At 45.1% G+C, this 72,089-nt stretch overlaps 2 protein-coding genes across 2 annotated transcripts; one reads left to right on the plus strand and one right to left on the minus strand.

Moving 5' to 3' along the window:
- Positions 1–17,843: 17,843 nt before the first annotated feature.
- LOC139240609 (probable G-protein coupled receptor 139) lies at positions 17,844–30,859 on the plus strand. The gene is made up of 2 exons (XM_070869162.1): positions 17,844–18,054; positions 29,958–30,859. The coding sequence occupies exons 1-2, from the start codon at positions 17,874–17,876 to the stop codon at positions 30,857–30,859; spliced, it is 1,083 nt and encodes a 360-aa protein (XP_070725263.1). The 5' UTR covers positions 17,844–17,873.
- A 37,162-nt stretch (positions 30,860–68,021) lies between these two features.
- On the minus strand, positions 68,022–68,903 carry LOC139240555 (probable G-protein coupled receptor 139). The gene has a single exon (XM_070869100.1). It carries the CDS (start codon positions 68,901–68,903, stop codon positions 68,022–68,024), a length of 882 nt encoding a protein of 293 aa, XP_070725201.1.
- Positions 68,904–72,089: the final 3,186 nt, after the last annotated feature.

Consider the following 72,089-nt stretch of genomic DNA (forward strand, 5'->3'; position numbering starts at 1 on the left):
ATCTAGACTGTGCCTACACAGACCCAAGCTGTGCCTATACAGACTCCGACTGTGTCTACACAGACACAGACTGTGTCTATACAGAACCAGACTGTGCCTATACAGACCTAGACCATGCCTACACAGACCCAGGCTGTGCCTACACAGACCTAGACTGTGCCTATACAGACCCAAACTGTGCCTACACAGACCTAGACCGTGCCTACACAGACCTAGACCGTGTCTACACAGACCCAGACTGTGTCTATACAGACCCAGACTGTGCCTACACAGATCCAGACTGTGCTACACAGCCCCAGAATGTCCCTGCACAGACTCTTCCTTCACAGACCAAACTGTGACTACACTGACCCAGACTGTGCCTACACAGACCCAGACAGTGCCTACACAGATCCAGACTGTGCTACGCAGCCCCAGACTATGCCTACACAGACCCAGGCAGTTCCTACACAGACCCAGACTGTGTCTACACTGAACCAGACTGTGCCTACACAGATCCAGACTGTGCTACACAGCCCCAGAATGTGCCTGCACAGACTCTTCCTTCACAGACCAAACTGTGACTACACTGACCCAGACTGTGCCTATACAGACCCAGACTGTGCCTACACAGATTCAGACTGTGCTACACAGCCCCAGACTGTGCCTACACAGATCCAGGCAGTTCCTACACAGACCCAGACTGTGTCTACATTGACGCAGACTGTGCCTACACAGACCTAGACTGTGCCTACACAGACCCAGGCTGTACCTACACAGAATCCGACTGTGTCTACACAGACCCGACTGTGCCTACACAGACTCAGACGGTGCCTACACAGACCCAGACAGTTCCGACACAGACCCAGACTATGCCTACACAGACACAGACTGCGCCTACACAGACCCAGACAGTTCCTACACAGACCCAGACTGTGCCTACACAGACCCAGACTGTGCCTACACTGACCAAAACTGTGCCTACGCAGACCTAGATTTTGACTACACTGACCCAGACTGTGCCGAAACAGAACCAGACTGTGCCTACACAGACCCAGACAGTTCCTACAGAGACCCAGACTGTGCCTACACAGACCCAGACTATGCCAAACAGACCCATACTGTGCCAAACAGACCCAGAATCTGCCTACACAGAGCCAAACTGTGCCGACACAGACCAAAACTGTGCCTACACTGACCCATACTGTGCCAAACAAACCCAGACTGAGCCTATCCTGACTCAGGCTGCTCTTACGCACAGCGAGAAAGCTCCAAAAGGGACTGTTCCTACGCAGGCTCAGACTGCTCCTAAACAGATCCAGGACGCTCCTGTACAGAGCCAGGCGACACCTATGCAAGCAGGTACTGTTCCTACACAGACCCAGAGAACTACTACACAGACCCAGACACTCCTCTGCGGGCCCCAAATGCTCCAACATGGTCCCAGACTCCTTCTGCACAGACCAAGACATGAACTACACAGACCCAGCATCACCTACACTGAACCAAACATCCCATAACCTGCCCCAGACGACTCCGACACAGTTCAATGCAGCCCCACAGAGCCACAGACAGCCCCGACATGGATGGAAGCAGTTCATTTCGCAGACACAGGCAGCTGCTACACAGATCCATAAGGCCCAGGTTTGACCTAGACAGCTCCTACCGTGACCCAGGGAGGATATAAGCCTCCCCAAGTAGTCCCCACACTAATATAGACAGTTCCTACCCTAGCACAGATAGTTTACAGAAAGGACCGGACAGTTCCTACATGTTCATGGATAGCTTCTTTGGGAGACCCGGACAGCTCATTTCACAGACCACGACAGCAACGACACAGAATTCAAAGCTTGAACCCAGATCCAGGCAGCTCCCACACTGACCCAGTGAGCTCCAGCAGAGACCGAGACATTCCACAGCAAAACAGGCGCTCCTCCGCAGACAGGATCATCTGCTGCATTGTCGCAGGCAACTCTTGGACCAACACAGTCTGCTCCAGCCCTGACACCGCGAGCTGCAACACAGATAGCTCCTATACACAGACAGTGTGCTCCGACATCGACCCAGACAGCTCCAACACAGACCCGGGCAGCTATTACATCTAGCCAGCCAGCTACCACACAGCCCCGGGCAGCATTTGCACAGACCCAGCTAGCATTTACACAGAGCCAGACATCTTCTGTACAAATCCAGGCAGCTTATTCGGAGAAACAAAAGCAAAATAAAGCAGATGCAGGAAATCTGAACAAAAAATGGAAAATGTGTATATACTCAGTGTATCAGTCAACACCTTGGTCGAGAGAAACAGAGTGAACTTTTCAGGTAGATGAATTTTCAGCTTCTTCATAGACTCTGGCTGCTCCAACACAAACTTAAAGCCAAACTGCACTGACCTAGATATAACATACAGACCTATACAGCTCCAACCCTCACACAAATCGATCTTGCACAACCCAGCGATCTACAACACAAACCCAGACAGCTGCTGCGCAGAGCCTGGACATTCTACTGAGAATCTGACAGTTGCTCCAGCTCATGCCCAGGCAATAGGTGAGATCAGCGAGGTCAGCATATAGCAGAGATGAAATCTGTATGTTACCTGTAGATTTTGGTTTTGTACCACACCAAGAGAGGTTAGCTAACACAACACGTGCCGTGGAATGATCATGGGCTCAAACTGCTCGGTGTGGGGCTCAGTGCCACGCCGTGCGATATCTGCTGACTCAGCGCAGGCCAGCGATGAAGCCTGGACATTTCCTGTATTGTATTGTCTCGGTAGCACACCTCGTGAGGTGATCTAACGTACCACGGGCCGGGAATGAAGCCTGGGCCCAACTTGCTCTGTGTAGCTAAGTACCCACGGCGCCCCGCCACACACAGCGCCCCCTACCTGCAGCACATCCTACCTGTAGTGCCCTCTTAACTGCAGCACCCCCATTCACAGCGGCCCCGAATTGCAGAGCCCACAACCTGCAGCGTCGCCTACCTGTAGCGTCCCCTACCTACAGTGCCCCCACCTGCAGAGCCCGCTACCTACAGCGCCCGCTATCCAGAGTGCACCCACACACAGTGCCCCCTACCTGCGCCCCTAGCTGCAGCACCCCCTCCCTGCAACACACCCTACCCGCAGTGCCCCCTTCCTGCAACACTCCCGACCTGCAGCACCCCCTATCCTCAGCGCCCCCTACCGGCAGTGAGCCTACATGCAGCGCTCCCTACCCACAATGCCCCCTAACCATAGTATCCGCTACCTGCAGCGTCACTACCCGCAATGCCCCCGACCCACAAAGCCCCCGAACCAGAGCGCCTTCCACATGCAGCGCTCCCTGCCTTCAGTGCCACCTACCTGCAGCGGCCACGACCCGCAGCATCCCCTACCTGCAGCCGCCCTTAATTTCAACACCCCCTACCCGCAGCGCGCCCTACCTGCAGCGGCCCCTCCCTGCAGTGCCCCCGACCTGCAGCAGCCCCTACCTGCTTCACCCCCTAACTGCAGTGCCCACTACCTGCAGCACTCGCTATCCACAGCGTCCCCACACACAGCGCCATCTACCTGCAGTGCTCCCTACCTGCAGCACCCCACCTGCAGAGCCATCTGCCCACAGCACCTCCACCTGCAGCGCCCCTGTCTGCAGTGCCCCTACCCGCAGCGCCCCTGAACAGCAGCTTCCCCAACCTGCAGCACCACTGACCCTCAGAGCCCCCTACCTCTGCGCCCCCTACCCTCAGCGCCCCCTATCTGCAGGTCCCCTTCCCGCAACGCCCTCTATCTGCAGTGCACCCTACGCTGCGCACACCCTAACGGCAGTGCCTCTACCCACAGCGGCCACTACCCACTGGGCCCCATGAACATGATGCCTCGTACCTGCAGTGCCCCTACTTGCTGCTCCCCTCACCCACAGAGCCCCATAACCACAGAACCCTCCAAATGCAGTGCTCTCGAGCCGCAGCGTCCCCTACCTGCAGCGGCCCCTACATACTGTGTTCTCTACCTTCAGCGCCCCCTAACCAAAATGCCCCCACCACCTGCAGCACACCAAACCCACAGCGCTGCCTACATGCAGCGGCCCTTATCTGCAATGCTCTCTACCCAGAGCGCCAACTATCTGCTGCTCCCCTCATACACAGCGCCCCATACCTGCAGCGCCCCCTATCTACTCCACCGCCCACATGCAGTGCCCCCTACCTGCAGCGCCCCCTACATTCACCGCCCCTACCCATAATACTTCCCATCCACAGCGCCACCTACCGGCAGCGACACGACACACAGCGCTCCGTACCCGCAGTGCCACTCACACACAGCGCCCCTACCTGCAGTGCCGCCAACCCGCAGCGCCCCTACCTGCAGTGCCGCCAACCCGCAGCGCCCCTATCTGCAACGCCCCGACCTGCAGCGCCCTCATCCCGCAGCGCCCCAACCCACAGTGCCCCCTACCTGCAGTGTCCCAACCTGCAGCGCCACTTACCTGCAGTGCTCCGACCCGCAGCCCCCCCCCCACTTGCAGTGCCCCCGACAAGCAGCGGCCCCCATCTACAGCGCCCCCTACATGCAGCGCCTCTTAGCTGCAGCGCACCCGAACTGCAGCGCCCCTTACCTGCAATGGCTATCACCTGTATTGCCCCCTATCGACAATGCCCCCGACCCACTGCGCCTTCTCCATTTTTATAATAGATATTTTCTTGCTTCATTGAGCAAGTGTGTCCTTCAGGGTCCACGTCACTACGAATAGGCCAAATGAACTATATAAAATGTGCCTAGCCCCAGTTTGGACGATAAATGCAGCATGAGGATTCAAAGGCAAATACACAATTGTAACCGACGGTCAAAATCTCCAACAGAGAGTGGCGTGTAGCTGATAGACATTTGTGAGAGGTTGTGAGATTTGATTTTGAATTGGCTCAATGGATTAATTGGTTAAAGTACTTGTCAGGTAAGCTGGAGCTCCCAGATCCTATTCTCAGCGGGTGTGTGTTGAATATATGTTGTTTATATTGTCTGCGAATTTCAGCAACAAATAGTACACCAATGGTGGAGCGGTTAAATGGGCCAAAATTAGAGAAACGCAAATACCTTGCGGGGTTGTGGGGCTGGAAGGGATTATGGAGATAGGAAGGGGCGAGGCCACGGGGGAGATTTTGAACCATTTATTTGAATTTTAAAATAGAGACATTGCTTAACAACGAGTCAATATTGGTCAGCAAGCACAGGGTGGATGGATGATCGCGACTTGGTTCTAGTTAGGACACGGGTGGCAGAGATTTGGATGATCTCAAATTTAAGGAGGATAGAACGTGGGCAGCCGGCCAGCATTGCATTGGAATAGTCAAGTCTAGAGGTAATAAATGTACGGTTGAGCGTGTCAGCAACAGCTGAGCGGAAGCAGCGGTGCAGTCAGATGGAAGTGGAAATAGGTGATCTTGGTGATAGAGTGGATGTGCAGTGGGAGGCTCATCTTGGGGTCAAATGTGACACCAAAGTTGCTAACCGTCTGTTTCAGCCTCAAAAAGTTGGCAGGTAGAGAACAGGACTGGATGGCTAGGAAACAGAGCTTGTTGTATGGACTGAAAAGAATGGCTTCAATATTCACAATATATAGTTGGAAAAAATGTTAGCTCATCCTGGATGTGGGATATCTAATCATTTGCAGACAGTGGAGGGTGGAGAGCACTGGTGGTGATGTAAATCTGGGTGTCACTAGTGTACATGTGGAATCTGACGCTCTGTTTCCTGATGATGTCGCCAGAGTGCAGCAGGTTGATGAATAGAGGAGGTGGCCAAAGATTTCTCCTTGGGGGAGTTAATAGTGCCACAGCGGGATGAAAAGCTATTGCAGGTGATTATGTGGCAACTACACGTTAGATGAAAATCAAACGAGGGGATTGCAGTCACATCCAGTTGGACGGCGGTGGAGATGCGTTGGAGGAGGATGTAGTGTTCAACACAGCAACTCCTGCAGATAAGTTGAGAAGGACGGCGCGGGACAGTTCACCTTTTGTCACAGTCACATAGGACGTTACGTGTCACTGTTGCAAGAGTCTTTTCGGGACTATTGCAGGGGCGCAAACCAGATTGGACGGATTTCACCTTTGAGTTCCAGGAAAGAACGCTTCTCCCGGAGCTCTGATAGCAATAAAGTTGTCTCTCCTACCTCACCAGAGTCTATGTGAATTTATTTTCACGAACAGTGTACTGAGGGAATGATCAGCCATGATCTTATTGAATGGTGGTGCAGTCTTGAAGGGCCGAATGGTTTACTCCTGCACCTATTTTCTATGATTCTATGTTTCTACGTTTCTATGAGTACATTGTCGGAAAGTTTGAGGTCATACACTTCGGGAGAAAAAAAATCAAATAGCAAGTTATAATTTAAATGGAGAAAAATTGCAAAGTGCTGCAGTACAGCGGGACCTGGGGGTCCTTGTGCATGAAACACAAAAGGTTAGTATGCAGGTACAGCAAGTGATCAGGAGAAAAACAGGACACTCGCCCCACAGTATCTAATATATCGCCCACAGTACAAGAGTAAGGATGTCTTGCTACAATTGTAGAGGGCCCTGGTGAGACCACACCTGGAGTACTGCACACAGTTTCTGAGGAAGGACATACTTGCCTTGGAGGTGGTACAGCGGAGATTCACCAGATTGATTCCTTGGATGAGAGGACTGTTCTATGGTGAAAGATTGTGTAGAATACGCCGATACTCTCTGGAGTTCAGAAGAAAGAGAGGTGATCTCATTGAATCCGACAATATTCTGAAGGGCATTGACAGGATAGATGTTGAGAAGCCTGGCTAGCTCAGTCGGCAGAGCACAAGATTGTTTATCTCAGAGGCGTGGGTTCGAGCCACATGTTGGGAGAATTATTTTCCTTGAACTTTTATGTTGCTTTCACCGGAAAACATTATTAATGAACCCATAATCTTCTTTTGCACAATGAAAGAAATGTCAAGTGATGGAGAGTTGATAAATTAATCATTTGTTCTGTTCACTGCATAAGAACACAAGAACCAGGAGCAAGAGTCGGCCATTTGGCCCTTCGAGCCTGCCTTCTTTTGCACTGAAGCAAATTAGTACCCTGTTTTTAAATTCGCTGTACGAGATATTTAGAGGGCATCTTTCAATGCTTCACAAAACCATTCCTTTTGCTACAGCCACCCCGGATCGATTCCAGGTTTGGGAAGTAACTTTGATATCACCGTTTGTAATTGAAGTGGAGTCATTTTATGAAGTTAGATGGATATCCCAAATCACTTCAGAGTGGTGTCAAAACAAATGAGTTTGTAATTTAAAACAATGAACGTCAGAATTGGGATTCAAACCGCTGCCTCCAGAAAACACTGCACTACTGAATACAGTTCCTTCGACTGCTCAGCCATCCTGACTACTGAGCATTGCAGTTGCAAGTTATTACTCTGGAGATTTTCAGACCGAGCACTTGTTCAGTGTTGCTGAAAGGCCCATTGACCGGGATATCCTCTCCCCCGGGGTTTTCCTGAGCTTGTGCTCGGTGCACGGGGAGCATTGGCCCGGGTCCGAGGTAGCTTGCATCCTAGGGATCGACAATAACCCTCTGAGCTCTGGAACTGGGGAAAAGCGAATAATTAATGAGTTGTTTGTGGGTTTCAAATACAGCTTTAATCTGCTGCTATAAACCGATAGCGTTGTTTAGTAGAATGAAAGAAATGCTAACAGGGACAGTCGAAACTTCAATAACTGAACTTTAATAATTCGTGAAACTTTAATACTTGATGAAGTTTTATCCGCAATCTGACTTTACACACTCTGTATTTGAGGAGACTGGTTTTCAATGTTCATTGCTCATGCGACAATGTACCCCGGACTGCTTTTGTTCAATTTCCGTGCAGGCAAGTTTTTGCTTCAAGAATAATGTTTCCACCCGGGCTCGAACCAGAAACCTTGCAGATGTGAGGCGAACATGAAAACCGCTGCACAACAGAAACTGCTGTTTCGCTTAATACCCAGAGCGAGCTGTTCAGCAACAAGCTGAAATGCTCAATCCCTCTCTCGATAAAAAGTTCCTCTCACAAACATTTCTCTGACCGGAACTGTACCAAACAACAATGTTCTCCTTTCAAATTCATTAAACTCCCCAATTTCCGTGTCTGCAATTTTAAGGACAAGGACTGAAAGCATTTTGCGATCAGAAAATTGCTGGAAACCCCTGTGGTTAAAGACCGGGCTTTTGATGGTTGATTTCTGTACACACCTTGTACTATGTATTTAACCCTTGGTAACCTGTATCACTCCACCAACAGAGGGCTTACCTGCTGGAGTCCCAAGAGATCCCAGCATCCCTTGGGAGCACGTTATATAAGCAGGCCACCCAGGTAGTACCTGCACCCTGGAGTATTATTAAAGGAGCGAATGTCACATTTACTCATTGTTCACACTTCTCAATTTCATCCTTTATTATTAGCATATCAATTGGCAACGAGACAACGAACAACCGCGTGAAAATGCAAGGAACAGTTGGTATCCTGGGGAAGTTTTCAGAAGGAGATGATTGGGAGGCCTTCGTGGAGAGCCTCGACCAATACTTCGTTGCCAATGAGCTGGAAGCGGACGAGAACGCTGTTAAATGAAGGGCGATTCTCCTTACTTTCTGTGGAGCAACAACCTATGGCCTCATGAAGAATCTTCTGGCTCCGGTAAAACGAACAACTAAGTCCTGTGAAGAATTGTGTACGCTGGTCCGTGAGCACCTAAATTCTAAAGAAAGCGTTCTGATGGTGAGGTATCGATTCGACACGTGCCAACGAAGCCAGGAAGCGGCGAGCTATGTCACCGAACTAAGGCGCCTCGCAGGACATTGCAAATTTGAGGGATTCCGAGAACAAATGCTGAGACTTTTTTGTGTTTGGCATTGGCCATGAGGTAATCCTTCGCACACTGTTGATTGTTGAAACTCAGAATCTGAGCAAAGCCAAAACGATAGCCCAGGCAATTTCCACCAGTTCCTTTAAACCCAATAACATCATTCATTTCTAGTGGGCTGGATGGAGGAACATGATCCATATAAAATGTTTTTAATCATTTTACATGAAATGAATGATCATAAAAGTATTGGAGTGGGAACTCACTGGTTAACAGCACAGCTGGCAATATTTGCAGAATATATTCGTGCAGGCAAAACGCACAATGACAACCAGGAACTGTGCGGCACCGAATCCTCGGGGACAAACAGTTAAACACTTCGTCCCTGAGTCGAACCTCCAACCTTTCGGGTTAGCAACCAAACACGCTAACCCATTGCGTCACAGAGACTAACGCAAGTGCATGTTGCAAAACATCCCAAACCAATGTTTCAGTCATTTAAAGCTTCAGATTGCTCCGACCGGAATGGAACGTGTCCACTCTCAGTTGTACTTTTCCCAAATAAAGGGAGGGACACTCATTGTGAATGTGTGGAAGCAATCTGGTCCCGCACACTGCAGACACTTCCATGTCACCACCAACCAGCTCTCGTGCAATCGGCGTGATCTAATTCCAGCCTTCCGGTGCCTTGTCTATGATGAAGTATTCTGATTGTCATGAAGCCGGTATTAGGTTTTAATTCCTTTTCAGTGCCTGACTGCGGATATTCTGTGATTAAACACGAACACAATGTTTACAGGGACAGTTGAATTCACCGTTTCTTTGATTGGTGAGATTTCAAAGATTCAAAGTGACACACATCAACCCCAAACCTCGTCACCTACTCACTAACCACTACACGCTGCTCCCGTGAGATGGAAGCCCAGTTGCTGTTTCAAGCTTGAATGCAGGTACAAGCAGAACTCATTCAAATAAAGTCCAAGTCCCTGAAGCACCTGATTATTTGCACCGAATTCCTTCGCAAAGAGTTGAGGTTCATGTGGAGTGATTTGGGCACATTTTTCCCCACACTGCAACACTTCAAACATAACTCAACAGCTGCAAAGCGCTTTGGGGCATCATGAGTTCCTGAAAGGCTCTGCAGAAACGCAAGTCCTTCTTTGCAAAATTTCAATATTATGGGCTCGTCCAGGATTTGAACCGAGGACTTCTGGCCATTTTTGAATTAACAATTCCCCTGAGCAAGAATCATGTCCGCAGAACAAGCAACCAACGGTTGAACAAATGTGGAGATAAGGTGTAACCATTATAAGAGCATTTTTTGAGTGTAACTATTTTGATTAGAGGAGCACATGAGACCGAATCAGTGACTTTGCTTTTTCGACCTGTCTTCTGAAGCGCCGCACGGTCCCACTCCAACAGTCAATGAGCTGTTGGGACGTTAGTGTATCCAGGCTGCGGGTGGCTACCCCGAGCGCAGCAGATGGGTTTCTGCATTAGTTCTGGGTGGAGACAATATCTTTCCCCTTCTCTCTTCCTCTTGTCTGAATCCCGCTGCTTTGTTTTCTGTATTTATTCCCCGGCCTCATTTTATGTGTTTAAAAGTGAACAAAAGATGAAGTGGGTGACACTCTGGAACAATTTCTCTCAGTCAAACATATCTATTTAGTGAAGTGAAATAAAGAGCAATTAAAGAATAAGGGAGAAGCCACTGTCGCCCCGTTGACAGCAGAATAAACTCGCCCAAGGCTGTTCATCCACAGCAAGTTTAAACATAATCTTCCTGCACGGGATCCTTTCACGTGGAAAGCAAACGTGATAACGGCTCCACTGCGGAAACCACTCTGACCAGAAGTACAGCAGAGGGCAGCTGACCAGTGAATGCCTTCTGTGCTGATCGGGAATGTGTTGGCTCACCATAAACAACTTCTGCCCCTCACTGACAGCTGTCAATCCTTCTTCACCGCTGCCATTTACACAAACATGTCACTGATCCCCACACAACACCCCACATCCCGATCGTGTTATCATCCATGTTAGCACAGTGGGGCCGCGGAGGCAGCTCCTCTCTCCCCGCAGTTCGTGAACTCAGTCAGTCTGTAAAATTAAAGGGGAACAAGTGTCCCACAAAGGATAGGGGAAGGAAGGGAGTCTGTAACCTCGGTTTAATTGTTTGTCAAAGGCTACCCATCCTGTTGTGTATTTCCAGCAGTTTGCTACTTTCACAGGTGGAGATACCGGGGCTGGACCATGTTCCTAAAATACAATGAGGTCGGGATAAAAGTTCCTCACATACTCAGGGCAAAATAAATGATTGAAGTTTTACAATGGATTAATTAAAGATTTTTAAATCAATGAATCTTTTTTCCACATGAGATACATGTAACTTTTTCTTAGCAGGTTATAATTTTAATGGAAGTGCAATTTCTCTGGCCAGGATTTGACCCAAGGCTGTGGTGGTGAAAGCGCCGATTCCTAATCACTGGACCACCAGGGAATGCTGCATTGCTGCATCACAATGCTTGCTGTCATTATTGTCCTTTTCAATCCACTTGTTTCACACCCAAACAAATTGTAACCATGATCTGAATTTAACGCCACGTGATTCTTTGAAATCACCTTTAAATGATTCGATAAAACACTCCTTATACCACAGTAAAACAGCTTCGATTCCAGGTCAGCGTGGTAACTTTTGTAACGTTGTTTTAAAATTCAAACCCTTACAAATTGATGACATTCAGCGAATGTAAAAAATAAAAATTCATTTAATCACCGTTAATTAACCGATAATCATTTGCAGAATTAATCTGTCTAACTCTGCCTTAAATATATTCAACGACCCAGCCTCCATGGTTCTCTGGGGCAGAAATTTCCATAGATTTACAACTGTCTGAGAGAATAAATTCCTCCTCACCTCAGTATTAAATGGGCGCTCCCTTATTCTGAAACTATGCACGTAAATTCGAGATTCCACCATTAGTGGAAACATCCCATCTGTATCTATCTTGTCGAGCACCCTCATTGTCTTATATGTTTCAACTTGAATGAAGGAATAGATATTTGTTTATCTGCTTTGCACATAACAACAAAAACAGCAACACATATTGATAAGCCGGCTTTAACGTTGTGAACTGCCCCAAGATGCTTCAAGGAGTATTATGCGCTAAACAATTGACAGCGAACCGCACACGTAGAACTTAACGCAGGTGGCCAATAGCTTGATCAAAGCATTATGTTTCAAGGAATGTCTTGAAGGAGGAAAGAGAGGTAAAGAGGTGGAGAGGTTTGGGCAGCGAGTTTCAGAGATTGCGGCCCAGGAAACAGAAGGCACGGCCACCAATGGGTGAGCGATTGTAAGCGGGGATGTCCATCAGACCAGAATTAGAGGAGTGCAGGCATCTTGGGGTGTTGTGGGATTGGGGGGGATTAAAGAGATAGGGAGGAGCGAGGCCATGTTGCAATTTGAAAAAAAAGGATGGGATTTTTAACTCGAGGTGTTGCTTAACCGGTAGCATTGTTGGTCAGCAAGCACAGTTGTGGTGGGTGAGTCGGACTTGGTGCGAGTTCGGACACCAGCGGCTGAGTTTTGTATCACCTCTAGTTTATGCAAGTAAAATGTGGGAAGTGAGCCAGGATTGCTTTGGAGTAGACAACTCTAGAGATCGCAAAGGCATGAATGAGGGCTTCAGCAGCGGATGAGCTGAAGCAAGGGCGGAGACGGTTGATGTACATAGGTGGAAATTGGAGGTCTTATAGGGACATTGACAGATCCACTGCGTGGGCAAAACTGTTGTTGAATCTGTGAAAGTGTGAGATGCTCATCATTACAGTCCAAGAATTACAAACCTAATATTTACTAAATGGTGAGAGATTAGGAATTGCAGATGAGCAAATGCTTTGAAAGTCCCTATAAAACAATGACTGGGAATTACACATTGCAGGGTAGAACAGATTAAAAAATAATAGATAGGAGAAAGTGGGGGGTGTGAATAGCTGTACTTATTAGCAGTAACATAATTGCAGTAGAAAAAAGTGTTGCCCGCTATAAGCAAGACAGAAATAGACTACATGTGAATATGATCAAAAATAATAAAGGATCAAACACACTAATAGGTGTAGTATACACACCACCCAATAGTGGAAGGGAGGTGGTGGAAAAAATATGCCAACAAATGATGGAAGAGTAAAACACATAAAATAGTACCTATGTGATTTCAACTCCACCAATATTAATTGTACAGAAGAGTTAGGTAACGGGGTTAAGGGAATGGAGTTCCGACCATTTGGACACGACTCCTTTCGAACCCACGATTTAAAAAGCACAACAGTAGAGGATTCGCTTTTGGAATTACTAATGAGGAATGAACCAGAGGAGATACGAGAAGCAAAATTGGGGAGAATCGAGGCAAAGGTGACCAGAATATAATAAGATAATAATTCAGAACGACGAAAGTATGAGACCAGGATAAAGGATTGGAGAAAAGCTGATTTTGAGGGGGTGAGTATGGAACATAGCAAAATAAAATGAACAACAATATTGGCAAACAATGACAGAGAACAGCAATGGGAAATATTAAAAATGTTGTTCAGCAGCGTTCGAGAACAATTTACTCCGTTAAAAACATGAACATGCTAAACACGAATTAGACACCATGGACGTATGATACAATGGACATAAAGGAACAACATAGGTAAGGAGATAATCATGAACTAAGCACATGGATAGCATGATCAGGGAAAATATGAAGAGATTAGGAAAGGCCAATAAAGTACTGAGGAAGGAAAAGAGGAAGTAAGAAATTAAAATTATTAAGGAACATAAAACAATATAATAAACTATTTTAAAAGGCACATCAATAAAAAATAAGGATATGAATCGAATAACGAAGTAATGGACCGCTTAATACCATAGGTAACGATAGAGAGCTGGAAGCCATATTCAATAATTATTTTGCTTCAGTATTTACCAGGGAGCTCGAACATTTTGACGCGACATTGATGATGAGATTAGTAATGAGATAAGTACATTTAAAATAAAATGAGTGTTGAAATTATTGAATGGCGGTGCAGGCTCGAGGGTCTGGGTGGCTTACTTCTGCTCATATTTCTTGTGTCATGGTCTTATGTAATTAATCATAGTCAAAGACGATGAAACCCCTGGTCAGGATGGATTATATTATCGCATTTTAAAATAATCCAGGAAAGAAATTGCAGAGGCATTACTCTACACGTTAAATAACTCATTCGAAAAGGTTATCGTGCCAGTGGACTCGCAGATAGCTAACGTAATACTTATATTAAAAAGGAAGAAAGATTATGTTCAGAGAACTGTAAAGCAGACAACGTAACATCAGAGGTAGAAAAAAACAACGAAATCCCTACTAAAAGAGAAATTAGAAGATCATCTAGAACCCAAAAATTTAATAATGAAAAGTCAGCATGGATTTTAAAATGGGTTGCTTGGGCAACCTCACTGACTTTTTTGACGATCTAACAGAGGCAGTCGACAATAGTAATGCAGTAGATCTAATATACATAGCTTTAAAAGGCATTCGATAAAGTACCACATAATAGACTAGTGAATAAGGTCAGAGAATATGGACTTTTGGTACAAATAGCAGAATGGATAGTTAGCTGGCTTCACGACAGAAAGCAGAGGATGGAGGTAAAGTGCAGCGATTCATCGTGGCAGCAGTCAGGACGTGGAATTCGACAAGGATCAGCCCTCGAACCACAGTTGTTCACAATTTATGTTAAAGATTTAGACTTTGGAACCAAAACAGAATTTTTAAATTAGCTGATGACACCTCATTGTAGGGCATAGTCAATAGAGAGAAGACCAGCAACAAATTACAGGAGGATAGACTGTAAAATCTGATATAAGTGTGCAAAAAGGAAAAGATTAGAGAAAGTAAAAATGGGTCCCTTAGTGGGTGAGACAGGAGAAATTATAACGTGTAATTAGAAATGGCAGAACAATTAAACACATACTTTGTGTCTTCATGAAAAAAGGTACAAAAAACCTCGCAGAAATAGTGGTGAACCAAGGTTCTGGTGAGAATGAGTAACTGAAAGAAAATAATACTGGAGAAATTAGTGGGACTTAAAGCCGATAAATCCCGTGGACCTGATGGCTTACATCCTCGGGTTTTGAATTCGATGGTTATAGAGATAGTGGCTGCATTGGTTTTCATCTTCTAAACTGCCATAGATTCTAGAATGTTTCCTGTGGATTGGAAGGTAGCAAATGTAATCCGCACCCCCCTATTTAAGGAAGGAGGGGGAGAGAAAACGGGGAACTACAAAGCAGTTAGCCTGATATCAGTAGAAGTTAGCTAGAATATATTAGTCAGGACTTGGTAACAGGGCACTTAGAAAAAAATAATAGGATTGGGAAGAGCGAACACAGGGTTTAGAGAAATATAGAAAATAGGTGCAGGAGTAGGCCATTCGGCCCTTCGAATCTGCACCACCATTCAATAAGATTACGGCTGATCATGCAACTTCAGTACCCCATTCCTGCTTTCTCTACATACCCCCTGATCCCGTTAGCCGCAAGGGCCATGTCTAACTCCCTCTTGAATATATCTAAAGAACTGGCATCAACAACTTACTGTGGTAGAAAATTCCACAGGTTAACAACGCTCTGAGTGAAGAAGTTTCTCCTCATCTCGGTCCTAAATGGCTTACCCCTCATACTTAGACTGTATCCCCTGCTTCTGGACTTCCCCAACATCGGGAACATTCTTCCTGCATTTAACTTGTCCAATCCCGTCAGAATTTTATATGTTTCTATGAGATCTCCTCTCATTCTTCTAAATCCCAGTGAATATAAGCCTAGTCGATCCACTCTTTCTTCATGTGTCACTCCTGCCATCCCGGGAATCAGTCTGGTGAACCTTCGCTGCACTCCCGCAATAGCAAGAATGTCCTTCCTGAGATTAGGAGAACAAAACTGTGCACAGTATTCAAGGTGAGGCCTCACCAAGGCCTTATACAACTGCAGTGAGACCTTCCTGCTCCTAAACTCAAATCCCTTCCATTCCATTTTGCTTACAGCTACCAGTTCTTCTTTTCATTGTGGACCGTACCCTGTAGGAATATTGTACAGTTCTTAAGCATGAAAACCCCCTCACAATCAGTAGACAGACGAAATTCTCATTCCTATCGAGGCCTCCAATCATTATGAAAGGGAAATCAGGTTTGTCGCATCTGATTGAGATTTCTGAGGTTGTAAGTAACAGAATAGATAAGGGGGAGAGCAGTAGATGTGATATATTTGGAATTTCAGAAGGCATTCAATAAGGTATCACACAAGATGCTATCAAACAAAAATTAGGGCCCATGGGATTGGTCGTAATATTCCAGCATGGATTGAGGATTGTTTAACGGGGGGAAAAAAAACAGAGAGCAGGAATACAACAGTCATATTTGGCTTGGCAGGATGTAACTAATGGTGTACCACAAGGATCAGGGCTTGGGTCTCAGTTATTCACAATCTATATCAATAATTTGGATGAGACTTCCGAATGTACTATATACAAGTTTGTTGATGATACAAAGCTAGGTGGGAAAGTAAGCCGTGACGTTGATGCAAAGAGGCTTCAAAGGGATATAGATAAGATAAGTAAGTGGCCAAGATCATGGAAATTGAAAGATAATGTGGAGACATGGGAATGTGTCTACTTTGGGGAACAAAATGGAAGAGTGGAGGGTTATTTAAATGGTGAGAGATTGTGAAAAGTTGGTGTTCATAGGGACCTGGATGCCCTTTTATACGAATCACTAAAAGATAACATGCAGGTACCAAAGGAAGGACATACATGGCATTGAGGGAATGCAGCGAAGGTTCACCAGGCTGATTCCTGGGATGGCGGGATTGTCACGTGTGGAGAGATTGAGTAAACTATGCCTATATTCTCTAAAGTTTAGAAGAATGATTGAAACACACCAAATTCTTACAGGGCTTGACAGCATAGACAGGGAGGATGGTTCCCCTGGATGGGGTTTCTCGAACACGAGGTCACAGTCTCAGAATAAGGGGTCGGCCATTTGGGACAGAGATGAGCAGAAATGTCATCACTCAGAGGATGGTGAATGTTTGGAATTCTTACCCCAGGGGTCTGTTGAAGCTCATTCGTTGAGTATAGTCAATACAGAGATCGCTAGATGTTTGGATATTAAGGGAATCAAGGCATATGGGGATAGTGCATGACAGATGGGTTTTTGCTACAATCCAGTAGGTGCACGGTCACCCTTACCGATATTATCTTTTCATTCCAGTTTATTTAATTGCATTTAAGGTCCACAGCTGCCATGGTGAGATTTCAACTCAGGTCTCTGGATTTTTAGTCCGGGCCTCTGGATTGCTAGTCCTGTAAAATAACCACTATTCTGCCGTACCAGATTATTTAAAGTGTCAAAGATCCTGCATGCGTTTTTTGCAATCTTATCAAGTTGTCTTTCAAGGAGTAGTATACGTAAACAATTAAGTCTGTCTATCTGCACCCTATTTAATATTGCACCATTCAGTTTATATTGCCACTCCTCATTTTTCCTCCCAAAATTTATCACTTCACACTTGTTAAATTTTACCTGTCGTGTGTCTGTCCAATTCAGCAGACGTTCTATGCTCCCCTGAACTCTGCTCCCCTCCTCACTGTTTACTACATTTCTGAATTCCATATCATCTGCAAACTTTGAGATTATGCCTTTAGACATCTCCAGGCCATCATGCTCGATCAAAAGAAGCCCTGCCATTAATATAGAACCCTGATTGAAAGGGGATAACTGAAACTGGTTGTTCACTTACTGTAATTAATGTCAGTCTCCACGGGGTAACAGAAACTGTTGGTTCAGTGGCTGTACCTAATGTCAGTCTCCACAGAGACTAATTGTATCAGTGCAGGTTTTACTTGTTCTATTAAAAAAGGACTCCTTTCAATGTGTTTTCCCATAGTGTCAGTGTGAGCATCCCCTCCAGCACTATCAGGGGTTTGCATGCTGCTCCACAGAAAGGGAGACAGAATCTGAAAAAACTGGATTGGAATGATACAGCAATGGATCGGAATCTGAAAACAGTGCATTGGAATATTACAACGATGGACAGGAGTTTCATCTTGCTTTTTAACTATCTTGTTGCAAATTATGATAGATTACCATTAGAATTGCGAATCAGTGGTGTACTTCAGACTATTGAATACCTTTACTATCCGCTCCTTGCTGCTGTTGGTGTTCCTGGTAAGTCTCTGTGCCCAACTGTTAACTCTGCAAACCTTTGCTAACTGTATCACTGTCCTTGTAATTTACTCACCCCTCTTTGCTGCTATTGGTGTCCCTGGTAATTCTCTATAACCGAATATTAGATTTGTAAACCATGATTAACTGTATTACTGTTTGTGTCATTTAAATCTTGGAGCACCCAAGTCATTGCCTTCAGTCCTCGTCACAAACTCGGTATTCTATCAAACAACTCAGCCCCCTCACTGGCAAATGTCTGAGGCTGAACGAGACTGTTCAAAACCTGAGCGATCTATTTGAACCTGAGCAGAGTTCCGAACTCATATCATATGAAAGCAAAACAATGCAGATGCTGGAACCTGAAATACGAACAGAAAAGGCTGGAAATCTCAGCGGGTCAAGCAGCATCTGTGGAGTGAAGCAGATGTAACATATCAGTTCGTTCACCCTTCGTCAGAAGTGGCAAATGTTCAAAATGATCAAATTGTTAAGGATCACTGAAAGGAGGAGGGAAGGAAAGAACAAAATGGATGATCTGTAATGGGGTGGAAGACAGGAGAGATTTGAGAGACCAAAGGCATGATGGGCCAACTTGAGATGATAGTATCGGAAGTTAGAAAAAGATTAGCTGAGATAGAATGCAAAGGGGAGGATAATTATAAGCTGCCGTGGGAAACAAAGTGAGAGAAAAAATATATCAGAGTACAATATGGGTAAAGGTTAATCTCTAAAATTGTTGAACTCGATTTTGAATCCAGAGGGCATAACAGTTCTTAAAGGAAAGGTGAGGTTCCTTGAACTTGCATTGAACTTCATTGGAACAGTGCAGGAGTCAGAGGATGGACATATCAGGGTGGGACTGGAGTCGAGAATTAAAGTGACAGGCGAATGGTTGTTTGGGGTCACACATACCGACTGAACGAAGGTGTTCTAAAAAGCAGTCACCCAATTTGCATGTGGTCTCCCCAATATTGCGGGGACCATATCGTGAGCAGCAAATATTGTTTACTAAATTGAAAGAAGTACAAATCGCTGTTTCACCTGGAAGGAATATTTGGGGCACTGGACAATAGGAAGGAAAGAGATAAGATGGCAGGTATTGCATCTCCTGTGCTTGCACGGGAATGTACCATGGGAAGAGGAGGCGGTGCTTGACGTGATTGTGGAATGGACCAGGGTGTTGCGGATGGAGCAATCCCTTCGGAATGCTGAGAGTGGGAGGGGAAGATGTGATTGGTGGTGGGTCACGCTGGAGCTAGCAGAAATGGTGGAGGATGATCCCTTGAACGTGGAGGCTGGTGGGGTGAAAGGTGAGGACGAAGGGAGACCTGTCATGGTTCTAAGAGAGAGGGGAAGGTTCCAAGAGGGAGGGGAAAGTGTGTGAGCAGAGGTCCACGAAGTAGAATAGGCATGGTAGAGAGCCATGTTATCCATGGGGAATGGGAATCCTTGGTTGAGAAAAGAACGAAGATATTTCAGAGGCAATAGTTTTGAAGGTGGCATCGTCAGAGCAGATGCGATGCAGATCGAGCAACTGGGAGAATGGAATGGAGTCCTTACAGGATTCCAGGTGGGTGGAAGTGTAGTCCAGGTAGCTGTGGGAGTCAGTGGGCTTAAAGTCAATGTTTGTCAATAGTCTATCACCAGAAAATGAGACAGAGAAGTCGAGGAATGGAACGGAAGAGTCGGAGGTGGATCATGTTATGCTGAGGGAAGGGTGGAAATTGGATGCAAAGTGAACAAAATGTTCAAGTTTAGGGCGAGAGCAGGAAAAGGTATGGATACAGTCATCAATCTATCGGAAAACCTTGGTGTGGGAGGGGACCGGATTTGGAGTGGAAAAAATATTCCACATCTCCCGTGAACAGAAGGCATAGCAAGGACCCATGCAGGTTCGCGTAGCAACACCTTTAATTTGGAGGAATTGAAGGGAGTTAAAGACGAACTGTTCAAGATGACAACAAGTTCAGTCAGGTGGAAGAGGGTATTGGTGGTGGGGAACTGATTGGGCCGCTGCTTGAGGAAGGAGCAGAGCGCCCTCAGGCCATGCTGGTGGGCGATGGACATGCAGAGGGATTGGACGTCCATGGTGAAAAGGAGATGGTTGCTGCCACAAAACTGGAAACTGTTAAAGTGACAGAGGGCATCGAAGGAGTCGCAAATGTCGATGAGAAGAGGGAGCAAAGGGGGAAAAAGTAGAGTCGACAAAGGAAGCAATCCATTCCATGGGTCAAGAACAGCTGCAACGGTGCGTCTATCGGGTAAGTCCTGTTTGTGGATCTCGGGAAAGAGGTAGAAGTGGGCTGAGCGGGTTTGGGGAACTATGAGGTTGCTGGCTGTGGAGGTAAGGTTCCAGATGAGATGAGGTCAGTGACGGACTGGTAAATGGTGGCTTGATGTTCGGTAGTGGGGTCATGGTGCAGGAATAGGTAGGATGAGGTGTCAGAGATTACGAGATCAGCCTCTGCAAGATAGAGGTCGGTTCACCAAACAGCAGCACCGCCACCCTTGTCAGTGATAGTGAGTAAGATAGCTGTAGACTGCAGGACGATATCAATGGACTTGTCAGGCTGGCAAAGCAGTGGCACATGGAATTCAATCTGGAGAAGTGAGAGGTAATACATTTGGGGAATGCTCACAAGGCAAGGGAATACACAGTAAATGGTAGGATACTGAGAAATGCAGAGGAACAACGGGACCATGTTGTGCATCCCACAGATCCCTGAAGGTAACAGGACAGGCAGATCAGGTGTTTAAGATGACCTATGGAATGCTTGCCTTTATTAGCCGAGCCAAGGATATAAGAGCAGATAGATTATGCTAGAACTGTAAAAATCATTAGTTCGGCCACAGCTTCAATTCTTGCGTACAATTCTTGTCAGAGCATTACAGGAAATATGTGCTTGAACTGGAGAGAGTACAGACGAGAATTAAAAGGATTTTGACAAAACTAGAAAATTATATCTATGAGCAAATATTGGACAGGCTGGCGCTGTTTTCTTTGGAACAGAGGAGTGTGAGGGGAATCTTCATTGAGGTGTACACAATGATGAAGGGCCGACGTATAGTGGATTGGAAGGAGCAATTTCCAGTAACAGCGAGGTCAGTAACCAGTGGCCATATATTTAAGGTAATTGATAGAAGGATTAGAAGGGAGTTGAGCAGATTTTATATTACCAAGTGTGTGGTGTGGGTCTGGAAATCACTGCCTGAAATGATGGTGGAGGCAGATAATCTTATTACATTTTCAAAAGTTCTTGTATAGTCATTTGAAGTGCGGTAACCTGCAAGGGTATGAACCAAAACCACTGAAACGTTATTAGGTTGATAACTCTTCGTCGACAGTGGCAGACTTGAAGGGCCGAATGGCCTCATTCTGTGCTGTAAATTTCTATGATTCTATTAATTCTCACATCCCACGTGCCATTCTGGTAACATCCTCTGCACCCACTCTTATCCTTGACATCATTGATAATATGTCCTTCTCAGAATTAGACGGAACACTCCAGCTGGGGCCGAGCAAATGATTTTTAAAAGGTTGATGTTCGGTAGTGGATTTGTGTTACACCATGTCTCTGTTTTAAAGCCAAGAACTCCGTATGCTTTTTTAACAGCTATCGCAACGTGTCCTAGCACCTTCAAATATTTCTGTAGGGATTCCCCATGTCTCTCTGATCTTGTACCCACTTTAAATTTTTACCGTTTAGTTTAGTTTGCTTCTGCTCATATTTCCTACCAAAATCTATCACTTCACACTTTTCTGTGCCAAATTGCATCTGCCATGTGTCTGCCCAATTCAACAGTCTGTCTGTGACTTCCTGAAATTCAGAATCATTGATTTTATTCTCATTTTATTATTGGATTTATTTGCTTGCAGACTAGGTGTGATGCTGTTACAGCCGGTGTTAATTGCACATGCATAGTTACCCATGAGAAAATGGCTGGCGTTCATCTAGAGCTGCTGCAGTCCATGTGGTGAAGGTGCTCACACAATGCTGATGCTGAAGGAATTTCACGATTTTGAACTAGTGACGATGAAGGAACGACGCGAGATTTGAAGCATATGGTAGCATAGTGCTTATGATGCTTGACTAGTAATCCAGATACATGGATGAATGAATCAGAGTAATCACATACTCGGGGGAATTTTAATTAAATTAAATAAACAAATCAGGATTAAAAAGCAATATCAGTCATGGTAACCATGAAACTAATGGATTGTAGTAAAAAAAAACCGATCTGATTCACTAACGTCCTTTTGGGAAGGAAATGTGCTGTCTTTACCCATTCTGACCAAAATGTGACTCCAGACCACAGTAATGTGCTTGACTCTGAAATGGTCGAGCAAGCCATTCAATTGTATAAGGTGGCTCACCACCATCTTCTCAAAGGCAATTAGGGATAGGCAAAAAATGCTGGTCTTGCCAGTGATGCCCTCATCCCAAGAATGGATTTAAGGAAAAGTCGATGTCTGGATGATGTGTGACTTTGAGGGGAGAATTAGAGTTGGAGTTGTTTTGTGCTGCAGTCCGAGCTGAATTATAACCCCTCCCGGGTGCCTCATCCCCTTGATGCCAATTGTAAGCATGCAATTGCTGCCTGGGGGCGGGGGGTGAAAAGTATTTATGGTAAAATACTAAACATAAAAAAACTAACGTTTGCATTTTCGGGATGCAAATCCTTTACTGGACATGTGGCAGTGAGTTGGGCCTTGAACACGAGGATGAAAAGTTTAAAATCGAGGCATTATCGGACTGGGCACCGTTGTCGGTCACCGAGCAACGGGCGGGGTGGTTGGGTGAGCTAGGCTTGGAGTGAGTTAGGACACGGGCAGCAGAGTGTTGGCTGAGACAGAAATAGTTATAATTACTTTTAGATTTAACTCACATCTCCCCACACCTGGAACAATTTACCTCGGAGGATAACAAATGACTGTGAATTGGTTTCAAGCCAAGCCTTTGAGAGGCAAAATCTTAGTCCAATTAATCAGCACGCTGTGATGTTCGATATCTGCCGAGGTCTGCAGACAAGGACGGAGACATTTGTCCGGGCAGTGGAGCTAAACGGGCGGTATCTGATCGGGCGCCCGTTACACTCAGCACCGGATATTTAGTTGTACTGCAGTGAATGACGGATTTCTAGGCATAGGTCTTCAATTATCAACACTATTTTCCAGCAAAGGTGTCTTCGCAACTCTGTGAAGCCACTTCTGTGTCACAGAACTAATCTCAGTAATTCTGCACCATCGACACACCTGTCGTCCCAAAATCCATCGTCCTCTTTAAAAAAAAAACATTACGGCTCTACTCGAGATAAGGTTCTCATTGTATAACATGCAATGTGCCTCAAAACAGGAGGGCGGACAAACAGCCACTAATTGTACAACATGCAGTGAGCCCCTAAACAGCAGGGCGGAGTGACACAGAAACACTGTCACTGTCGTTTTAAAGATAAAGGACAAGTCACATTTGATTTTTAAAGAGACAGAACCAGTAATATGGATTTTTACACAAGTCATACAGGCTTTGTATAGGGACAGGACCAGTCTCACAGGCTTTTAAACGAGACAGGACCTGTCACACAGGCTTTTTTAAAGAAGGGCTAGTCACACAGGCTTTTTGCTGAGACAGTACCAGTCACACAGGCTGTTTAACGAGCCAGGAGCAGTGACATAGGCGCTTTAAAGAGACAGGACACGTCTCTACAATTATACAGGGCATTTGTGATACCACACTTGGTAAACATAAGAACATAAGAAATAGGAGCAGGAGTAGGCCAAGCGACCCTTCGAGCCTGCTCCGCCAATTAATACGATCAGGGCTGATCCGATGATGGAATCAGTTCCACTTCCCTTCCCGCTCCCCATAACCCCTTATTCACTTATCGTTTAAGAAATTATATATCTCTGTCTTAAATGTATTGAATGTCCCGGCATCCGCAGCTCTCTGAGGCAGCGAATTCCACAAATTTGCAACCCGCTGAGAGAAGAAATTCCTCCTCATCTCAGTTTAAATTGCACGGCCCCTTATTCTAAGACCATGCCCCCTAGTTATAGTCTCCCCCATCAGTGGAAACATCCTCTCTGCATCCACCTTGTCAAGCCCCCTCATAATCTTATGCATTTCGATAAGATCACCTCTCTTTCTTCTGAATTCCAATGAGTAGAGGCCCAACCTACTCAACCTTTCCTTATAAGTGAACCCCCTCATCTCCGGAATCAACCTAGTGAACCTTCTCTGAACTGCCTCCAAAGCAATTATATTCTTTCATAAATATGGAAACCAAACCTGCACGCAGTATTCCAAGCGTGGCGTCACCAAAACCCTGTGGAACTGTAGCAAGACTTCCCTGCTTTTATAATCCATCAACTTTGCAATAAAGCCGAGATTTCTTTGGCATTCCTCATCACTTGCTTTGGTTGCATACTAACCTTTGCTGTTTCATGCACAAGTAACGCCAGATCCCGCTGCATTGCAGCACTTTGCATTTTTTCTCCATTTAAATACTAACTTTCTTGTGACATTTTTCTGCCTCAACACTTTCCAACATTATACTAAATCTGCCAAATGTGTGCCCACTCACTTAGCCTGTCTATGTCCTTTGGCAGATTTTTTGAATCCTGCTCACACATTGCTTTTCCTCCCATCTTTATATCATCAGCTTATTTGGATATATTACACTCGGTCCTTTCTTCGAAGCAGTTAATATAGAGTGTAAATAGTTGGGTTCCCATCACTGATCCCTGCAGCACCCCATTAGTTGCTGATTGCCAACCCGAGAATTAACCAATTATCCCGACTCTCTGTTTTCATTTAATTAGCCAATCCTCTATCCTTGCTACTCTATTACCCGCAACAACGTGAACTTTTAGCTTGTGCAGTAACTTTTTATTTGGCACCTTGTCAAATTCCTTCTCGAAATCCAAATACACCACACCCACTGATTCCCCGTTATCCACCCAGTTCGTTACATCCTCAAATAATTCCAGCAAATTTGTCAGACATGAGTTCCCTTTCATAAATCCATGCGAACTCTGTCTGACCAAATTATGCATTTAAAATGTCCCGCTACTGCTTGATTAATAATGGATTCCAACATTTTCCCAGCCACAGATGTTAGGCTAACTGGTCTATAGTTTCCTGCTTTTTGTCTGCCTCCTTTTTTAAAAAGGGGCGTTACATTTGCAGTTTTTCAATCTGCTGGGACGTCCCCAGAATCCAGGTGATTTTTCTAAATTACAACCAATGCATCCACTATCCCTGCCACTACTTCTCTGAAGACCCGAGCATGCAAGCAATCAGGTCCAGGGGTTTTATCCGCCTTTATTCCTATTATCTTACTGAGTACCACCTCCTCAGTGATTGTGATTGTGTAAAGTTCCTCCAACCCCATTTGCCCCTTGACTATCCACTGTTGGGAATTTGTTTGTATCCTCTACCGTAAAGACTGATACAAAATATTTGTTAATAGTTTCTGCCTTGTCCATGTTCCCCATTACTAATTCCCCAGTCTCATACTCTAAGGGACCCGGATTACCTTTAGCCACTCTTTTTCTTTTTATCTACCTATAGAAATTCTTGCTATCTGTTTATATTTAGTGCTAGTTTAATTTAGTTATCTATCATCCCTTTCTCATTCGTTTTATTGTCATTCTTTGCTGATTTTTGAAAGCTTCCCAATATTCTGTCCTCTCACTAGTTTTGGCCACTTTGTATGCCTTTGTTTTTAATTGGATACCGTCCTTTATTTCTTTAGTTAAACACAGATGGCTAGCTTTTCTTTTACACCCTTTTCTTCTCACTGGAATATATTTTTCTTGAGAGTTGTGAAATATCTCCTTATATTTATGACACTGTTTATCAACCGTCCTAAACTTTAATCTATTTCCCCAGTCCAATTTAGCCAACTCTGGTGTAATGTGACCTTGTCTGGTCACCTTACCTAAGTGAAGTGAATGTTCATTAGATTGGAACCTGGCATGAGGGCATTGCCCAATGTGAAGCGTTTGAGTAGATTAGGCCTATATTTCATAGAGTTTAGAAGAATGAGTGGTAATCTAATTGAAAAATATATAACCCGTAACAGTCTTGACAGGGTTAATGCTGGGCAATCTAAAACACGGGGTCACAGTCTCAGAAGAATGGCTCGGTCATTTAGGATTAAAATAAGGAGATATCTTTTCACTCAAATGGTTGTGAATCTTTGGAATTTTCTATCCCAGAGGCATGTGGATGCTGAGTTTTTGAGTACATTCCTGACAGAGTTCGATATATTTTTGGCAACTAGGAGAATTACGGGATATGAGGATAGTGCCAGAAAGTGGAGTTGTGTTAGAAGATTAGCCATGATCTTGAATGGCAGAGCAGGCAGAATGTGTCAAATGGGCTAGGGGCAGCACGGCCTGACTGCACTGCAATTTGTGTGTGCACTAGGTCCATGCAGCAGAGCAGGTCTCCAGTTGGCCTGGTTAACCCTTGCCACTGGTTAAAGACCTAGGTCTGTCAAGCCCGTGTGATGGCTGATGTGCCACGGTCATCACACGTTAAAACATCCACGCACAGGCATCTTCCACCCCTGGAGTTCAGGACTGGAACATCGGGTGCTGCATTGAAACATCTATGAAATTCAGCCTTCTGCTGTGGAAGCAAGTCATCCTCGTTTTCGGGACGACCTATGATGATGACTCCAGATCGTATTTCGTATCTTCTTCTGCCGCACAGGCGAGAAAAGCGATAGGACAAGTCACACATGTCTTTTGAAAGAGACAAGAGCCGTCACACATGCATTTACGGAGAATAAACTCTAAAAACACGGGCTTGAAATTCGTCTCCTGATTCTGATCACCTCTTTCAAATCTCCTCCCAATCTTCTCTGTGCCAAGGAGAACAACCTCAGCTTCTCCAGTCTACCCATGAAACTCAAATCCCTCTAAGGGGGCCGCACAGAACAGATAGTTTTGGATCGGTAATTCAGAGCGTAAATTCTAGGCCCTCATATAGTTCTTACAGATTATTAGACCATTAATGTTCATTCACAGATACCAATCTTGTCATGAATATGACACTTTAGAAACTCTTATCTTGCAGACTCCTTTTAATATATTTAATTGTCCATAGTATTGTGAAATATTTAATATGAAATAGTAGGGTTTTACCCACATGTCCTAAGAATGTCTACAGATAGCAATCCATAACGTAACTGTGTGCTTTAAGTGCTGGAGACACTTGGTGGAGTCATGAGTCACTGCAGAATACCCAGCCTCTGGCCTGCTGTAGTCGCCACAACATTCATGTGGCTGGTCCAGTTAAGTTTCTGATTAATGGCGACCCTGAGGATTTTGATGGTGGAGTATTCGGGGATGAATTTTCCCGTGGACGAAGTTAGACTATCGCTTGTTGGAGGTGGTCATCGTCTGCCGCTTGTGTGGACAGAATTTATCATAGACATCAGGGATGAGGATTTCAGTTATGTGGGGAGACGAGAGACGCTGGGTTTGGTTTACTTATAGTAGAGACGTTCAGAGGGAGATTGAATAGAAGTGTTCAAAATTATGAGGGTTTGCTCCAATGGCCACAATGTCATGAGCAAAGTTACACTGGTATAAGATTATTGGTAAATTAAACATAGAATCATAGAATGGTTAGAGCACAGGAGGAATCCATTCTTCCCCTCAAGCCCGTGCTGGCTCTGTGCATTCTTGATTACAACCACTTGCTGCATAAATAGTGTTTCCTCATGTCGCCTTTGATTCTTCTGACATTCACCTTGAATATTTTTTACACAGTGAGTGGTTAGGATCTGGAATGCGCTGCTTCAAATGATAGTGGAGGTCGATTAAATCGTGGCTTTCAAAAGGGAATCGGGTAACTACTTGAAATAAAATGAATCAGGGCTACGGGGAGAGGGCGGGGGATTGGGACGACCTGAAGTGCTACTGAACAGAGCTAGCACGGGTTCGGGGGCCGAATTACATCCTTCTGTGCTGTAAACATTCTATGATTCTCCAAATATTTACTATCCCATCCTTGATATTGTTGGTGTTACTAGTAAGTATGTCAGTCCCTATATTATTTCTATAAACCATGTTACACTATAATATTATTCTTACTATTACCCGTGGGATACTCTCTTATTAATGGTACACTGTGGCTCTAGTTACTGCTTCTTTCTTACAACATGGGTTGTAGTTTAAAATTACTGGAACATCCTTGCTTCTGTTTGTGTCCCTGCTAAGTCTATTTACACAGCAATGTTGCTATAAATAATGTTTATTGTGTTTCTCTCCTTGTCATTCCCAATCCCATCCACGCTGCTGTTGTCGGTTATCGATTCTGAACGTTGTTCAATGTTACCAAGATTCAAATGTTCTATATTTAACTCAGCCGACTATATTGGTCGAGACTCTTTATTTAACGAATTACAGCCTGTTTTCTGCACTCAAAATGTGTAACAGATCAGAATAATGTTGTCTTGGTTCATAAGATTTTTCACCTAATGATGACAGGGCATGGAACTGAAACATTAACTCTGTTTCTCTCTCCACCGATGCTGCGTGACATGCTGAGAATTTCCAAAATGTCCTGTTTCCATTTCAGATTTCCAGCAACCGCACTATTTTGCAGTTGTTTTCACCCAATGTTCGGTATGGTTATTTACACAGAGTCACAGGGAAATTTGCTAGCAGATCATAGGCACAGGTTTACATGTCTGAAATATCCGCTAATCATTCAGTTCCAGTCAGTGTCTCCTGTCCCACCATCTCCAGTTCTGCATTAGTGGCATTGCTTCTGATGGCTGGAACAGGACAACGAGGATCAATTACATTGTCATAAAATCTTCATTCGGCCTTATTTCAATACTTTTATTTCCAATCCATGATTTTACTTTACAATTGTATCCCCTGTCCGTCTTTCACAGTTTAATCGATCGCTCAGTGAGGCCCAGAGTGATGCTCTGTTGACTTCTGCTGCACTTCAAAATACACAATCCCTGCAGATTTTAACTGAAGTACTGAGGATAAGAAAGTACGTTCATATTTTCTCGTCTAATATTCTCTGAACACGTGAACACCAACAGGTGAAAAAGTACATGGATAAATCTTCCATTTGACTTCAGATACTTTACAAAATCGTTTGGCGGCTCTTTGCCTGTGAGATAAGACATCTGATTTTGATGTGAATAAATGCATTTCATGGCGCATTATCAACGATATCTACTTATTACAATTCATGTCTATTCTTTGCAATGTAATTTGGGAAATCTTCCCTTCAGTCAGGTACAATTTGAGTATTTCAACAAAAATGCCGAAAGCTCAAACTTCAACACCTTCTTACAACTAGTTATATTTATAACTGAAGTGCGCTAGCATTTATTATCTTAGCATTGTCAAATTACATCCATATATTTTAAATACAATTGTCTGCAATTATTGCACGCCAAGTTTGCAGTTTCTGCATTTTGCTGTTGCATTCATTTTCTGTTCTAAGTATAATGAATATTCTAACCAGGAGCAGGTATCCCAGCTGGATTTCCCCCTCCCTAACACAGTGGGACAGAAGCGAACTGCACCGCTCAACTGGTCCCGGGACATCAAGGCTTCATGGGAGATTCGGGTCCTTTGCGTTCCTGGGACCTCGGGCGGTGCTTTTGCCTGCTGGGCTAAAGGTAGATCTATCATATAATCTCTAACTGATCAAACGTCTGTTAGTTTCATGTTACGTTTATCGCTATTTCCTTTATTGATGCCACAATAAACCCTGTATTCCGCTCCACGGGTAATATACTTGACGATATCGATTAATAATGGTAATGCATTACAGACATCACCCCAAATCTAATTAAACTGTTGCTCTTGCTCCCAACCTGATATATAATTTTCCTGCTTTTTTTCCCCTCCCTCACAGTGAACTTAGTGACGATTGTGATCCTGTCTCGGGGAAAGTGCGGTCTCTCCAAATGTGTAACTCGGTACCTGGTGGCCATGGCAGTGGCCGATCTACTGGTCGTTATCCTCGATCTGATATTGAGGCACATTCCGGTTGTTTATTGGTGGCAGTTTCAATTTGTACGGTCCCTCCCCGTGTGTAATATCCACGCCGTCCTGCTGTATGCAGTCACAGACTGTTCTGTCTGGTTCACCGTCACTTTCACCTTTGATCGATTTATGGCCATTTGTTGTCAGAAGCTGAAAACTAAATATTGCACCAAGAAAACAGCGGCTGTGGTTCTGGGAACAGTGACTGTACTGAGCGGTTTAAAAAACATTTTCTGGTATTTTATGCTGAACCGTTGGTATTTGCTTGTGAACGTCCCCTGGTTTTGTGTTGTATCAGTGGCTGTTCTGTATTCGCCGGTCTGGACAGCAATCGAGTTCCTACATAATATCCTAACCCCGGGTGTCCCGTTTGTTCTGATTCTGCTGCTCAATGCAGTCACCGTCAGACATATTTTAGTGGCCAGCAGAGCCCGCAGGAGACTCCGGGGTCCCAGCAGTGGGGAGAGGCCCAGAGACCCAGAGATGGCGAGCCGCAAAAAATCGATAATTTCACTGTTTGTTATCTCTGGAAATTTCATCCTGTTATGGGCGGTATTTATGTTGTATTCTATATATTACCGGATGTGGTGGTTCGGGTATAAGTCTGTCAATATACCTGATTATGTAAGTGCACTTGGATTCATGCTGCAGATGCTGAGTTGCTGCACAAACACTGGTATTTATGCCGTGACCCAGGCAAAGTTCAGAGTGCAGCTCAAGAATTTGGCAAAATATCCCTTTACTGTGCTTGTGAAATTCATTAAACGATGAGAAGAAGCAGAGACTTTGGAGCCTCAGACTCCATGTGGTGTGATATTGTTAGCGAGCTGCTCTCCCACGCACGTCCACTGGGCGAGTGATCCGGGTGAATAATGACAATCGCACACACTACACATGGATCCCTATGAGGGGCCAGTGATTTGGGTGAATATTAACTCACTCACACACTGTCTACACTGGGCTCCCTGTGTGAGGCCTGTGATCCCGGTGAATATTAACACACTCACTCACACACTGTCTACACTGGGCTCCCTGTGTGAGGCCTGTGATCAGGGTGAATATTAACACACTCACTCACACACTGTCTACACTGGGCTCCCTCTGTGAGGGATCTGTGATCAGGGTGAATATTAACACACTCGGTGACACACTGTGTACACTGGGCTCCATGTGTGAGGCCTGTGATCAGGGTGAATATTAACACAGTCACTCACACACTGTCTACACTGGGCTCACTGTGATGAGGCCTGAGATCAGGGTGAATATTAACATACTAACTCACACACTGTCTACACTGGGCTCCCTGTGTGAGGCCTGTGATCCCGGTGAATATTAACACACTCACTCACACACTGTCTACACTGGGCTCCCTGTGTGAGGCCTGTGATCCCGGTGAATATTAACACACTCACTCACACACTGTCTACACTGGGCTCCCTGTGTGAGGCCTGTGATCAGGGTGAATATTAACACACTCACTCATGCACGATCTACACTGAGCTCCCTGTGTGAGGCCTGTGAGCCCGGTGAATATTAACACACACACTCACACACTGTCTAAACTGGGTCCCTGTGTGAAGCCTGTGATCATGATGAATATTTACACACTCACTCACACATAGTCTACACTGGGCTCCGTGTGTGAGACATGTGATCAGGATGAATATTAACACACTCACTACACACTGTCTACACTGGGCTCCCTGTGTGAAGCCTGTGATCATGGTGAAAATTTACACACTCGGTGACACACTGTCTACACTGGGCTCCATGTGTGAGGCCTGTGATCAGGGTGAATATTAACACAGTCACTCACACACTGTCTACACTGGGCTCACTGTGATGAGGCCTGAGATCAGGGTGAATATTAACACACTAACTCACACACTGTCTACACTGGGCTCCCTGTGTGAGGCCTGTGATCCCGGTGAATATTAACACACTGACTCACACACTGTCTACACTGGGCTCCCTGTGTGAGGCCTGTGATCAGGGTGAATATTAACACACTCACTCACGCACTATCTACACTGAGCTCCCTGTGTGAGGCCTGTGAGCCAGGTGAATATTAACACACTCACTTACACACTGTCTAAACTGGGTCCCTGTGTGAAGCCTGTGATCATGGTGAATATTTACACACTCACTCACACACAGTCTACACTGGGCTCCGTGTGTGAGACATGTGATCAGGATGAATATTGACACATTCACTCATACACTGTCTACACCGGGCTCCCTGTCTGAGGCCTGTGATCAGGGTGAATATTAACACACTCACTACATACTGTCTGCACTGGGCTCCCTTTGTGAGGTCTGTGATCAGAGTGAATATTAACACACTCACTCACACACTGTCTACACTGCATTCGCTGTGTGGGGCCAGTGATCAGGGTGAATATTAATATGCTCACTCACACACTGTCTACACTACGTTCGCTGTGTGGGGCCAGTGATCAGGGTGAATATTAACATGCTCACTCACACACTGTCGACACTGGACTCACTGAGAGTGGCAGTGATCCGAGTGAATAACAAAATGCTCATCCACACACTGTCTAATTGGGCTCGCTGTGAGCAGCCAGTGATCCGGGTGAATATTAATAGGCTTACTCGAACACACTTTACACTGGACTCCCGGTGGGGGATGCAGATGAATATTAACACACTCCCTCTCACACCCTCTACACCAGCTTCCTTCGAGGGTTCGGTAATCAGTGTGAATATTAACACACTCACCCACACAGTTTTTCCACTGGGCTCACATTGACGGGCCAGTGATCCGGGTGAATTTTAATAAGCTCAGTCAAACAGCGCCTACACTGGGCTCCCAATTACTGACCAGTGATCCACGTGAATATTAACAGGCTCACGGATACATTGTGTACACTGGGCTCACTGTGAGGCACCAGTGATCCAGCTAATGTTAACTCGCTCACTCACACAATCAACACTGGGCTCCCTGTGACGGGCCAGTGCTCCTGGTGAATATTAACACACTAACTCACATATTGTGTATACTGGTCTCCCAGTGAATACTGCTGATCCAGCTAATATTAACACGCTCACTCACACTGTCTGCTCTGGGCTCCCTGTGACAGGCCCAGTGCTCCTGCTGTATTTTAACTAACTCACTCACACAATGTCTACACTGGGCTCCCTATGAGGGGGCAGTGATCTAGGTGAATATTAAGACGCCCACATAAACAAAGTTTACATTTGGCACGCTGTGAGGGGCCAGTGATCATGGTGAATGACAACACGTTCACTTATACACTGTGTACACTGGGCACCGTGTGAGGTGCCAGTGATCCGGGGGAGTACAATCACACTCATTAACACTCTGTCTACACCAGCTCCCCTGCGAGTAGGCAGTGATCTGGAAGAATTTTAACACACTTCCTCATACATTATCTATATTGGGCTCTCTGTGTGGGGCCAGTGTTACGAATTAATATTAACACACTCACTCACACACTGTCCACACTGAGCTCCCTGTGTGAGGTCTGTGATCAGGGTGAATATTAACACACTCACTCACACACTGTCTACACTGGGCTCCTTGTGTGAGGCCTTCGATCAGGGTGAATATTAATACACCCACTCACACAGTGTCTACACTGGGCTCGCTGTGTGAGGCCTGTGATCAGGGTGAATATTAACACACTCACTCACACACTGTCTACACTGTGCTCCCTGTGTGTGGCCCTGTGATCAGCGTGAATATTAACACACTCACTCACACGCTGTATACACTGGGCTCCCTGTGTGAGGCCTTCGATCAGGATGAATATTAACACACTCACTCTCACACTGTCTACACTGGGCCCCCTGTGATGAGGCCTGAGATCAGGGTGAATATTAACACACTCACTCACGCACTGTCTACACTGGGCTCCCTCAGACTGGCCAGTGATCCGATTGAATACTAACATGCTCACTCACACACTGTCTGCACTGAGCTCCCTGTGAGGGGCCAGTGATGCGGGTGAATATTAACGCACTAACTCTCACAATGTCTACACCGGCTCCCTTCAAGGGTTCGTTAATCACTGGGAATATTGACACGCTCACCCACACAGTTTTTCCACTCGTCTCCCTTTGAGGGGCCTGTGATCCAGGTGAATATTAACTTGCTCACTCACACATTGTGTACACTGGGCTCATTGTGAGGGGCCAGTGATCAGAGTGAATAATAACACATTCGCTCACGCACTTTCTACACTGTGCTGCCTGTGAGGCATAGACGCATAGAAGCATAGAAGTTAGGTGCAGAATCATGCCATTCGGCCCTTCGAGCCTGCATCGCCATTCAATAGGATCATGTCTGAACATTCAACCTCAGTACCCCTTTCCTGCTTTCTCTCCGTACCCCTTGATCCCTTTGGCTGTAAGGGCCACATCTAACTCCCTTTTGGATACATCTAACGACCTTGTCTCAACAACTTTCTGCTGTAGAGAATTCCACAGTTTAAGCACTCTCTGAGTGAAGAATGTTCTCCTCATCTCGGTCCTAAATGGCTTACCCCTTATTCTTCAACTATGAACCCTGGTTCTGGAACTCGCCCGCAAAGTGAACATTCTTCCTGCCTCTAACCTGTCAGATCCCGTCAGAATTTTATGTTTCTATGAGATCCCTCTAATTCTTCTAAACTCCAGTGGATAAAGGCCCAGTTGATCCAGTCTCTCCTCGTATATCAGTCCTGCCATCCCAGGAATCAGATTGGTGAACCTTCGCTGCACTCCCTCAATAGCAACAGTGTTCTTCCTCAGATTAGGAGACCAAAACTGTGCACAATATTCAAGGTGTGGCCTCACCAAGGCCCCGTACAACTGCAGCAAGACCACCCTGCTGCTATACTCAAATCCCCTCGCTATGTAGGCCAACATACCATTTGCCTTCTTCACTGCTGGTTGTACCTGTATGCCAACTTTCAATGACTGATGTACCATGACACCCAGGTCTCGTTGCACCTCCCCTTTTCCTAATCTGCTGCCATTCAGATAATATTCTGTCTTCACGTTTTTGCCCCCAAAGTGGATAACGTCACATTTATCCACATTCTACTGCATCTGCCATGCATTTGCCCACTCACCTAACCTGTCCAAATCACCCTGCAGCCTCTTAACATCCTCCTCACAGCTCACATCGCCACCTAGTTTAGTGTCATCTGCAAACTTGGAGATATTACACGAATTCCTTCATCTAAATCATTGATGTATATTGCAAAGAGCTGGGGTCCCAGCACTGAGCCCTGCGGCACTCCACTCGTCACTGCCAGCCATTCTGAAAAGGATGCATTTATCCCGACTCTGCTTCCTGTCTGCCAACCAGTTCTCTATCCACGTCAGTAAATTACCCCCAGTACCATGTGCTTTGATTTTGCACACCAATCTCTTGTGTGGGACCTTATCAAAAGCCTTTTGAAAGTCCAAATACACCGCATCCACTGGTTCTACCTTGTCCACTCTGCTAGTTACATCCTCAAAAAATTTCAGAATATTCGTCAAGCATGATTTCTCTTTCATAAACCCATGCTGACTTGGACCGATCCTGTCACTGCTTTCCATATCCAAGTGTGGGCTGGCCTGAGCTGCCCTGGGGCCCTCGCCTCTTCTGAGCCCCAAACTCACGCCTCTCTTGGGCCCCAGTCACTTCCATCTACAAACTCTGGCCACTCCTTCGCACCAACCTGGCCCCGCACTGCAATCAGCGACCTGGCTTTGCAGCCGTCGCCCTCCTGCAGCAGCACGGTCCCGGCCGGCAATACCATCAGCAGGCCGCGCCCATTGGAAGGAGCAGCGTGCGGTGGCCCGGCCCGGAAATCGGTGCGGTCCCGGCCGGCAAGACCATCAGCTAATTGAAAGGTTCAATGATGAATGGAGATTAGAATTCTGAAAGTTGCAGGTCTGATAGATAGAGACCAATGAAAGCGGGTCTGATGTATTGGAATCTGATTGATGGGGTTCTAATAAATTGAGGTTATTAACGTGTTAGATTATGTCTAATACAGGCAACTCTCGATTATTCATACACGGATCTAACTGAGAACCCGCTGCAACGGCACTTTTAAAAACTGTGATTCTGTCCCGTGTACAGCTGCACACGACCATTAAACCCACCCCACACACATTCCTGCGCTGACACACAGCATTATCACTACACACAGAGGAAGGGCTTTATTTTCTAATAAAGTTTAATGCTGTATCGACCTTAAAGGAATCCTTGTAGAGTAACATTTGTACTTATTTTTTACGCAGTTCGGGAGTCAAGCCTATGCACATGGATCACTTCTGAATTCCGATTTATATATTTAGAAAACTTCCAATCAATCTCGTCAATCAAGTTAACTCAGATCTGGACAGTCTGTCCGCTCATACTGCGACCCATCCTCACGTTATCAGATCGAAGGCATTGCTCCCAAATCCGCTCTTTTAAGGCACTGTCCAGATCATCACGCTGGAAGTAAGTTCAGAGGGGCCAAAGATTTATCCAACTCTTCCTCTCTTCCCTGCCGTTTTTCCGTTTACTGACACTTCTGCAACTCTATTCATAGGCAATCAGATCAGCAGACTGTCACTTCGGAACTCCTCTCCAAACATAAAGAAATTGGGATAAATCTTGGTGAATGTGCTCTTGTTTAGTCTGGAGTATCACTGAGGGTGCCGCCAGGCCTCGCGGGTAAGAAAAGCCGAGTCTCATTCGACCTCCAGGACCCAAGCATTCTCGGCAAGTACGTGCACTCGCCCTAGCGGCAAAATTGTTTCGAAGGAATAGCCCGATCCCGGAGGGCCTCAGATAATCGAGAGTTGCCTTGTAGATGAAAATTTGATGATTAGAGGCCTGATAGATAGGAATCTGCTTGATGTGGTCTGATTGCGGCCTGACTGATGGGAGTCTGACTGATAGGTGTCCAATAGATATGAGCACCGCAGATGGGATCAGATGGATGTGGTTTGATTGAAGTCAACCTGATGACGGGTGTCTGATTGATGGTCATCCAAGAGATGGGCCTAAATGGACGTGACTGTGAAGGATGGCGGTCTTACTAATGCGGGTATTGCAGCTGGGTCTATCTGAATGGGTATCGGTGAGAAAACATAGGAACACAAGACTAGGATTAGGTCATTTAGCCCATCGAGCCTGTTCTGCCACTCAATGAGATCGTGGCTGATCTGTGCCCAAAATCCTTATAACCACATTTGCCCCATATCCCTGAAAACCTTTGCTTGGTTAGACTTAACATTATCAATTGATCTAACACGAATTGCCGCTTGTGGAAGAGGATCTGATAGCTAGGGTGCGATACGGCTTTGGTTGATGGAGACCCGACTGTTGGAGGTGTTGTTGATGATCGTTTCATAAATGGAGGTTTGATTTCTGTGCGTCTGATTGATGTGGGTGTGATTGATGGGGTCTGTTTGATGTATGTCTGATTGATGGGGGCCTGATTGATGTGGGTGTGATTAGGGTCTAATTGCTGTGATGTGATTGATTGAGCTGCGGTTAATGGGGGTGTGATAGATGCGGATCTGATTGCTGATGTTCTGATTGATCGGGGTTTTATTGATAATAATCTGATAGTCAAAGATGCTCACTTCTTGCCTCATGTTCCGCCTTGGACACAAAGGACCAATCAGCGCTCAGCACCTTCAAACCTTCAGTGTTTCTGTTTCCACAAGCAACCGCAGCCCTTTATCTCACCGACCAATCAGAGGCCGATTTGACTGAATAGCAGCGTTCTGACCTGCGCGGTATAAATAGCGGGAGCGGCGACACCCGCCACATTTTCTGGAGCTGCGAGAATACACGGAGATCATAGTGAGTGGGCGCGGGGGGAAATGCACAGGGCGACGGTGTTGTACCGAGAGAGAGGGATTCATGGGGAAAGCGAAGCCAGGGGGAGAATGCACTGACACAGCGGGAATGCACTGGAATGCGGGGATCGATGGAGACCGGGATAATCCACGGGAATGAGAGAGATCGTCCCAAAGACGAGCTCCCTCTGACGCTGGAGGTGGAATTCTCAGTTTCAATCCTTGAATGCAGCCCTGAGTCTCCGAGGAGAGGTCGTGCATTGGAACGAGGAAAAAGCCTCCTGAAATTCAAGCACACTTTGTTGTAGATGAGGTAAGGAATTGATTGGGCTCCTGAATGCAGTCACATGACCCAGTGAGCTTACACCAAAAACTGAAGGTATAAAACTGGGGAAAAGCCCAGTGAATGACCCGGGCCAGAATTTTGTTCAGTGAAACTCTTTCCTAAATTTATCTTTCTGTAAATGAAGTGCCTGCCAACAGATGTGATTTTGAAGCTGCTTTTTCTGCAACTGAAATCTAACGTATTCTCTTTCCCCCACAGGTTGGCATCAACTACCAGCCCCCGACGGTGGTGCCAGGGGGCGATCTGGCAAAGGTGCAGCGCGCTGTATGTATGCTGAGCAACACCACCACCATTTCCTTGGCTTGGACCCGCCTCAACCTCAAATTCGACAAGATGTACGCCAAGCGGGGCTTTGTCCACTGGTACGTGGGAGAGGGGCTGGAGGAAGGGGAGTTCCAGGACGCACGGGAGGACATGGCCTCACTCGAGAAGGATTACGAAGAGGTGCGGGTCGATTCTTCGGATCTCGACAAAAAGGCGGAGGAGGAGGAAGAATAAAATGTATTAATTTAATGAGTAAAAATAGAGTAACTTTAATTCACACTGATGTAATAAATTATAATTAATTAAATACATTTATTTTGAATGATTTTGGAGTTGTGTCGATGTAAAATGCCAAATACATGACAAGGGATTGAGAACACGGTGTAAAGGAAGAAGGTTGAAGTTAGAAGAGGATTAATGGACCGAGGACAGGGATTAATGCAACTCCACAGGGCTGCAGTCCTGGTGTCACACAGCACTTCAGTCACCAAAACACAGCCTATTGATAGATGGTTGCTCTCATAGATAAAGTATCTGACAGATATAGGCCCGATAAATTGGTGTCTGATTGATGGGGGCCTGTTATATGGGCGCCTGTTGGATGGGCGTCTGCTGGATGGAAAACTGATTGATAGGAATATGATTGACAGTCATTTGATTGATAGTGATCTGATAGATAAGAATCTGATTGATAGTTGTCTGGTAGATGGGAATCTGATTGATTGTGGTCTGATAGATGGGAGTCTCATGAGTATGGTTCATTGATGGGACACGCAGATTTGAATCTGATAATAGGGGATGTGATATGTGGGATGTTATTGAAGGAAATCTGATCGAAGGGGCTCTTATTCATGGTAATCGTTTTTGTTGGGGTTCTTGGTGATAATAATTTGATTAATGGGGGCTGATTGATGGGAATCTGGTTGATGGATGGCTGATAGATTGAGATATCGTATATTTGTGGTCTGATAGATCTGGGTTTGATTCATAGGAATCGGATAGATGGGGTCTGATGGATGGGGATCTTCTGGGTGAGGTTCTGATAGATGCGGGTCTCATTGTTGGGGGTATGATATACAGGGATATGATAAAGGGGATTCTGATTCTAGCGGTTGAGACAGAGGGTAATCTGATTAATGGGCATTTGTTTAATTGGAATCAGATAGATGGGTGCCTGAAAGATGAGCGGCGGTTTAATGGGAAGTTTCTTCATGGGGGCTGATAGAAAGGGACCAGATTGATGGGCATCTGATTGATGGGGTGGATAAATAGTACAATGATAGAAGTTGGTCTGATTGATGGGGGTCTGATTAATAGGAATCTGATTGCGAATCGCATTGATGGGCATCTGTTTGATGGGGTGGATACATAATAATCTAAATAGATGTGGATCTGATTGATGCAGGTCATTGATGGATCTCACAGATTGAGATCTAATATATGGGAATCTGATGGATTCTGATAGATGAGCTTCCAATTAATGAGAGTCGAATTGATGGAAATCTAATTGATAGGGTCTCTGATAAATCGAGTCTAGAATTCTGAAATTTGTGGGTCTGATAGATGGCGAACGATGAAAGGGGGGTCTGATGGATAGGTATCTGCTTGATGCGGTCTGATTGCTGGTTAATGATGGATCTCAAAGGTTGTGATTTGTTTGATGGTGAACTGACTGATGGGAGTCTGACTGATAGGTGTCCAATAGAGATGAGCACCGCAGATGGGATCTGATAGATGTGGTTTGATTGAAGTCAATCTTATGATGGGTGTCTGATTGATGGTCCTCCTATAGATGTGCCCAAATGGACGTGACTGTGAATAATAGCAATCTTACTAATGCGGGTATGGTAGATGGGTCTATTTGAATGTGAATCGATTAGAAAACATAGGAACACAGGACTAGGATGATGTCATTTAGCCCCTCGAGCATATTCCGCCATTCAATAAGATCGTGGCTGATCTGCGTCCTAAATTCTTATATCCAACTTTGTGCCATATCCCTGTATACCTTTGCTTGGTCAGACCTAACATTATCAATTGATCTAACAATAATTGTCGTTTCTGGAAGAGAGTTCCAAATTTATACCATCCTCTGCATGTTGAATGGTTTCCTGGAATCATAGAATTACAGAAACAGAGCAGGACGAGGCTATTCGGCCGGTCGAGCCCGTGCCGGGTCTCTGCAATGGCACTTCAGCCAGTCCCATTCCCCCACCCTTTCCCTGTAGCCCAGCATGCCTTATCCTTCAGCTACTTATCGAAATCCCTTTTGAAAGTCGCGATTGAATCTGCCTCCTCCACCCTTTGGGGCAGTGCATTCCAGATCCTAACCACTCGCTGTGTAAAAAAAAGTATTGATCTTATGGCGCCTTTGCTACATCCCCTTCACCCTTAACTTCCTAACTTCACGCAGGAAAGGTCTGGGTTAATTTTCAAATTTGCCCGCTAACCTTAGAGTCTCAAACCAGCGGAAATAACTTCTCTCTATCGACTCCCTCAGTCTGTTAATATCTTGAAAACGTCCATCAAATCACCGCGTCACCTTTTAAATTCCAGGGCACATAACATAGGTTTGTATAATCTCTTCTCGTATTTTAAACCTTGGAGACTGGGAATCAATCTGGTGAATCTGCGCTGCACTCCCTTCAAGGCCAATATATCCCACCTAATGTGCGGTGCCCTGAACTGTTCATTGTAATCCAGGTGTGGTCTAAAGATAAGTGTTGGTGTATAACGGCAGGCAAGTGTTGCTGTATGAAGGCAAGTGTTGCTGTATTGCTGTTTAAAGGCAAGTGTTACTGTATAAAGGCAAGTGTTGCTGTATAAAGGCTTTGTATAGCTGTAGCATAACTTCCAGCGCCAGGTATTCTAGTCCTCTAGATAAAACGGCTAGCATTCTGTCAGCCTGTTGGATAGTTTTTTTGTACCTGTCCATGTCATTTTAGTGATAGAAACATAGAAACATAGAAAATAGGTGCAGGAGTAGGCCATCCGGCCCTTCTAGACTACACCGCCATTCAATGAGTTCATGGCTGAACATGCAACTTCAGTACCCCATTCCTGCTTTCTCGCCATACCCCTTGATCCCCCTAGTAGTAAGGACTACATCTAACTCCTTTTTAAATATATTTAGTGAATTGGCCTCAACAACTTTCTGTGGTAGAGAATTTCACAGGTTCACCACTCTCTGGGTGAAGAAGGTTCTCCTCATCTCGGTCGTAAATGGCTTACCCCTTATCCTTAGACTGTGGTTCTGGACTTCCCCAACATTGGGAACATTCTTCCTGCATCTAACCTGTCTAAACCTGTCAAAATTTCAAACGTTTCTATGAGGTCCTCTCTCATTCTTCTGAACTCCAGTGAATACAAGCCCAGTTGATCCAGTCTTTCTTGATAGGTCAGTCCCGCCATCCCGGGAATCAGTCTGGTGAACATTCGCTGCACTCCCTCAATAGCAAGAATGTCCTTCCTCAGGTTAGGAGACCAAAACTGTACACAATACTCCAGGTGTGGCCTCACCAAGGCTCTGTACAACTGTAGCAACACTTCCCTGCCCCTGTACTGAAATCCCCTCGCTATGAAGGCCAACATGCCATTTGCTTTCTTAACCGCCTGCTGTACCTGCATGCCAACCTTCAATGACTGATGTACCATGACACCCAGGTCTCGTTGCACCTCCCCTTTTCCTAATCTGTCACCATTCAGATAATAGCCTGTCTCTCTGTTTTTACCACCAAAGTGGACAACCTCACATTTATCCACATTATACTTCATCTGCCATGCATTTGCCCACTCACCTAACTCATCCAAGTTGCTCTGCAGCCTCATAGCATCCTCCTCGCAGCTCACACTGCCACCCAACTTAGTTTCATCTGCAAATTTGGAGATACAACATTTAATCCCCTCGTCTAAATCATTAATGTACAGTGTAAACAGCTGGGGCCGCAGCACAGAACCTTGCGGTTCCCCACTGGTCACCGCCTGCCATTCTGAAAAGTACCCATTTACTCCTACTCTTTGCTTCCTGTCTGACAACCAGTTCTCAATCCATGTCAGCACACAATCCCGAATCCCATGTGCTTTAACTTTGCACATTAATCTCTTGTGTGGAACCTTGTCGAAAGCCTTCTGAAAGTCCAAATATACCACATCAACTGGTTCTCCCTTGTCCACTCTACTGGAAACATCCTGAAAAAAATCCAGAAGATTTGTCAAGCATGATTTCCCTTTCACAAACCCATGCTGACTTGGACCTATCATGTCACCTCTTTCCAAATGCGCTGTTATGACATCCTTAATAATTGATTCCATCATCTTACCCACTACCGATGTCAGGCTGACCGGTCTATAATTCCCTGTTTTCTCTCTCCCTCCTTTTTTAAAAAGTGGGGTTACATTGGCTACCCTCTACTCGATAGGAACTGATCCAGAGTCAATGGAATGTTGGAAAATGACTGTCAGTGCATCCGCTATTTCGAAGGCCACCTCCGTAAGTACTCTGGGATGCAGTCCATCAGGCCCTGGGGATTTATCGGCCTTCAATCCCATCAATTTCCCCAACACAATTTCCCGACTAATAAGGATTTCCCTCAGTTTCTCCTCCTTACTAGACCCTCTGACCCCTTTTATATCCGGAAGGTTGTTAGTGTCCTCCTTAGTGAATAGCGAACCAAAGTACTTGTTCAATTGGTCAGCCATTTCTTTGTTCCCCGTTATGACTTCCACTGATTCTGACTGCAGGGGACCGACGTTTGTCTTTACTAACCTTTTTCTCTTTACATATCTATAGAAACTTTTGCAATCCGTCTTAATGTTCCCTGCAAGCTTCTTCTTGTACTCCATTTTCCCTGCCCTAATCAAACCCTTTGTCCTCCTCTGCTGAGTTCTAAATTTCTCCCAGTCTCCGGGTTCGCTGCTATTTCTGGCCAATTTGTATGCCACTTCCTTGGCTTTAATACTATCCCTGATTTCCCTTGATAGCCACGGTTGAGCCACCTTCCCTTTTTTATTTTTACGCCAGACTGGGATGTGCAATTGTTGTAGTTCATCCATGCGGTCTCCAAATGTCTGCCATTGCCCATCCACAGTCAACCCCTTCAGTATCATTCGCCAATCTATCCTAGCCAATTCACGCCTCATACCTTCAAAGTTACCCTTCTTTAAGTTCTGGACCATGGTCTCTGAATTAACTGTTTCATTACCCATCCTAATGCAGAATTCCACCATATTATGGTCACTCTTCCCCAAGGGGCCTCGCACAACGAGATTGCTGATTAATCCTCTCTCATTACACAGCACCCAGCCTAAGATGGCCTCCCCCTAGTTGGTTCCTCGACATATTGGTCTCGAAATTTTCCCTTATGCACTCCAGGAAATCCTGCTACACCGTATTGCTTCCAGTTTGGTTCGCCCAATCTCTGTGCATATTAAAGTCAACCATTATAACTGCTGCACCGTTATTGCATGCACCCCTAATTTCCTGTTTGATGCCCTCCCCAACATCACTACTACTGTTTGGAGGTCTGTACACAACTCCCACGAACGTGCTTTGCCCTTTGGTGTTCTGCAGCTCTACCCATATAGATTCCACATCATCCAAGCTAATGTCCTTCCTCACTATTGCATTAATCTCCTCTTTAACCAGCAATGCTACCCCACCTCCTTTTCCTTTTATTCTATCCTTCCTGAATGTTGAATACCCCTGCATGTTGAGTTCCCAGCCCTGATCATCCTGGAGCCACATCTCCGTAATCCCAATCATATCATATTTGTTAACATCTATTTGCACAGTTAATTCATCCACCTTATTACAGATACTCGTATTACGGATGATCTATGGTACATGTACATCTAGGCCTATTTGGACCGCCACTGGGTCTAGCTTTTCATGATTTAAAAAGTACTCTGTTCTATCTCTTTTAGGTCCAAAGTGGATAGCCTCAAATTTGCCTACATTGAAATCAATTTGCCACAGTTTAGCCCATTTGCAATGGAATTCTATGCTTCCATTTGCTAACAAAGCCGCCTATCTTTGTGTCATCTGCAAACTTGAATATATGGCTTTCTATCCCATCATATAATTCATTAATAAACATGATGAATATTTGTGGCCCCGATACTGAGCGTTCCGGGAGACCACGTGACACATGCTACAAATTAGAGTACGCGCCCTTATCCCTATTCTGTCTCCTACCGCTCAGCAAATCTCCTCAACATGTCAATAATTTGCCCCCAATTCCATGAGCTTCAACTTTAGCTAACTGTCTCTTATGATGATGATGATCATCATCATAGGCAGTGATTTGGAATCGAGGAAGACCTGCTTCCAATCCTAAAGTGAGTCCTTTGGTGGTTGAACAATCCCATAGGAGAGCTACAGTCCCTGTCACACGTGGACAGACATTCATCGGGGAAGGGGGTGGGGGGATGGGTGCGGTGGGACTCATTTGCCACACGCTCCTTCCGCTGCCTGCACCTGACCTCTTCACACTCACGGTGTTGAGATTCAAAGAGCCCAACGCCCTCCCTGATGCACTTTCTCCACCTAGGGCGGTCTTCGGCCAGGGACTCCAGGTGTCAGTGGAGGTGTTGCACTTTATCAGGGACGCTTTGAGGGTGTCCTTGTAACGTATCCACTGCCCACCTTTGGCTTGTTTTCCGTGAAGGTGCTCCGCATAGAGCGCTTGCTTTGGGAGTCTCATGTCTGGCATGCGAACTTTGTGGTCTGTCCAGCAAAGCTCATCGAGTGTGGTCAGTGCTTCGATGCTGGGGAAATTTGCTTGGATGAGGACGCTGATGTTGGGGATTCGCAGGATCTTGCAGAGACATCGTTGGTGATATATCTCCAGCGACTTGAGCTGTCTCCTGTACATCATCCATGTCGCTGAGCCATACAGGAGGGCGGGTATTACTACAGTCCTGTAGAGACCATGAGCTTGTTGGTAGATTTGAGGGCCTGGTCTTCGAACACTCGTTTCCTCAGGCGGCCAAAGGCAGCATTGGCGCACTGGAGGCAATGTTAAATCTCCGTGTCAATATCTGCCTTTGTTGGTAAGAGGCTCCCAAGATATGGGAAATGGCTCATGTTGTCGAGGACCTGTCGTTGAGCTACAGTACGTGGACGATGGCTGCGACTGCGCACATTCTGAGGCTGAACTCCAGGATAAAGTCGATATATTCCGAGGCATACAAAAGCATGGGCCTTATGCTTAACATCCGTAAGACAAAGGTCCTCCACCAGCCTGTCTCTCATGAGGGACTTTATCAAATGCCTTCTGAAAATCCACATAATCAGCATCCAAAGACATTCGACTGTCCACTACTTTAGTCAATTCATCAAAAAATTCAATCAGTTTCGTCAGGCATAACAAAAACAACTTGTATTTAAATAGCATTTTTAATGTAGTAGAGCATCCCAAGGCACTGCACAGGAGCATTTAAGGGCAAAGACAATTGATTTCGAGCCACATAAGGAGAAATTAGTGAAAATGGCCAAAAGCTTCGTTGAAGAGGTAAATTTTAAGGAGCGTCTTAAAGGAAGAAAGCGAGGTATGGAGGTGGAGGGGTTTAGGCAGGGAATTCCAATCTTGGGGTCTAGGAAACAGAAGGCACGACCACCAATGGTTGAGCAATTATCATCAGGGATGCAATAGGGCAGAATTATAGAATTACAGGTATCACAGAGGGTTCTGGGGCTGGAGGAGATTACAGAGATAGGGAGGGGCTAGGCCATGGTGGGATTTGTAGATATAGAAACATAGAAACAGAGAAAATAGGTGCAGGTTTAGGCCATTCGGCCCTTCGAGCCTGCACTACTATTCAATAAGATCATGGCTGATCATTCACCTCAGTATCCCTTTCCTGCTTTCTCTCCATACACCTTGATCCCTTTAGCCATAAGGGCCATATCTAATTCCCTCTTGAATATATGCAATGAAATGGCATCAATAACTCTCTGCAGTAGGGAATTCCACAGGTTAACAACTCTGTGAGTGAAGAAGTTTCTCCTCCTCTCAGTCCTAAATGGCTTACCCCTTATCTTTAGACTGTGTCCCCTGGTTCTGGACTTCCCCAATATCGGGAACATTTTTCCTGCTTCTAACCTGTCCAATCCCGTCAGAATTGTATATGTTTCTATGAGATCCCCTCGCATCCTTCTAAACGCCAGTGAATACAGGCCCAGTCGATCCAGTCTCTCATATGTCAGTCCTGCTATCCCGGGAATCAGTCCGGTAAACCTTCGCTGCACTCCCTCATTAGCAAGAACGTCCTTCCTCAGATTAGGAGACCAAAACTGAACACAATATTCCACGTGAGGCCTCATCAAGGCCCAGTACAACTGCAGTAAGACCTCCCTGCTCCTATACTCAAATCCCCTAGCTATGAAGGCGCACATTGCATTTGCCTTCTTCACCAGCTGCTGTACCTGCATGCCAACTTTCAATGACTGATGTACCATGACACCCAGATCTTGTTGCACCTCTCCTTTTCCTAATCTTCCGCCATTCAGATAATATTCTGTCTTCGTGTTTTTGTCACCAAAGTGGATAACCTCACATTTAACTATACAATACTGCATCTGCCATGCATTTGCCCACTCACCTAACCTGTTCAAGTCACGCTGCAGCCTCTTAGCGTCCTCCTCACAGCTCACACCCCCACCCAGTTTAGTGTCATCTGCAAACTTGGAGATATTACACTCAATTCCTTCATGTAAACCATTAATCTATATTGTAAATAGCTGGGTTCCCAGCACTGAGCCCTGCAGCACCCCACTAGTCACTGCCTGCCATTCTGAAAAGGACCTGTCATCCTGACTCTCTGCATCCTGTCTGCCAACCAGTTCTCTATCCACATCAGAACATTACTCCCAATACCATGTGCTTTAATTTTGCACATCAATCTCTAGTGTGGGACCTTGTCAAAAGCCTTTTGAAAGTCCAAATGCACCACATCCACTGGTTCTCCCTTGTCCACCCTGCTAGTTACATCCTCAAAAAATTCTAGAAGATTTGGCAAGCATGATTTCCCTTTTATAAATCCATGCTGACTTGGACCGATCCTGTCACTGCTTTCCAAATGCGCTGCTATTTCATCTTTAGTAATTGATTCCAACATTTTCCCCACTACTGATGTCAGGTGAATCAGTCTGTAATTCCCCATTTTCTCTCTCCCTCCTTTTTTAAAAAGTGGTTTTACATTAGCTACCCTCCAGTCCATAGGAACTGATCCAGAGTCGATAGACTGTTGGAAAATGATCACCAGTGCATCCACTATTTCTAGGGCCATTTTCTTAAGTACTCTGGGATGCAGACTATCAACCCCGGGAATTTGTCGGCCTTCAATCCCATCAATTTCCCCAACACAGTTTCACTCCTAATAAGGATTTCCTTCAGTTCCTCCGTCTCACAAGACCGTCGATTCCCTCGTATTACTGGAAGGTTATTTGTGTCTTCCTTAGTGTAGACAGAACCAAAGTATTTGTTCAACTGGTCTGCCATTTCTTTGTTCCACATTATAAATTCACCTGTATCTGACTGCAATGGACCTACGTTTGTCTTCACTAATCTTTTTATCTTCACATATCTATAGAAGCTTCTGCAGTCAGTTTTTATGTTCCCAGCAAGATTCCTCTCATACTCTATTTTCCCCTTCCTAATTAAACCCTTTATCCTCCTCTGCTGAATTCTAAAATCCTCCAGTCCATAGGTTTGCTGCCTTTTCTGGCCAGTTTATATGCATCTTCCTTGGATTTTACACTATCCTTAATTTCCCTTGTTAGCCATGGTTGAGCCACCTTCCCCGTTTTATTTTTACTCCAGACAGGGAGGGACAATTGTTGAACTTCATCCATGTGATCTTTAAATGTTTGCCATTGCCTATCCACTGTCAACCCTTTAAGTATCATTCGCCAGTCTCGTCTCCCAATGACCGGGGGTGAGTGAGTCAGTGACAGTTGAGAGTGAGTCAGTTACCAGCGGGAGTGGGTCAGTAACCAGAGAGAGTGTGTCAGTGAGCGGGGAGAGTGAGTCAGTGACTGGGGAGAGTGATACTGTGTCTGGGGAGAGTGAATCAGTGACTGGGGAGAGTGAGTCAGTGACTGTGGTGAGTGAGTCAGTGACTGTGGTGAGTGAGTCAGTGACTGGGGAGAGTGAGTCAGTGACTGCGGAGAGTAAGCCAGTGACTGAGGAGAGTGAGTCAATGACTGAGGAGAGTGAGTCAGTGACTGGGAAGAGTTAGTCAGTGACTGCGGAGAGTAAGCCAGTGACTGAGGAGAGTGAGTCAGTGACTGAGGAGAGTGAGTCAATGACTATGGAGAGTGAGTCAGTGACTGCGGAGAGTGAGTCAGTCACCAGGGAGAGTGAGTCAGTGACCGGGGAGAGTGAGTTAGTGACCAGGGAGATTGATTCAATGACTGCGGAGAGTGAGTCAGTCACCAGGGAGAGTGAGTCCGTGAGCGGGGAGAGTGAGTCAGTGTCCAGGGAGAGTGATTCAGTGACTGCGGAGAGTGAGTCAGTAACCGGGGAGAGTGAGTCAGTGACCGGGGAGAGTGAATCACTTACTAGGGAGAGTGATTCAATGACTGCGGAAAGTGAGTTAGTGACCAGGTAGAGGGAGGCAGTGACCATTGAGATAGAATCTGGAGGAGCATGAACATAATAAACCAGAGGAAAGCAAGTGCGGGTATCAGGTGGCAGTGGCTCAAACTGGCCTCTGACTTCCACTGAGCTAATTGAAATTCTACGTGAAATCATGGGCCAGATAGGAGCGGTTGTTTAAGGTGTGGAATGGACAACTATTTGACATATTTATCAGGTGAGGAAACAGGTCATAGATCAGAGCAATGCTTCCACTGCCACCTAAATCTGAAATTTCACATCCACTAAAAGTAACACATTATTGATTAACATTTTAAACATTTTTCAGCTCACAGAATTTCTAATAGGTTTTATATAATCTCGACTTTAACTGTTGCAATTATATGAGCAGCCATGATCATCGATAACTATAGACACATTTCATTGAATCAAGGATGAATTTATATTCCCATGCTAACCACCCCAAACACTGACTTAGCTGTGAAGGAGATTGCACAAAGGGAGACTGGATCTGGATCATGGTGCATTGTGTCGAACATTCATGTTATGTTTCTGAGCTTTCTGTCAGGACTGCATTCCTCCACTTGGTATAATCACTGTTCCTAACACACGGTGATGCATTTTGGAAACCTGTGGACACATCTGTCCGATCGGATAGAGACACTCAGCACAGAAACAGACTATCAGCTGCTTTATAACAGAAACATCCAGTAAAATCACATGTGTTGGAAACCAACAGAAGATTCAGATCACTATTAGACCCTATCACATGGAGAAAAGATCTCAAGGTGCGATTTGCAATTCATTGCACTCAGACCAGTGAACGGGTGATGTGACAGTGACTGTGAGGGATCATGGAGCATTACCTGCTGCACAGCCAGAGTGAAGCTCTGGGTTCAATTACTTGCTGGATATTGTTACCTCAATGAGAAAATGCATTCACAGAGTTAAACATGATCTACAACTCGAATAGCCAGATATAGTACTTACCAGGGACCCCGACAGCAGCCGGAATGGGGTAGTATATCTTTTCTATCTCATAAAAGACCGCTAGTATTTCAAACTCAACTTACATTCTTCTCATCTCGGTGGAGCCGCTGATTCGTGTTAGTGCCAGAGGTGATGCTCTCCCTGATAGTGTGGTACAACACATTGAAATGATCCTTATTAATAGAAGATGGAAACTCTCCAGTGACACAATTAGTATCCATGGCCAGTCACATTTATTACAGTCACTGAACAAAAACATTCAGTTAAACCAAGGGGCTGACATTAATTACAGTCACGGTAAAACACATCCAGTTAACCCCTTTCAAACCAACAGTCCTCACTCCAATAAATATAGTGAAAGACATGTACCATGGATGTGCAGTGGAAATGCCCAATGAGATAAAAGAATTTCAATATCGTTGGGTAAGGACAAACAATGACAAACCAACATTCCGAGCACCCTGGTTGTCAGCTTGATTTCTTCAAGCTAGTCAACTAAACCGCCTCTATGCTGTCATTGTCTCCATCACATACAAGGCCATCTCCGACTGCTTCGTGAATTTTTCACTATCCACACCCACTATTGCATTTCAACACCACTTCCTCCTATGCGCTTGCACATGAAGAAAGCTCTCCACATGTCACTTACGACTTTTCAAAATTCTCTGCTGACTAACCTTCTCAATTTCCCACGGTATTTATGCAGCTGTCGATGTCCTCCACCACTCACTGACCAACAGTTTTTATGTCTTTGTCCACAGTAAAACCCTTACCCACTCCAACTCTGGTCATTTCCACACGAATGCATCCCATTCTAGCTCCTATATGTCCAAGGTAAAGATTGGATCATATGTGGCTCACACCTGGTTTACTCATTTATCGCTGTATCTGTCTCGTCACATCAAGCCCCATCAGATCCTGCTTTGTTCACCCAAAAGGTCCCAATCAACAATATTATCAAGGAACCCAAACATAGCCCCCGATTTATTTTTCAAAACTAGCAATCATATCCTTAAGCACCTCTGTACTGTCGCTTCCACAAACCTCCGAGAACAACTCAGAGGAAATACTGAAGGTGTCTATTCATCTGCTTTTGCTCCATCTTTTCCGCATCAAGGAAAACGCCACTTGTTCTAGCTTGCTATTATGATCTTCCTGCAGATTCTTTCATATCTCCCCTTGTGCTCGACCTGAGCTCATCGTGTCAATGCGACAAACCTTCTGCTTTCTGACCCAATTTCCAACAAACTCTGACGACCCAACTTCCCTTCTTGGTGCGCATGTTAACTGGACCATTTAAAGAACAGATCTATCATCATCTCAAGGCCTTCCTGTGCAAGAGTGTGCAACATTACCTCATGAAAGTCCCGTTGAAAGAAAAGTTCGATCCTCACCTCAAGGCTCTCCCGTTTCAGCCCAACATCACCTCCAGGCTCGCCCCGTTAAAGAGAATGTCGATCACCACGACTTGGACTGCCTGATTAATTATGGTCTATCATAACCTCATGAATTGTCCTGTAAAAGCGAAGGCCCATCTTCACTGAAAGGACTGTGCATTGTAGTCCTTTTCGGGTCTGTCTGTCCATTCAATTGTTTAACATTGACATCATATTCGTTATAATTATCTGGTTTTATTAACATAAGCAAGAATTAACAGATTACTATTTCTAACCAGCAGTGTGCATAGTACAATAGAGAATTATATTACTCCTGTCCTATGCATATTAGACGCGACCAATTTCCTGTACTGTTTGCTCACAGACACAGGTTTCCCTGTTTTCCGCCGTGGGCCTTCTACACAGAAACAACCAAAACACCTAGGATACACACCCGAAAAACGGAAAGGTCCATTCAACCATAACGACTGACCTTGGGCTTCCCATATCTGTCTTCTGGTTTTAGTGGAACTTGTTCTGTTTTCTGTTCCAACAGCTGATGACAAACCCCGTGGATCTTGGAAACAAAACGACCTCTATCTGTAAATAAAATGATTTCCCTTCATGCTAAAAAGTTGTAAAATAAAGCTGAATTAACAACATTTTAAGCTCGCAAAGATAATATTAATCTGCAATCTAGCAAAACTTAATACTTAAGAATAGTGAAAGGGGAATATAACTGATTTTATTTCAACAACGATGAACATTTCATTGTGGGCATAGCCACAAACAAAGAAGGGAGATAAGACTTAACATTGTGGGTTGCCTCAATTCTCAAACTGTTCTTCCCTCCCTTCTCTCCACAATAAGATTGTATTTGGCTGTTAAACATGCAGCACCTCGCATTAGTCCGCCTGAGTTCCCAAAGGCATTGTATCTTGTAGAAGAGCAGATCTAGCCAAATTATACCATATTCCGATACACATATATATATAGGTTTAGGATTTGCTTTAATCTCACATGACTGACGTTTTTGGATTACTTTTAGTTGTAATTATACATTTTGATACAGCAAGAAATGAAAAATGTTTAAAAGTTGTTACTTCCGAGGATGATTACGGGTATCATGGGTCAGGGCACAATTTAGCTGACTATACCGTTCAGCTTTTGCTGAAGTGCAGAATATACGATTTGAGTCTGGTGATGAGAGCAAAAACGCACCAGATACATTCGCTGTCAGTGACTGGTCGAGAGGCCTAATGGATGTAGAATCTGCGTTAGGTGTGAATCGTGTTGTTATCAGATGATGGCAGGTTGGAGTACTACCCCCAGGCCTTGGACACAGTGGCTGAGATCGTCTCTTACACCGGACAGAACTCTTGTACACCCAACCGCTTGAGAAAGCCTTGGACCTGATGTAAGAATACGCAAATTGGTTTCTCCAACAGAAGCTGTCAGATCATGACGAAGGTCATCGAGCTTAAATGTTAACTCTGTTATTCTCTCCATAGATGCTGCCTGACCCGCTGAGATTTTAGCATTTCCTGGTTTCAGTTAATTTACAACATTGACGGTCTGTGCACACGGGCTGGATTTTCAGGACAATGTTGTCAGGGCTCCAAGTGTTGGAGGGAACAGATGTTGCAATACTGCTGAGGGGTTAGCTGTGCTAGGTGCTGTAATACTGTACTGCGGCCGGAGGATGGAGCAGCTATACTAGGTAGTGCAATACTGTACTGCGGCCAGAGGAGGGAGCAGCTATACTAGGTAGTGCAATATTGTACTGCGGCCATATCTGGGATCAGCTGTGCCAGGTGTTGCAATACATTACAGCGGCCAGAGGAGGGAGCAGCTGTACCAGGTGGTGTAATACTGTACAGCGGCCAGAGACAAAGCAGCAGTACCAGGTGGTGCAATGCTGTACAGCAGCCAGAGGAGGGAGCATCATTACCAGGTGGTGCAATGCTGTACAGCGGGCAGAGGATGGAGCAGCTGTACTAGGTAGTGCAATATAGTACAACGGCCAGATGAGTGAGCAGCTGTCCCAGGTGGTGCAATACTGTACAGCAGCCAGAGGAGGGAGCAGCTGTACCAGGTGGTGCAATGCTGCTCAGCAGCCAGAGACAGAGCAGCAGTACCAGACGCACAACGATCTTGTAGAACATACACCGGTGGGGAGGGATTTTATTCCTAGCTGCTGGGAGAATAAATCGACACATTGGACATTTCAGCCCAGAATGGAGGCATCTGTGTTATGGTATTACAGAGATATATCATATTGTAACTTGCGGGGAATATTCGTGCAAATTACATTGTGGGAGAAAGACCAAGGTGGAACAGGCTTAAAATTAAAAGTGACTTATTTAGGACTAAGATCAGGAGAATGATCACCACTTCGAGTGGACTCCAGGCAGAGTGGTGATGGAGAAAGACTGGGAATAATTTTGGAAACAAATGGATTAAGCAATGTGGTGAAGTATGTGCTTGATCCAGAGGGCTGAAATAGAGTGAGCATTATGGCCTTCCTCATGGATATGGATCTTGGGATCAATACGGGTAGAGGTGGAAAAGGTGTCCTCCCCAGTTTTCAATACTATTTACCTTAATGACTGTATTCAAACTGAATAAGACTGGGACATCACTCATGTGGGCCAATATTTATCCATCAATCAACATAACAAAATCCAGATTATCTGGTCATTATCATATTGCTGTTTGTGGGGCTTATTGTCTGTAAATTGGCAACTGTGTTTCCTACAATACAACAGTGACGACACTTGAAAAGTGCTGCATTGGCTGGAATGCTAGTTGCGGCGTCCGGTGGTCACCAACTGCGCTGTATAAATGCAAGTCTGTCTTTCATCTGCTCTAGAACGGGTTGAAGATCGAAGTCAAATTCCAAAAAAATCCATTCATACGAAGTTAAAGTGCCTTTAATGGGGATTCGTAACATCGAACCTCTCCCCACAGCATTTCGGATTCACAAGGAGTGACTAGGCAACTTTTCCAGCTTTGCACAAGTTTCACTGGCAGTTCAAAGTCAATGATCGGGGGTAAAGGAGATATCTTTCCAGGATTTCTACATACAACCTCTCGCAGGTTGTTTCCTGTCTCAACCGGGTTCCCTGAGGCTCCAGCTCCGCTAATCACCAACTTCCCCAGTCTGTAAATGCGCACCTGAAAATTCACCTAATGCTGGAGGGGACGGGGTGTCTGTGACCGCTGACCAATTCTCAGCCCCATCACACAGGTTTACACACCGATAAAGGTCAAACCAGGAGCAACGTAGACCCAGACAGCTGCCACACAGGCCAAGGAAGCTTCGACAGACCAAAGGATGACCGACACAGACAGGCCTTATACACAATCAGAATGACCTTGCACAGACATAGACTGTGCCAGGCTCAGACAGCTCCAATACAGTCGCAGACCATTCTTACACAGACGCAGACTGTTCCGACACAGCCTTAGAAATACAGAAACTCAGACAGCTACTACAGAGCGTCAGACAGCTCCAACACATAACCAGACTCTTTTGACACAGACCCAGGGCGCTCCTACACAGATCCGTCAGCTCCTATACTGTCCCATGGAGCTCCAGAACAGACCGTGACACTCCTACACAGACCCAGAAACTATTCAGCAGACAGTAATAGGTCCTACACAGTCGCAGACAGCTCTTGCACAGACGCAGTCAGTTTCAACCATGACATAGCGAGCTGCAACATAGACCCAGACAGCTCCTTTACAGAGCTATTGGTTGCTCGAAATCTCAACGAAAAACGAAAAATGCTGGATATACTCATCGGGTCAGATAGCATCTCTGGAGGGAGAAACAAAGTGAATTTTTCTGATCAATTACGTTTCAGCTTCTCCATAGACCCTGCTCCTTTGCTCCATTGCTCCTATACAAACCTACAGCGAGACGACAGAGACTGTGATATAACATATAGGCACATACAGTTCCTACCCGGACACAAACAGCTGTCGCATGGACCTGGGACCGACACACAAACCCAGACAAAACCTGCACAGAACCTGGACATTCTACTGAGAATCTGACAGTTGTGACAGGGAACCAGTAATGCCCAACACATGCCTAGGCAGCATGTGAGACCAGGAAATTCAGCATGACCAGATATGAAGCCGGAAGATTTCATGTTTTTCTTGGCTTATTACTGCACCAAGTGACACCACAAGCCGCGGAATGACCTTGGGACTATCCTGCTCTGTGTGGCTCTCATTACCACGCCGTGAGATATATTACCATAGAATCATAGTTTCATAGAAATTGACAGCATGGAATGAGGCCATTTTGCCCCATAGTCACCACGCCGGCCGAACAGGAGCTATACAGACTAATCCCACTGTCCAGCTCTTGGTCGGTAGTCCTGTAGATTGCAGCACTTTAAATGCACATGTAAGTATTTTTTAAATGTGGTGCGAATGTCTGCCTCTACCATCCTTTCAGGCAGTGAGTTCCAGACACCCACCACCTTCTGGGTGAAAACATTTCCCCTCATATCTCCACTAAACACGCCCTCTCCCACCCCCCACCAATTACTTTAAATCTATGCCCCCTGGTGGTTGAGCCCTCTGCCAAGGGAAACAGGTCCTTCTGAGGCACTCTTCCAGGCCTCTCATAATTTTATGCACCTCAATCAGGTCTCTCCACAGCCTCCTCTCTGTCAAACAAAACAGACCCAGCATCTTCAATCTTTCCTCATAGCCAAAATTCTCCAGTCCAGGCATCATACTTGTAATTCTCCTCTGCATCCTTTCCAGTACAATCACATATTTCCTGTAATGTGATGACCACAATTGCACACAGTACTTCAGCTACGGCCTAAACAATGTGTTATGCAGTTCAAGCATAACCTCCTTGGTCTTGCATTCCGTGCTTCAATTAATAAAGGCAAGCTTTTCATATGCCTTCTGAAGCACCTTAATTAGGTCTGCTACCTTCAGGGATCTGTGGACCTGTACTCAGAGGTTCCTTCGTTCCTCTACACTTTTCAGTGTCGTACAATTTTAGTTATAATCCCTTGCCTTGTTAGATCTCCCCAAATGCATTACCTCACAATTATCCGGATTGAATTCCATTTGCCATTGTTCTGCCCACTTGGCCAGTACATTGATATCCTCCGGCAGTCCGCAGCTTTCTTCTTCATTATCCACCACACAGTCTATTTTAGTTTCATCTGCAAACTTCTTAATCATACCCCCAACATTCAAGACCAAGTCATTGTAACATACCACAAAAAGCAAGGGACCCAGAACTGAGCCCTGTGGATCCGCACTGGATATATTCTTCCAGTTACAAAAACACCCATCAACCGTAAATCTTTCCTTTCTGACTCGAAGTCAATTTTGGTCCAACGTCACACGTTGCCTTGGATCCCATGGTTACTTTCGTGACCAGTCTGCCATGGAGGACCTTATCGAAAGCTTGGCTAAAATACATATACACTATATAATGCACACCCTCATGGTTACCTCCTTGAAAAACTCAATCAGTTTATTCAGACACGATGTTCCCTTTACAAATCCTTGTTGACTATCCTTGATTAATCCATGTATTTCCAAATGAAGATTTATCCTCTCCCTCGGGATTGTTCCCAATAACAATTCCAGCACTGAGGTTCGGCTGACTTTGCCCATAATTACTCGGTTCTCCCATTCTCCCTTTTCAAGCAAGGGTACAACATTAGCAGTCATCCACTTTTAATGCTGCTAAGCCACTTAATACTTCCTTTCTCGCGATGTCTATTTTGTGTAATATCTCACACTCCTCCTCCCGCATTGCAAAGTCTGCATCGCCCCTCTCTGTTGAGAAAACAGATGCAAAGTATTCAAGATGAATCACACCCACGTCTTCTGCCTCCACACACAGATTTGCTTTATGGTTTGCAAAAGGCCACATTCTTTCTGTACTTATCCTCTTGCTCTTAATGTATTTATAAAACATCTTTGGGGTTCCCTGGTTTTACTTGCCAGCATTATTACATGCTCTGTCTTTCATTTCCTGATACCTTGTTAAATGCACCCATGCACTTATACTCCTCTAGAGTTTCTGCAGTGTTGTGTTCTTGGTACCTCTCATAAAAGCTTCCCTTTTTGTCTTTATCGTACCCTGGATTTTCCTTGACATCCAGGGGACACTGGATTGTTAGTCCCACCCTTTTTCTAAGGGAACATATTTGCTCTACACCCTCAGTCTCTTCTTCTTTAAGGCCTCCCAATGCTCTAACACTGATTTACCATCAAGTAGCCGTTTGAATTATAGTTAGGCCAAATCCCACATCGGCTCAGTTAAATTGGCTACCCCAATTGAGAACATTTCTCCGGGTCCACCTTTGTCCTTTTCCATAAATCACTCATTCTTACTCTATTATGATCACTAGCACCAAAATGCTCGCCCATTGATTGCCTTTCCACCTGCACCTCTGCATTCCCCAAAACCAAATACAGAACCGCTAACTTCCTTGTTGGGCCTATTAAATATTGGCTAAATAAATTTAGAAGTGTAGATGAACAAAGGGACCTTGGAGTGCTTGTCCAAATATCTCTTAATGTAGCAGGCCAGGTGGATAAGGTAGTTCAGAAAGTATACGGAAAGCTTGCCTTTATGGGTCAGAGGCATAGAATATAAGAGCAGGGAAGTTATGCTTAAATTGTATAATAAGGTGGTTAGGCCACAGCTAGAATATTGCGTGCAGTTCTGGTCGCCATATTATAGGAAGGACGGCACCGATGAGGTTGCAGAGGAGACTTATGAGGAGACTGCCTGGAATGGAGAATCTTAGCTATGAGGACAGGTTGCATATGTTGTCCTTGGAACAGAAGAGGCTGAAAGGAGACTTCAGTGACGTGTATAACATTTTGAGGGACCTAGATAAAGTGGACAGCAAGGACATATTTCCCTTGGTGGAAGCGTCCATTATGAGGGGGCATAGTTGTAAGGTGGTTTGTGGAATGTTCAGGGTGATTTTGAGGGGAGGCTTCTTCAGGCAGTGGGTTGTGGGTATCCGGAACTCACTGCCTGGAAGGGTGGTAGAGGCAGAAACACTCACCACATTTAAAAATTGCTTTGATGGGCACTTGAAGTGCCGTAACCTGCATGGTTGCAGACCGAGATCTGGTAAATGGGATTAGACTGGATAACCTCTTGTTGGCTGGCGCAGGTACGATGGTAAGTAGTGCAGTGAGTCGACTACGGCCAGGGTGATCGCCTGGAGAGATTGGAGAGGAATTTTACCAGATTTATGTTTCCCCAATTGGCCTGCATTTTAAATGTGTTTTTGCCTTTCAAAGGAGATCTCATGACTCCGGTTGGTGTGGAATATAAATTTGGCGATGCGTGGGAATCGCAGTTGCGTGGGGCAGACAGGTTCGGCCGGATGCTCTTTACCGTCCGGCATTGTTCATTGTTCATCGGTTTATATGTAACCTTCCGGGTTGCTGATCGAGGCCCGAGGAGACAAAAACCATGCCAAAAATTGCTGGTCACTGGAATGTGGGAAGGGAGGACCTTGAGACAATCACTATCACTAGGGGGGTAATGCTGGACAGGCTAATGGGACTCAAGGTAGACAAGGCCCCTGGTCCTGATGAAATGCATCCCAGGGTATTAAAAGAGATGGCGGAAGTTATAGCAGAAGCATTCGTTATAATCTACCAAAATTCTCTGGACTCTGGGGAGGTACCAGCGTATTGGAAAGCAGCTGATGTCACGCCTCTGTTTAAAAAAGGGGGCAGACAAAAGGCAGGTAACTATAGGCGGGTTAGTTTAACATCTGTCGTGGGGAAAATGCTTGAAGCTATCATTAAGGAAGAAATAGCGGGACATCTAGATTGGAAAAGTGCAATCAAGCAGACGCAACATGGATTCATGAAGGGGAAATCATGTTTAGCAAATTTACTGGAATTCTTTGAGGAGATAACGAGCATGGTGGATAGAGGTGTACCGATGGATGTGGTGTATTTATATTTCCAAAAGGCATTCGATAAGGTGCCACACAAAAGGTTACTGCAGAAATAAAGGTATGCGGAGTCAGAGGAAATGTATTAGCATGGAGAGAGAATTGGCTGGCTAACAGAAAGCAGAGAGTCGGGATAAATGGGTCCTTTTCGGGTTGGAAATCGGTGGTTAGTGTTGTGCCACATGGATCGGTGCTGGGACCATAACTGTTTACAATATACATAGATGACCTGGAAGAGGGGACAGAGTGTAGTGCAACAAAATTTGCAGATGACACAAAGATTAGTGGGAAAGCAGGTGCAGCAGGTAATCAGGAAGGCGAATGGAATGTTGGCCTTCATTGCGAGAGGGATGGAGTACAAATGTAGGGAGGTCCTGCTGCAACTGTATAGGGTATTGGTGAGGCCGCACCTGGAGTACTGGGTGCAGTTTTGGTCACCTTACTCAAGGAAGGATATATTAGCTTTGGACGGGGTACAGAGACGATTCACTAGGCTGATTCCGGAGATGAAGGGGTTACCTTATGATGATAGATTGAGTAGGCTGGGTCTTTACTCGTTGGAGTTCAGAAGGATGAGTGGTGATCTTTTAGAAACATTTAAAATAATAAAAGGAATAGACAAGATAGAGGCAGAGAGGTTGTTTCCACTGGTTGGGGAGACTAGAACTAGGGGGCACAGCCTCAAAATACGGGGGAGCCAATTTAAAAGCGAGTTGAGAAGGAATTTCTTCTCCCATAGGGTTGTGAATCTGTGGAATTCTCTGCTCAAGGAAGCAGTTGAGGTTAGCTCATTGAATGTACTCAAATCAGAGATAGATAGATTTTTAACCAATAAGGGAATTAAGGGTTATGGGGAGCGGGCGGGTAAGTGGAGCTGAGTCCCGGCCAGGTCAGCCATGATCTTGTTGAAAGGCGGAGCAAGCTCAAGGGGCTAGATGGCCTACTCCTGTTCCGAATTCTTATGTTCTTATATATGCGGCTCTTTGTTGGACAGCGTGGACACGGTGGGCCGAAATGGCCTCCTTCTGCGTTGTAAATTTATATAATTCTACACAAGTTCACCTCAATGCAAATCTGCTAACTCAGCGCAGGCCAGCGATGAAGCCTGTTCCTTTCCTGTTTTGTATTGTCTCAGTAGCGCAACCCGTGAGGTGATCTAACATACCACAGGCCTGGAATGAAGCCTGGGCCCAACATGCTCTGTGTGGCTCAGCACCCTGCCGGGTGAGATCAGCTAATGCAGCACAAACCAATGTTGTATCCTGAGCCCTTCCTACTCTCTGTGTGGCCCGGAAACACACTGGATGAGATCATCAATCTCAGCACAGGGCGGAGATGAATCCTCGGACTTTCCTGTTCTGTATGGTCCAGTACATCACCAGTTGAGATCAGATAAGTCAGAACAGACCGGGGATGGTTCGTGGGCCCATCCTGCTCTCTGTGGTGCTCAGTCCCTTAACTTGCGAGATGAACTAACATTGCACGGGCCAGAGCTGGACTCTGGGCCTTTCAAGCCCTAAATGCCTCAATAACACACAGAGGAGTGCCAGCCAGGAGGGGTATTGGATTTTGAAGGAGCTGTGAAAGAAGCCTTGCTACAGTGCATCTTATAGAGGGTACACACTGCAGCCACAGTGCGATGGTGGAGAAAGAACTGAATGTTTACAGTAATGGATGGAGTTCCAATCAATCGGGCTGCTGTTTTCTTGATGGTACCGAGTTTCTTGAGTTTTGATTGAGCAGCTCTCATCCAGGGAAGGGGAGAGTATTCCATCGCACTCCTGGCTTGTGCACTGTACGTGATGTAAATGCTTTGGGGAGAGAGAATGTGAGCCACTCGCCAAAGAATACCCAGCCTCTGGCCTGCTCTTGTAGCCCCATTGTTTCTGTGGCTGAAACAGTTATATCTCTGGTCAATGGGCACCTCTAGGCTGTTGATATTGGGGCTTCTGCGGTGGTAATTCCGTTGAATGTCAAGGGGCGGTGGTTAGACTTTATTTTGTCGAGTATGTTCATTTGTTGGAACTTGTGTGGCACAAAAGAGATCCCACTTATCAACCCAAGCTTGAATTTTGTCCAGGTTTTGCTGCATGTGGGCACGGGCTGCCTCATTATCTGAAGAGTTGTGAACACTGTGCAATCATCAGTGAACATCCTCACTTCTGACCTTACGATGGAGGGAAGGTCATTCGTGAAGCAACTGAAGGTGGATGGGCCTGGGACACTGCACTGGGGAATTTATGCAACGAGGTCGTGGGGCTGAAAGGATTGGCCTCCAACAACTATAACCATCTTCCATTGCGCTTGCAATGACTGTCGCCAATGGTGATTTTTTTCTCCTTCATTCCCATTGATATGGTTCCTTGATGCCACACACTCGGTCAAATGCTGCCTTAATGTCATGGGCTGTCACTGTCAGCTCACCTCCGGAATTTAGGTCTGTTATCCATGTTTGGACCAAGGCTGTAATGAGGTCTGGATCCGAGTGCTCGTCATACAATTTCACCTGAAGCTCGGGGTCAGTGCAGTTGATTGGGACTTCGGCGCCGTCTCTCCCTTTACAACCCATAGGTGGCGACAAAACAGCGGGGAATATGAGTTTCTCGGTTACAATGCCGGATTTCTGCAGTTTTAGGTATTTAATGCTTCTGTCTTTCGTCCAAGTCTGGAAAAGATCGATTTACAATGAAGTTATTTATCCATCAGTGAGGTTTTGGGTTGAAACAGTGAGACATCAAGGATGGGAAGTATTCCTATCGTCTGTAACCAGCTTTTATTTCTCCATCTCCTTCTGAACTTTTCTCTGGTTTGGCTCTGTCGGTATCGGATGGATATTTGACTTGATGCATTTTATTTAAAGTGCTGACTTTTGCGCAACTCGGAGTAGTCAGACACGCTCTGTCTGTCTGTTCTTGCTTGTGACCATTAACGGGAACAGGCCAAGAATCAATGGTTTATCATCAACTCGAAAGATTATAAATCAAAAAAATATGTGTTGCTCAGCCCCAGTGCCAAATAATTTACCCACGACATTGTGTGTGAATTATTTGTTGTAATGTATGGATATTGAAGGTTAAATATTAATTAGCAGTGAGGCAGCTCCACAAGGTCTCCACCTTTGGTATTCTCGTCACCTGCATGAAGGCAATCACCTTAACGTGAACAACATTTTCAGGTTCGAAGGCACTTCGGGGGTCAATGCCCCAGGAACGGAGTCAAATAACAGCCTGGTCATACCTGCGGATTTCAGACGTGAAATACTTCCCGTGAAAGTGTCTCCTGGAGGCGAACTGACCGAGCTGAGAAACCGGCTGCAGGTCCTGAATTATTGGTGCCCTACAGGGCACCACAGGGGACAGCAGCCAATCTGCTGGGAGCAAATGCATCAAACAAGCTCCTTGGTTGTGAATTGCCAGAGGAGATGTTTTAGAATCACATAATTTTATAGTACAGATATGCAGCCAAGATAGTTCGATGATTGAACTGACGTCAAGGCTTTGAATGAAACAGGGTTCAAGGGTGGCGACGCCATAGGAACAGAGGAAGAGGAGTGGGTTTATATCTCGTCTATCGTAGACAGCCATTCTATTATACTCCAGCTGATCTGTATCTTAACTCCATTTATTCGCCTTTAATCCATATCCCAACGCCCTTACTGGCGGGCCAGTGCTGGAAGCCATTGACTCTGTGCACTTCCTCCATATAATGGCCCACTTTGAAAAATGGAGCTGCGATAGAACTACAACCTGTTGTCTCCCGGCACATGCTCTGGGTTGTGGGCGGGCACATGCTGCATTTTCTGTCTTAATGTCTTCCACAGCAAGGCGCTGTGTGACTGACGATGACTATGATAGCGGTCAGGATGATGATGTGGAATTGGGAGAAAGTCCTTACTGATTGCAGATGATGGCAATGATGTTGTTGTTTTGCTTTACTTAAAATTGGGTACAGCAGGGTTCGTCCTGGATCTTATCCCAGGAGATCTCGTGTTTCAAACTCACTGAGCGAGAATCAAACAATGTTTTCTAACGGGCGCTAATCTACCGAGTTCCACCTGTCAATGGCGAGAGGTTGACTTGATAATGGGTTCTATTCGTACACAAGGAGGTGCAGAAGGATATCTAAGAGGTTTGAGCTGGAGATGAACAATGTGGCGGCAGGTAACAGTTGGTTTGGAGCTGGTGCAACTGGGAGTGGTGGGAAAATGGTAGGTGGAGGTGAAGCGGCTGCAAGTGGAGAATAGTTTAGAAGTTGAGTTGGAGCTGCTGGGGCGGTGGGTATGTGGCAGGTGGACTACTTCTGGCATTAGGTGGAGAATAGTTTGTCGCTGGAGTTGGTGCTGGAGATTGTGGAAGAGGTGTGCAGGGTGGGAATTAACAGGTGCCACACTTTACGGTGGAGAAAGTGCAAGTTGGGAATGGGGGATACGGGGATTCGCAGAATAAGGTGGAGGACATCCTTAATAAATAATGGAATAATGCAGAGAATGCCAGATGCTCCAAACTTCTGGATATTTCCATTCAGCCGCGCTAGTCCCGTAGTCCTGCAAGTTTATTTTCCTCAAGTGCCTAAACAACTTCATTTTGAAATCATTGATCATCTCCGCTTCTACCACCCTCATCGGCAATGAATCCCAGGTCATTGCCACTCGCTGCATAAAAGAGTTCTTCATCACTTCCCCTCTGTATCTCCAGCATGAATCTGCATCCCCTATTAACATCAGCGAATCGGAACATCTGTCTCTGTCTACCTTATTCGATCCCGTCATAATCTAGCACACCTCTATCCATTCTCCCCTCAAAGTCATTTACTCCAAGGAGAAGAACCCCAGCATCTCCAACCTAATCCTATAGCTAAAATCCCTCATACCTAGAACCGTTCTGGTAAATCTCCTCTGCAATATTTCAAACAAATTCACGTCATTACTAATGTGTGGTGACCAGAACTGAATGCAATACTCCAGTTGTAGCCCAACCAGAGCTTTATAAATTTTCAACATAACTTCCTTACGTTTGTACAAAATACCTCTCTTTCGGAAGCCCAGGATCTCATGTGCTTCCCTAATTACTCAATATATCCTTCAACCATCAAAGATTGATCCAATGAACACACTGGTGTCTCTGTAGCTGTAAACTATTTACAACTGTGCCACAATGTATCACCTCACACTTCTATGTATTATCTTCCAAATGCGACTTGTCTGCGCATTCTGTGAGCCGAGCTATTTCCTGCAGCAGTCGATTGGTTTCATCTTCACTGTTTGCCACACCTCCAAGTCTGGTATCATCGGTACATTTTGTAATTTTAGTCTATTGTAATATCTAAATAATTTATCTAAAACAAAAAACATAGTGGTCCTAGCACTGGCCCCGGGAAACACCACGGTTTACCATCCTAGAGTCTGTAAAGCAACAATTGACCGTGACTCGCTGTGTTTTTGTGCTTAAGCCAATTTATTTTGCAAGCTAACACTGGCCCTCCTATTACATCAGCTTCAATGTTGTCAACCTGTCTTTGTCCATATTTTCTTAATTTCCATATAGACAAATTCCACTGCGGTCCCTCATCCACCTTCCATGGTTCTTTATCAAAAAATGCAATTAGATTAGGCAAACACGATCTTCATTTTAAAATCAGTGCTTGTCCTCCTTGAATGGTATCAGTCTCTCCAAGTGCCTGTTAATTTTTTACTTGATTATGATTTCTAAAATCTTATGCACCACTGATGTTACACCGACCGCCCCGTTGTTGCTCGGATTGTCCAGACACCCTTGTCACATTTGCCAATTTCCAATAATGTGACACCTCCCCTGCATCTAGGGAAGATTGAAAGATCATGGCAAGCCTTTCCGCTATCTCCACTACACTTCTCTTAACAAGCTGGGATGCCCGACATCCGGACCAGACGAAATATCCACTCTCAGTATATCCAGCCTTACCAGTACACCTACCTGTCAATTAGCTCAACCATCTCCGCTTCTACCGATATTTTGTAAGCATCCTCCTCCTTAGCAAACACTGACATAAAGTACTCAATAATATTGTCGCCATCACATGTGCCTTTCAGCAAATATCACCTTCTTTATCCATAATCGGCCATAACCCGCCTCTAACTATCCTCTCACTATTTAAATGTCGGAAGAAGATTTTTGGCTTCCCTTTTATGTTAACTGCCATTCTATTCTCATATTATCTGTTTGACAGTTTTATTTGCCTCTTCACTTTCCCTCCATCGACTTCTTGTATTTGACCCGGTTCTCACTTAACGAATTCTCCTGACTTGCATCATACACTCGCTTTTTTTGTATAATCATATTACCGAGTCATCCAAGGAGCCCTGCTTTTGGTTCCATTTCCTTTGCCTCTTGTTGGAATGTCCCTAGCCTGTACCAGAAACGTATCTTCGTGATGTTCTGCAACATATTTTCCTGCAATCTTTGGTTCCACTTTATCCCGATAGATCCCCTCTCATCACACTGAAGTTTGCAGTGATATAAATCAGAATTTCTACTTTAGATTGTACCATACTCTTCTCTGGTATTAATTTAAAGCTTATGATACGATGATCACTATTACTCAAATTTTCACCCATTTATTTCCTCCAATCTGTTACATTCCTTTCTGAGATGCTTATGGGAGTTGGAGAGAACTGCAACCATGAAAAACATCTCTTGTAATACTGGAACCTTGGTACTCCCCGTCCTCCGGATCTGGGCTAACTCACTCATGGATCTGTATTTCCAGTGCGATCACTAACCCGCATTGTTAGGCCACCATGTTACGTCGAACGTGCATCAATATATTCGCCCAGAATCTCCATATTGCCGAATCTGCTCTATATGCGTCTATTTGACTAGAGTTGGGCGGTCCAGTCACCAAATCAGACATTAAAAGTCTTTATTAGTCCTAGTGTTGACACGGTCGCCAATTATGTTGGATCTATGGGATAGCCAACTATACTCACACTTAACTCAAACGTGAGGCCTGAGATGTCTGATTAATACACTTTCGTTCTCAAATAATTGATACAACATTTACCTGCCGTATCCATGAGAGTGGTACCGAAATGTATTCACATGCAAGGGACTCATCTGATGTTGAATAAATGTAAGTCAGATAGAGACAGTTTCTTACACGATAAGTGAATAAGGGGTTATGGGGAGCGGGCATGGGTAGTGGAGCTGAGTCCATGATCAATGCAGCCATGATCATATTGAATGGTGGAGCAGGCTCGAGGTGCTGTATGGCCTGCTCCTGCTTCTATTTCTTATGCTCTTATGTTGTTATGTTCTTATGTAAGCTTGTGTTCTTAACTGCTCATGCTCGTCTAAGTTGCCAATGGAAAATCGTGCTTGACTAACTTGACTAAGTTCTTTCAGGAACTTTCAAAAGACATTTGATGAAGTGCCACATAGTATATTTTCTGGCAAAATTGAAGCCTATTATATTTAAGGGACAGTGGCTGCATAGATACGAAATTGGCTGAGACGGAAAGCAGAGTGTTGTAGGGAACGGTTAATATTCAGACTGGAGAGATGTATCCGGTAGTGTCCGACAGGTGGTGGTGTTGGGACCACTTCTCCTTTATGATATATATTAATGTCCTGGACTTGAGTACACAGGGCATAAAGTCAAAGTTTGCAAATGTCACAAATTTACGAATGTAGCAAATAGAGAGGAAAGTATTTGACTTCAGGGCGATATAGGCAGGCCAGTGAAATGGGCGGAAGCTTTGCTGTTGAAATTTAATGCATATAATTGTGTACTGAAGCATATTAGTGGTCAAAATCAGCAGGAGCAAAGTACACTAAATGGTGCAATTTCAAAGGAGCTGGAAAAAGATGGAGACGTGTTACTTCACAGGTGCAAAAGCTTTGTGAAATTGAACCATGAATGGTTTTGCTGGACTAGATAGAGGGAAATTGTTTCCATTGGATAGAGGGTCAGAAACCAGAGCAGACGGATTTAAGATAACTGACAAGAAATCTAGTGCGGAAATGTGAAGTTTTTTAACAACACGAATTATTATCGTGAATGACGTGACTGGAAGGCTGGAGGAACCCGATGTAGCACTAACTATGTGGGAAAAGCAACTGACTGGGATTAATTGTATAGCTCTTTCATTGAGCTGGTGAATGCGTGATGGGGCGAATTATATGTTATGTGCTATGTTAGTCTATGAAATGTTTCAGCGGGTATCCTTAGCTTATCGTTTTGACTGTTCATGTCATCTAGATCGAAAGCCCTGAAATGATCCGGTGAGCTGTATATTTTACTAGGTTAATTATGTCCTCGTAATATGATACTATAATGTCAACCAGTGCAAAATACGTCTATATAATATGTGATTGCATTAAACCACGACGTCCCCACATCAAGCCATGTTTCCTTAAACAAATCTGCCGCGATACCATCTATCTTGAATTTACTTTGCTTTCTGCATGAGAAACCATGGATACCCACTATGGACTTCTTCTTCTTCACATCTTTTGCTACATCATGTAGAGCGGGTCGTTGAGAACATGAACTAGAATTCAGTTGTACTGCTGGAACGTCGACTCATCTTTTAATGATTTTAACAATGAAGCAAGACGGACATTTTACCACATTCTTCAACTGCTCTCTGAACTTATTCTGTGTCATAGCATAAATACAAGTGTTTGTGCAGCAACTCAGGAGCTGGAGCATGAATCCTATTTCTTTTATGTAGTAAGATACATGTATAATATCATAACCTAAACACAAAATCCGGTTCCAAATAGAAAAGAACATAAACACAGTCCATAACATTATGAAATTCCACGAGATAACGAGCAGTAAAATGATGGATTTCCTTCGTCTCTCCATCTCTATGTCACTTGGAATCCCCTCACTGCTGTGATCCCGGAGTCTCCTGCGAGCTCTGCTGGCCACTAAAATGTGTCTGATAGTTAAAGCATTGAGTAGCAGGATCAGAACAAATGGGATGCACGGGGTTAGAATATAATGAAGAAGCTCGAGTGTTGCCCACAAATCTGAAACCATGACAAGAACACTTACGTAACAGAACCAGGGGGTATTGCTCAACGTGTACCAAGGTACATACATAAAGTACCAGAAAATGCTCTTTACAAAACTTAGCAAAGTCACTGTTACAAGAACCACAGCCGCGGTTTTCTCAGTGCAATATTTAGTTTTCAGCTTCTGGCAACAAATTGCCATGAATCGATCAAATGTGAAAGTGACGGTGAACCAGACAGAACAGTCTGTGGCTGCATAAAGCAGGACGGCGTGGATATTACACAGGGGGATTCGCTGCACAAAATGCAGACGATGAGCAATTGGAATCTGCCTCAATATCAGGTCGGTGATAACGACCAGTAGATCTGCCGCTGCCATGGCCACCAAGTAGCGTGTGACGCATTTGGAGAGACCGCACATTCGACGAGACAGGATCACCATCGTCACTAAATTAGCTGTGAGGAATGGAAATTAACAGGAAATTAACACAGCAGGATGAAAGTGAATTCATCGGGTTGATCGGGTTGGGGTAAAATTTCTACATTTGTTAGAGTGATGGAATTTAATAATGTTCCTGAGAAAGGACTTTCAGATGGAGACAGGGTGTACAATGCAAATTGTGCACCTCACTAATCTGCAATGAATGGGAGACTGAACCCGGGAATGGGATTTAATTTTGCAAGAGTAATGTGCCATCTAATCAGAGGATTAATATTGAAGTGGTATTAGCCCTCATCTCCAGGTTTGTTGATTCATTGCCTGCTGCTGCAGGAACCCTGGAACCATCGACCTTCTGGGATTGTATTCCCAGTCTGCACCCAATCAGGAGTTAGTTTGGGAAATTTGGGAATGAATCAGTGACCGGGCGAGCGTTAGTCAGGGACAGGGGGAGAGTGAGTCAGTGACCAGGTAGGGTGAGTCAGTGACCGGGGTGAGTGAGTCAGTGACCAGGGGAGAGTAATTCAGTGACCGGGGAGAGTGAGTCAGTAACCATGGGAGAGTGAATCAGTAACCAAGGAAAGTGAGTCAGTAACCAGGGGAGAGTGAGTCAGTAACCAGGGAAAGTGAGTCAATAACCAGGGGAAAGTGAGTCAGTGACCTGGGGAGTGTGAGTCAGTGACTGGGGGAGAGTGAGTCAGTGACCGGGGGAGAGTGAGTCAGTGACTGGGGGAGAGTGAGTCAGTAACCAGGGGAGAGTGAGTCAGTGACCGGGGGAGAGTGAATCAGTAACCAGGGAAAATACATCAGTAACCAGGGAAAATACATCAGTAACCAGTGGAGAGTGAGTCAGTGACCTGGGGAGAGTGAGTCAGTCACCAGGGAGAGTGAGTCAGTGACCGGGGAGAATGAGTCAGTGACTGGGGGAGAGTGAGTCAGTGACCGGGGGAGAGTGAGTCAGTTACCAGGGGAGAGTGAGTCAGTTACTGGGGAGATTGAGTCAGTAACCAGGGGAGAGTGAGTCATTCACCCTTGAGGTAGACCCTGGAAGAGCATGAACAAAATACGGGAGCAAAGCGAGTTTGTATATTGTGTGAAAATTGAGCTGTGATTCCCTCTGACTCGAATGCTTAGGGTATTCCTACGCGGTATCAGGGCACAAAAAGGAGCTGTTCTTTGAGGTTAGGAAGGGAAAAATATTTAACATATTAATCTGGTGTGAAAGCAACTGATAAATCAGAACAATGCTTCCACATTCATTTAAATCTAACATTTGACATCCCGTGAAAATAACACGTTATTAAATAACATTTTAGACGACATTGAACTCACCGATCCTCCAAATGGTTTCAAATAATCTAGACAATAAATGTTCTTATACGACGACGAACCCTGTTTTGAGGATGGCACGCACCTGGCGTTTCCTTCTCTCCACAGATGCTCGGTCTGTTAAAATCTATCTGTCCTGGTGTAAAATGGGCAAAGTGGAACAAATCCAGTTTTATACATCCCACATTAATGTGAAGGCAATGGGTGATGGTGTATAACCGGCGGCTAATTCTAATTGTCCGATTTACAAAATCGCGCAAAGATCAAACTGTCCACTGCTGTGTGATTATACATTTTTTCTGATTGTGTTTAATATAACAAAGATTAAATTAACCACCGTGTGGTGTGTTAAAATCTCTGCATCCAATCAGATGATTTGTTTACCCGGAGTTCTATATCGGTGGTTGAGATTTAATTAAATATCTGAACCCAACTACATCAGGGCTAAACCAGAGTTCTGTATCTGTGGTTGAGATTTGATGGGACTCCAATTGATGCGTTGCATTTGCATCAATAAAGTGAACTCACCGCTCATTGTTCTCCAGTGACAATCAACAAGAATCAGTTGCACGGAAGCAGAGCAAGAGATGGGCCAGAGTCAGATGAGGTCTCATTGAGAAATTCTCCTGAACTGTGCTTGATGGACACGCGGTGGGAGATTCCCTGTTCACAGATACGATCGGAAATCAATCCATTGATCTATAACTGGAGACACATTCAATCACGAATGAATTTGTAATCCCATCCTAACCTCCCAGAACACTGACTTATGCTGGGAAAGAGATTGTACAAAGGGGGACATCAGACTGGTCCTGGATCAAGATGGACATTGTTGAACATTCACGGTGTGTTTCTGAGCTTTCTGCCACGACTGGTTTCCCTCACTTGGTATAATTCACTCTTTCCAGTGCACGGTGATAGATTCTGGAAACCCATGGACACATCTGTCCAATCGAATAGAATGCGCTCTACAGACGCAGACTATAAGAGATTCATCCAGTGAGATTGCTTGTGTTGGAAATTAACAAAAGATTCCGATCTCTATCTGACCCTATCACATTGAGAAAAGATATTGTCTATTCACTGCACTCAGACCAACTCACATTGGGGAATCACAGAGCATTATCAGCCCCACAGCCAGAGAGAATATGTGGGTTCAATTAGTTTCTGGATGTTGTGACCTCAACAGATGTACTGGAGGTTTGCTAATATAACACCACTTTATAAAAACGGAGGGAGAGAGAAAATGGGTAATTATAGACCAGTTAGCCTGACGTCATTAGTGGGGGAAATGTTGGAATCAATCATTAAGGATGAAATAGCAGCTAATTTGGAAAGCAGTGACAGGATCGGACCAAGTCACCATGGATTTATGAAAGGGAAATCATGCTTGACGAAACTTCTGGAATTTTCTGAGAATGTAACTAGTAGAGTGGACAAGGGAGAACCAGTGGATGTGGTGTATTTGGACTTTCAACAGGCTTTTGACAAGGTCCCGCACAAGAGATTGGTGTGCAAAGTCAAAGCGCATGGTATTGGGGGTAATGTACTGATGTGGATAGAGAACTGGTTGGCAGACAGGAAGCAGAGAGTCGGGATAAATGCGTCCTTTTCAGAATGGCAGGCAGTGACTAGTGGAGTGCCGCAGGGCTCAGTGCTGGGACCCCAGCTCTTTACAATATACATTAACGATTTACATGAAGGAATTGAGTGTAATATCTCCAAGTTTGCAGATGACACTAAACTGGGTGGCAGGGTGAGCTGTGAGGAGGATGCTAGGAGGCTGCAGGGTGACTTGTACTGGTTAGGTGTGTGGGCAAATGCATGGCAGATGCAGTATAATGTGGATAACTGTGAGGC

The sequence above is a fragment of the Pristiophorus japonicus genome, chromosome 32 (genome assembly GCF_044704955.1).
Source record: "Pristiophorus japonicus isolate sPriJap1 chromosome 32, sPriJap1.hap1, whole genome shotgun sequence".
Taxonomy (NCBI): domain Eukaryota; kingdom Metazoa; phylum Chordata; class Chondrichthyes; family Pristiophoridae; genus Pristiophorus; species Pristiophorus japonicus.

Bases quoted from the DNA above. Each gene is read 5' to 3' on its own strand.
- LOC139240609 (XM_070869162.1), top strand. From the start codon at position 17,874: ATGGATCGGAATCTGAAAACAGTGCATTGGAATATTACAACGATGGAC. The intron at 18,055-29,957 runs GTAAGTCTCTGT...CCTCCCTCACAG, and splicing joins TGCTGCTGTTGGTGTTCCTG to TGAACTTAGTGACGATTGTG.
- LOC139240555 (XM_070869100.1), bottom strand. From the start codon at position 68,903: ATGGTGATCCTGTCTCGTCGAATGTGCGGTCTCTCCAAATGCGTCACA.